Genomic DNA, 72,089 nt, shown 5'->3' with positions numbered 1-72,089 from the left:
GTTGAAATTATTGTGTTTTAGCAAGTAGCTGGTGACCTTTTGCCTTTTCTTTACACTTTTGGTTTAAGTAGGGTGTGAGAAGCCTGCTTGGGAATGTCCTAGCATGGCCAGAAAATTCCCTGCACAGTCTTTTCCCGGAGCGTTGGGGTTATGAAAGGTCTCTGTTGGATTCCTTTCATGTTTGATTTCTTAAATCTGTTGTCATTTATGGAATAAATTCCTCTTCTAAATTTACTGTGGCGTTTCTGACTATCTGGGAGAAGACTGAGTAGTGGAACGTGTTACTTTTACACGTAAACAAGAACGATCTGACACACTACTACACTTTAAAACACAGTTTATATGTAATTCATGTCACACAGTCTCATACGGAACCTACATCCGCTTTCTGTTATATACTGTATATGATAAGATACTGTCATCCCCCTTCCCTTCTGTGTGAGAGGATGAATGATCAAATGTGTTTGTAGTTGCATGCTTGAGGGTAGCAGACAAGCCTGTCGGCTAGAGAACAGTAGGACCAACGTCGGAACAGGTAGCTACGCTTCCTAAAAGCAAAGAGGTTTCTATCCTTAGTATGATTCTGTCCGTCCATTGTCATGTTGGTATAGGAAGCTGCCCCTCTGGCCACTTCCGTTTGTCTTTGTGAGCACCCTGAGGAAGCACGCTGGGCGGTAGGCAGTTGCTGTGGGACCGTGGCGAGCGTCTGAAGTGGTAAGATCTCCGGGTAAGCGCGTGTCTGCTAAGTCCATAGGACAATGGATTTGTTAAGTTCAGCCTAACTGAAAATTTAATCATCTTTATCTCGGGTTTAGCTCTAAAATATCTAAGGTTATCTTAAATTGCAGCGTAGTGTAATTCTCGTGTGAAGTTCAGATTATTTTGGGGTAGTTGGTTTGTCATTACTTTGCGAGTAAAGTGGAACCACGTGTTGATCAGTAACTCTAACTAAGTTCATCAATCTTAAATGTGAATGCTTGTGTGATTATAACGTCTCGTCTGGACAATATTTTACAATATAGCAACTTTTCTTTATGCTTTTCTTTATGTTCAACCCACGTGGAGTGTACTTTGCGAGACCAGTACCACGTGCTTATATAACTGTTTGACCCATCAGGTTAATAGTAAGACGTTAGTAACCAATTCAAGGTTTTGCTTTTGTCAATTGCTTTTCGATCTAATGTATTTTAATTATCAAAATTATTGTGGAGTTGTACGCTTTCTGTAAACCAAGTTGACCACGTGGAGCATGTGGTGTAATCATCAAAGTAGCCCTCAGCTATTCCTTTTGCGAAGACTTCACAAAGAGTTAATATGAATTTAGTATACCAGTGTGTGGTAATTACATGACGGACAGGATTGTGGTATGAACGTAATTTCTTTGGGTAAAAACTGAATCTGTTGGTTGTGGTTAATTTCTTCTTGCTTATGTTTCAATGTTCTTCGTGAGTTATTTTATGAATGCAGTGTCGTATGCAGTCTCCCAATCTTGGCTCCATATTTTATGTGTTCCGTAAGATTACAATCTCACATTTTTCAATCGTAAATAAGGCACCAGCTCAGTTATAACTCACGTATAATATGCTGAAATTTCAATGAACAATCTTAAAATAAATTTCCAAATATAAACTGATTTCTTTCTTTTTATTTAAATTCTCTTTTTATGTATATATATTACCGGTTTTGTATGACTATTAAAAGATTATCATTAATGTTAGTCTGCTTGGTAAATCTAGACTAAATATCTGATGAAACAGTTGCCCAGTAATCCACAGTTAACGTCCCCAGACAGATCACAGCTTTTAACCCACTTTTATTCTACTATTAGCACCCGATTGCAGCATAGCACAATTCATGTAGCAATATTACAATTCATTACTAATTTCTTCACAAATATTCACTCTGTTACCTACAAATCTTTTTTAAAAAAGTCACCCATTTAAGGTGTGCGAAGACAATCAATCCTCTGTCTTCTATTTTCAGTGATGACTCTTTGTGGGTGATGAGTCACAGAAAATTTTCTTATCTTCAAGCACCAGATATGTTCATCCATTTATATCGATACAATTAGTTAGTTAGCTAATTGATTAATTAATTTTATCACCTTCATTTGATTCTAAAAACCATTAGCCATATAAAATAATTTTTGCATCTACTGGTTTGTTTATCATGGATTTTATAGCACTTAATTGATTTAATATGTGAAACTAAATTGTTCAGGTGTAGATAGTCTGTTATTGCTTTTTCTGTTCCTTTATTATTAAGTAGTTATTTACTCACAGACTAAGTTGCTGACTGAAGTCACTGGTAGCTGATGCAAAGTCTGTTTTATGTGACTCTAATTCTTGTTTGGCAACATAATTATTGAATTATGTGAAATACTTATTTATTCAGCCTTTGTGATAAGATCTTTTGCTTTTCTAATTATTGTTTAGCAACAGTATCATAACCACTTAATGACTAGTCTTCCTTTAAAAGTAATATAACTCTTTCGGAAATTGTTTAATTGTATGTAGTTTTTGGGTCAAATGTTTCTGTTATTGGATCTAATGATTCTACAGTCGATTTTATTTTTTATAATTCTCACATATTTATTTGGCAGCCTTTAGGCTGTGCCATATTTCCAAAAATGTAAATTTATTATGTTCAAAATGTCATTAAATGTATAATTATCCGACAAGAGCTTTAGCACAAGTATGCAAAAATGATTCCATATGATTTCATTAAAATTTTTTATTTGATGCATATTATAAAACACCTCACTTGAGCCAAGATATTTAACCAAATCTTAGGAAAAATTTCTTCTAACTGAAAAAAAATTTATAATTTTTCTTATAATAACATACTCAGTGACTGCTTACATTATCAGAAACACCTAAATTTCCTACTACAGATTCAAAATATTTTGGTTAATTAGGTAATTCATCACTTACAAAGACACAACAAAAGTTTTTGATTTTTAGTGGTTTAGCAAGATATTCTGTATCTAAATTTGATATAAGTTTATTACATTTTTGACCACTTTTTGGAAATTTTTTTTGTTCTAGTGCCTTTCTTCTCTAATACTAAATTATTGGCATTGTTTTTCTCTTCCACTTTTTTACACATACAAATGATTTACTTTATTCCAGTTTAGCCTTCCTTCAGCTAAAATATAAATATCAATCATTAATGTTGTTTTTCCTCATATGCTTGGTCCTTTTATTGTACATTTAATATAATTTGATAAAAGCTAGCCATGCTTATCCTTTTGTTTGTTCTATGGAATAATTTTTTGATCCAATGAGTTTTATTCATTTAATTATATAATTTTTATTAATATGAACTGGTCGTCTGTTTCAATTGAGTGGTAACTCACCTGTTCTAAAAAAAAAGATTGACAGTATCTATAAGAGACCGCTATAGTACTCTTTCACTAGTCGGTTTTTATACAACATTTGTAACGTCAACTGTCACAGCTAAAAATTTGCTTGATTGCACACCTGTATGTAAATTTTTTTTATGTCATTCTGTCCTTTATATAATAGTAATTTCTGTAAAGACTAACAGATGGCACTATTATACTTAATCTGATTGACTACTGTGCAACATCAAAAAACCATGATGGTCTCTTGATACTATGTTCCTAAAAATTAGCTGACTTTTTAAATTATTTTTGCTATAATGTTTCTAATGGGCACATGTTACTGTCTGCACCTGATAGGTGGTGCAACTCGTATTGTATCTAACATTTATGTGCAACCAGTTGGCTGTTTAATCTTATATTGAAACTAATATATGGTTGCTCAATAACAGCTATGTTCAGATCACTGACATCTAAAAATAATAAATTATTTGTGATGGGGAAATGATAGAAGTTCCTGTTGGACGACATAGCTGAAAAATTTAGGAAAAGGGTAGTCACACAAATAGCCTAACATACACATTAAACCCAATGAAATTTTAAGTAGTGTTATTATTGAGATTGGTGTTAAATTATATATGGAGAGAAAGAGTAGCATTGGAAGTGTTTTAGGATTTAATAACCAAATTATTGAAGGCAATAGAAAAACTATTGCCAGTGATGTGCATAAAATTATTCCATTGAATTAATAAATATAAATTTTTATTTGGCTAATGGAATGTATGTAATGCATGGTGATCACTTTCAGAGAGAAACTAATATTATTGCTTTACTGAAATCCAGAGCAGAATTTGTTGTACCAACAATTCATGAGCCATATTAACCAATATATATTCCGATTTTTAATTCTGTGCAGGATTTAGAAATAAGTGTAACTGATGAAAATGATATTTTGATTAACTTCAGTGATGCTTATGTGATAATTGTTTTGGAAATGTCTTAATTAGTTTTATGCCTATTAAATCAATAAGACTGAGAGCTAACAGCAAATCATAAGACTAAACATAATTTATATTTTCCTAATAAGCAGACAAAGAGTAATTTTCATATTGTTGATGATTGGATTCATCCTAATTTATACACAATTGTATATCAGGTTCAGTGTTATTGGAGCTGATGGTACAGATTATTTGATATACAATGGAAAATCCAATAAATAATTGATTGACAACTATGTGGAAAAGCTGTTTGATGTTAACACTATAAACAGGGGAACAATATTTTTTTTAATAATTGAATACTCTTTGATATCTTGATGTGTCCTTATGTGATTGATCCCATCTCAAGCCAATGAGTTAAACATGAAAGATCATATCCTCAATAATGGGAGGATAGAAAGTAAGAAAAGTTTAGGACTTTTTCCACTAGATTTGCTTGGTGGGTTCTTTAAGGAGTGAAAGAAAGTTGTGGGACGCAGATTTAACTGTAATTCTTACCTGGAGTTCTAGTGCAAACAATGCCATTCTTTGATGGTCTGAACATAATCAAGCTATAGCTAAACTAAAAGATGTGCTCCCTAAGTAAGGGGAAATTCTTGTGGAATCAATGGAAATTTGTGTTCCTTTGGTTAGATATGAGCCATAGTACTCACACAAGCTGGATCAAGAAAGGTTAAAAAATCCAATAATTCCAATATCTTTTTTTGAATAACAAGCGTTTGAGATTGCCAGATGAAGGGGAAAAAGAAATTTTGAATTAGATGTCACCACTTACCATAATTATCCATAGATTGATAGGCCTTATTTTATTGTTGTTGTAATCAGATGTTTAATTCTTGTTTATCTGATCATGCTGAAAAAGAAACATGATGTCATGTAGGGTCCCCACAAACATGCAGAAATGCCGCAACACGATGTGGTTTGACTCAACTAATGTCTGAGATAGTGCTGGAAAGGATGGATACCATGAATCCTGCAAGACTGCCCATAAATCCATAAGAGAACGAGGGGATGGACATGTCTTCTGAACAGCACATTGTTATGCTCGATAAGTTCTTATCTGTGGCCAGAGGAAGTGTTTAAACTCGGAATAGTGTTCCTGGAGCCACCTTGAATCATCTCTGGACATGTGGGTGTCACATCACCTTGCCGGAATTGCCCAAGTATGTCGGAATGCACGATGGACATAAATGGATGCAGGTGATCAGACAGGATGCTGTTGATGATTGGATTTGGATTGGATTTGTCACCTGTGAGAGCGGAATCTAGATGTATCAAGGGTCCCATATCACTCCAACTGCACATGCCTGACACCATTACTGAGCCTCCACCAGCTCGAACAGCCCCCAGCTGACATGCATGGTTCATGGATTCATGAGGTTTCCATACCTGTACATATCCATCCACACGATACAATTTGAAATGAGATTTGCCCAACCAGGCAACATGTTTCCGCTCATCAACAGTCCCATGTCGGTGTTGACAAGCCCAGGCGAGGTGTAACACTTTGTGTTGTGCAGTCACCAAGGGTACATGAGTGGGCCTTCAGCTTCGAAAGCCCATATTGATGATGTTCCATTGGATGGTCCACACGCTGACACTTGCTGATAACCCACCATTGAAATCTGCAGCAACTTATGGAAGGGTTGCACTTCAGTCACATTGAACGATTCTTCAGTTGTTGGTCCCGTTCTTGCAGAATCTTTTCCTGGGGTCATTAATGTCGTAGGATTGGTGTTTTATCGGAATCCTGATACTCACGGTACACTCGTGAAATGGTCATACATGAAAATCCTCACTTCATTGCTACCTCAGAGACATTGTGTCCCATTGCTCGTGTGCCAACAATAACACCACGTCCAAGCTCGCTTAAATCTTGATAACCTGCTATTGGAGAAGCAGTAACTGATCTAACAAATGCACCAGACACTTGTTGTGTTCTATTGGCACTGTCGATCGCAGCACCATGTTCTTCTTGTTTATATATATCTATATTTGAGTATGCATGACTATAACAATTTCTTTGGTGCTTCAGAATGGTGGAAATGAAGTTTCACCTCAGGACATGTGGAATCTGGATCCACCAAATAACTTTTTGCCAGTTTATGAGTATTTTCATGATTTTAAGCCGTTCACACAACTGAATGGCGATGTCATACGAAATCCATTCAATGTTATTTTAAGTTATCGTGTTTTTGCCATAAATTTGTCTATAAGAATTAGTGTGCTAGCCTCTTTAAAAGCTACTATGAAATTATGTGCAACATTCCATCATAACATTTCAAATAATACAGTTGTTTATACAATAATGTGCAGAAAGAAAAATTTAACATTTCATACTCGACACAGAACATTAACTGAAAATTTAAAAAATTTTTATGTTTTTCTATCACAATCATAATTGTAATCATTATCACTATCTACAATCTCACCAATTTGAAAAAAATAATAAAAAGATAAAACTGCCTGGCACTCCATATCAATTCATTATTAAAATTACTTTTCAAAATCTTCAGATAAATTTTTTTGTTAGATATTTCACACCAGTTTACATTATCTTTAAAATCTCTCATAAAATGTTTTGTTGTTTTTTTCTCATAGAAGTATAAGACGAATTTAATTTATTTTTGAATTGTCTGATAATTTTTTAGATAATTTTGGTTCATAGAAATAAAAGACCAGTCTAGTTTATCTTTAAATTCTTTAATAACATTTTATGATAGTTTTTGGTCTTCAGAAACACAGTGCCAATATACTTTATCTTTAAATTTTCTGATAATTGTTGGCCTTGAGAAATACAACACCTATCTTTAAATCCTCTGAAAAAATTTTCTGATAATTTTTGGGCTTCAGAAATACAATACCAACGTTATTTGTATTTAAATTCTCTAATAAAACTTTCTGCCAGTTTTTGCTACAAGAAATCAAACACCAATCTACTTTATGTTTAAAATGTCTAGTGGAAACCTGTGTTAATTTATAGGGGAAACAAATATCACTCCACTTGCATTCATCTTCCAATGATTTTTTCCTTTTAATTAAATCACAACAGAAATTGTATGTCTCATTCGATAATGTAAATTACATAAGTCTTTAAATTATAAATTTTTTCTTATATTTTCATATATATGCAGAAGAAGATGATTAAAATTAATAAAGTAATATTGTTATGATTAATAATATTTCATTCTCTGTTTATAACCCCAAAAAATTATTATATTCTTTTAGTATTACTAAGTTTTTTTCTATATATGTTGAAGTCTTTCTGAAGAAGCTTGATAATGCAATCAATTCTAATTTTTTAAAAAGATTAGTGAGCTAGAAGTAAATTGTGAATGTCTGATTACTAGATATGGGGAAAAAAGTTTTATGGAACAACCCTCTCAGCCACTGTGATATTACTCTTGGGTGAACATGCCACATCAACACACGACATGCTACCTCCTAGCTTCGTCTGCAACGTCACAAGACATTGTTTAAAAATAGCCTGATCAATAGAAGAAATAAAATCGACCACTGGAAAATGCTTGGAAGTAGGTGCAAAATTTGAACCTTTCTCTAGCACGGATAAATCTGTGTTGTCAAAAGCTTTCTCCATGACGTTTGTCACAGAACGCTGAGAAATAATAGTAGACTCTGAGTCACAGAAACGTTAAAAAATTTTCCACGCACTGGTCAGCCAATCCCAAGAAAAAACCGAAATTTTAGAAGCAATCATTAAGTGACGCCAAACGTAATCGATCCTTTCACGAAGAAGAGCTAGTCCAGCATGTTGCTTGATGTGATTGGCGGCACGAGAATCAATATGAAGCGCGACTTTCGCATACGTTGGAACAATATTATAATCACGACACCTCAGCAAAAACGACAACGCATATTGATATCTTACTCTGCTGCTGCGAAGCTTATCCAAGCTCCGCAGGGAAAGATACGTTTCCTCTGCGTAGAGGCAATCAGTGTGAGGCTTCAGTTTCTCCAAGCCTATACACTATTCAAATAACATACGGAAATGCAGCCAGGTGACGTCGTCGGCAACGGCCGATATTTCAACAGGAGCACACCCTACACACACACACACACACACACACACACACACACACACACACACACGCACACGCTGTAACACAAGCAAATCGTAAACCAAAGATGACCGACGTCAGAAATTATCAATGGCGTAGCTGCACCTCGTTTTTACCATTGTTCGTAATGTAACACACTTGAAATCCCCTTGGTGTATCCACAAGGGGGTCGACGCACTCCTGTTAAAAGCTGTCTCGCAGTTGGCGTTGGCCCTCCAGATGTCGCACAGTTTCTGAAGTGGGTGGCTACAGTGACCCGCTACTAGGTTTAAATGTCCCCAAGAATCTTCAGTTGGGCTCATTTAGCAGATACCGGAGACCAATCCATTAGTTTCACTCTCGCCTCCTGGAGGAAGGTTTTTACGAGGTGGACCCGGTGCGCTCGTACGTTATCGTCTGAAACATCGAAATGTTGATTGTAGGGTTGCACGATAAGCTGAATGAGCCGTTAAAGTACCTTGTATGAAAGAATGACGCTGATATTACATGTATGCTAGTGTGGCTAGCGGCTGCAGTTATTTGCTAAAACTTCTGTGAATTGGCAATCGGATCAGTCAGTCACTAACAGGTATGAGGGTTTCGTTCAATACATGACCGTAGTTGGGATAATTACACAGCAGAAAATTAGGTAGCACAGGTATAGTGGGGTCACAGATAAACGTAATAGCAAGTCACACATATGGAAAACAACTTGCTTGTATTGTTCGATAACCAATGACATTTATACAAAAAGGGGATCACCGACCTAATGTAGTATCTTTCACAAAACAGGTACTGCATCTTAATGATGATGGAAATCATTAACAGAAATTTAAAACATAAAATAAATATATGGTCTCTCACTACTGCAAGCAAGGTAGTTCGCTCAACAATCATCGCTTCTGACCATAGCAAGGCACTGACATGACGAGCACACTTCAACACACCAAATGACGGATACCCAAAGTCGAAGTATTGATAAATGTTTGAAAGAGCAAGGGGAGGCGTAGCAAGGATCAGAATTCATTATGGAGCACTGAAATACCGACGAAGGTTCTTTAGCAGTACCTCATATAATTAATTAAGTGTTCGACAAAAGCTTCTGTGTAGTAGTATTTTATTTTGGGCGTTGCCCACAGGGCGCTATCTGTATTTCAGAAAACCCACATATTTCTTATTATACATTATTTACAATGTATATCGTTGTGTTTTACGACTATGTGATTGTTCAATTCAAGGTAATTCGATTTGCCATGAATACGATGTTCTGCAACTTATCACAATGACAATATTTCGTAATGTTCACGTAGTAATACGATTATATGATTTATTTATACATACATGTAAGCAGCACATACTAATACCGATTAATGGTTAACGAATTATTAACTACCGGTAAGAATCATTATCTTCTATTACGAGCTGTAACATGCAATACTTGGAATAATGAGAAAATTAGAAGAAAGGCCTGACCCACGAAACTGATGGTCAGGCAAAGTGAGTTTCCTTTGTTTTTATTCCATTAATTTTCTATAAGGGATTGCAGTACATCGGAACGGAGTAGCATAGAGTTCGAACGCCGCGACCCCGAGACCACCGACTGATTGTCACTGTTTCTAGTTTTCTGGTGACCGTGAATATCTCCAATTAATTGTTTAACATACTGTCTTAACAAACCATCAAAAACCTAGTTTAAAATGGTTACAAGTAAAGTTAGGAAAAAAGTATAGGGTATTCGCGGTAGCGTTTGGCGTTGCGGCTGTTACGCTAGCGGTGAATTATAAATAACAGTTCGACACGGTCCCTGAAATTGACGTTCCGTAAAACATGGCTTCAATTGCAGAAGAATGCTTGCTTTCCTCGGTTCGCCAGCAGTTGCTGAACATGTGGATCAATCTGTAACTGAAAACAGGTCAAGATTGACGCCCTAGGCTAACAGCTGTTGTACTAACGGTCGACCTACTTTTCCCTATACAGTGGCGACGGCCCCCCCCCCCCCTCCCCTTGCTGGGCCACCTGCATTACCACCCACGCCGCCCCCGCCAGTGCCAGCCCGCACTCTGTTCACTCGTTTCTTTCGATTAGACTCGACGTTCAAGGTGTACGACGGCATGGGAGCTAATGCTGTTAGCCACTTTGCTCGTATTGTTGAAGAGGCGAAGGCAGTTATGGAAGGGTTAGACGTGGAGAAGAGTGTTCCCCGTCTTACAGGCAGACAAAAATATGAGAAAAACTGCGATCATAATGATGATGCCATGGCATATTGGAAATGAACTGTTTTTATTCTAACACTGGACCTTGTTACGACTGACATGAGAGAACGTTCTGCTCAAGAAAATTTTTATCATTTAAAATTCAACATACTTTTGCCCTCACAACTACTGAAACATGACGGTAATGATCTAGCTCATAAACTGAATTAGTGCTTAACTCAACTACCGTTCTTTGTAGAAGAATCACTCTTTGTGATTAAAAAGAGACTAATGGGAAAGATTCTTCAACACAAGCGAACGAGCATAAACGCCCTTAATGGTCGTACTTCTGTTATGCAAGCATTGTCTGTTTGTCCTAGATCTGACTATCCTACTTTGCACACGCTGTAAAAAATATTTGAATGTCTACCTGCATCTATTACTCCAATAGAAAGAAGTTATTCAACATTGCTGCGTGCAAAAACATGGCTGAGGTCGACAATGAAGGAGGCTTAGCTCGATTGCTCTTTTCACGATGCAATTAACCAACTTGCCAGGAAGAATAGGCGCATAGAATTCGTCATTTAAGGAAGAGAACCACAATTGTAACTTTTTTATACCATAAGATGGCATCGTCTTGTATATATGTGTAATCAGTTTAAATAAAACTTTCTTAAACTTTGCAAGGCAGTTGATTATTTTTAATTACGGTAAAAGTAAAGGTAGCTCTAGATATCTTTGGCGCCTTCTCCTTGGGGTTTTTCTGTATCCTCCTCTGGCCCCATACGGGACGTTCTCGTCTCCACCAAGATCTAAACCGAACGAAGCGCTGGCACAGAGTAATGCGGAGTGTGCTCGCAGTTTTATTTCTTTGGTTCTCAAACACCAGGTGACCGCCCAAGTCTACACCCAACAAACACTATAGCGCGACTGGCGCAAACGCTTACAGCCACGCACAGGCCTTGTGTGGGACTGTTGGAGACTGTCCGTGGCAGAGGGGAGATTCAACGAAACAGCCACGTTCAAACTATGCAGTGAATCTTGTGAATACTAGTTAATGAAACATTGACTAATGTCATAAAACTGAATCTTTCAATGCAGTGATTCCTGGTACGTTTGGAAGCCGTTGTTAGCTCTCCTTGGCCAGTCCAACATAATAAAACATGTAAAATTCAACCATAAAGTTTCCAAACTAATCAAAATTAAATTATGTGATTATCTTCCATTAATTAGTACCTGTTAAGTGATAGTACCTGAGATTGGTGTGGTTTCTAGATTTGATTAGTTCTATATTGTCACTGCCTGCTAGATAAAACGAAATAAGTCTCTCCAATATTGCAGGAGTTGTAACACATACAAGTAATCGAGATAGTTTTGGCACGACTGGTCATTTTTATCTATCTCATTTACATAAGTAACACGACAGAATGTAATTCACGAAGTACCAATATCAAATGCCTATTAGCCCAACCACAAGCAAGAAGTTTTATGTTAGGAGATGGTTCCACATTACATTCATATGCTCCACTTTCACAAGGAAGAGATAGGAAGGCAGTAGTAGTATGAAATTTATACATAAATTTGGAATTGCCATATACTTCCACATAATTTGTGTGATGTCCCCATTTCTTCTCCTTCCTCGTTCTAACCGCCGGTTCAGTTATCCCGCATTTATTCTCCTGTTAGGCGTTATTACGTGTTCGTAAAACGCGTTTCCTGCGCTATTCCGAGAACAGAACTTAGGCGGCTGCTAGCCAGGGACTGTACAACTGGCCCTTAGTAGTGTAGCGATCTGGAAAAATTTTCTGTCTAAATTTCATTTTCTTGGATACAGCGAGAAGATGAAAACGAGCGTTTGGCGTCATTGGCCGGGAGGCCCCTTGCGGGGCAGGTCCGGCCGCCTTGGTGCAGGTCTTAATTACATTCGACGCCACATTGGGCGACCTGCGTGCCGGATGAGGATGAAGACAGCGCAACATCCAGTCGCTGAGCGGAGAAAATCTCCGACCCAGCCGGGAATTGAACCCGGGCCCGTAGGACGGCAATTCTCATGCTTACCACTCAGCTATCGGGGTGGACAGCGAGAAGATAATACGTAATCTTTCTTACCTGTTGCTCCTGCTGTTTATTTCCACTGTGGTAATCTGAATATATGGATTTCGCTAGTAATTATAATAATGCTTATGTTTCGCACATCCAGTCAACAACAAAAAAAAAAAAAGAACATTGATAGGCATTCACACGTTCGCGTCCCCTTTTGTGTGCGGGAAAGTTTTTTTTATTTCTAGTTGGGACAGGGATTCTCCTGGCAGAGACATGTACACTACGCACGCATTCAAAAATCAGCTTATGATTCATTCAGAAATCAACTTAGGAAGTATCAAAAATATTCCAAAACCACCAGGGATGCGTTTCAGCATCATTTGAATAGTCGATATGACCAACGTGTGCTGGATGCCAGGCGCTTTGTGAAAACAAGGTTTTGGTCGTCGGGAATTTGAATTACTAATCTGAGTAGCCGGCCGATGTGGCCGAGCGGTTCTAGGCCCTTCAGTCCCGAACCGCGCGACCGCTACGTCGCAGGTTCGAATCCTGTCTCGGGCATGGATGTGCGTGATGTCCTTAGGTTAGTTAGGTTTAAGTACTTCTAAGTTCTAGGGGACTGATGACCTCGGCAGTTAAGTCCCATAGAGCTCAGAGCCATTTGAACTATAATCTGAGTACAAATGATAACTCCGTGAATGCACTGCCATTTTGTACCTTGTGTTCGCAATATTACTGCCATCTGTATATGTGCATATCGCTGTCCCATTACTTATGTGACCTGGCTGTATGAGGCGATCACAAGGTATGGGCGCAACCTTGCTCTCGACGGTGAAGAGCAGCCGACGCCATCGATCCACGTTCCACTCCAGGAGTTCCTTTGCCCACCTTCTTCGTGCATCTCTCTGTTGGGAGTTTTGTGCTATCGTTCCTAATAGAGGCAAAACCGTTCCGGTGGAGCAGGTAGCATACTGACTGCGTCGACCCAAAAACGCTGTGTACAATGGCATTCCATTTTGTTCAGGCCACCTGTGAGCCCTAATTTGTAGCCAGCTGTCTTCAGCTGGTGTTGACAGCGAGCAACCACATTTTAAGTATTTTATATCCCATGACAGGTGTGAATTTTCTAATGATGACACTGTAGGGTAAGCCAATTCGATGGACTATTTTGCGTGCTAAGATCTCCTTTTGTTTAAACTGACAAGGCGTCTATTGTCTAGTAGTTAAATGACCCTTCGAGGCTGGTTGACAGATTAATCTGTGCAGGCAATATTGCCCCATTCACGACTGGAGAAATAGTGCTTTCCATCAACCTGCGCTGAGAGTGAAACTATACAATCTCTCCGGATAAAAAGAGTACTGAGAAAGATGTTTTATGTAAGAAAATGTGTAAGTCGTGAGAGCAGTTCAAAGCTCCTTTTGAGAATTTTGTGTTTTGATCTACCAGACATTGGACCCGCAGTATTGAAGAGCCACATTCCACATGAGCTACCAGAAATATGTATAATAAAGAATCTATAGGCAAAGCCAGTGGTGAGCTGAGAATTTACCAGCCTACATCGGAACAGTTAAACTTAATTTACACTGTGAAAGGTGGCTAGACTGAGTCACAGCGCCAGAGATTGCGCCAAAGAGTATTATTCTTCGCCTCCACTAGAGCAGTAGTAGTTCAGAGGTTGCCGTGGGAAGTGCTTGTTGAGGGGATGTCGAGAGCAGTACTAGTTGAGACCATGTCGTGTGCAGTTATTGTTCTATTGGGCGAGAGAGTAGACGCTGTTCGGTTGGTGTAATGTATATATGGAAGATGTTGCAATGATCACAGTGTATTTTTCGTCAATATATATGGACGTAACAAAAAATTTTCTTATTTCAAATCTCCTTAATAATAACGCCTCTTGGCCACAGGTTCAGTCAACAAAGCATCTGGCTCGTGTTCATGTATTAGACTTGTAATTCTGGTTTCTATGTGCAATTATAGTATTTGTGGTTTTTCAATTAGTTCATTGTAAATGGTGTTTAAAATTTCTTGTCGTATTGAGGAAGAACCGTGCCAGATACATGTACGTTGACCCTCACTACCATACACAGAACAGTTACACTTGTGCTTTGTTGTTCCTTAGCTTTTATAGTTGCACGGGACTTAATTAATCAATTGTGTTAACGGAAATTTCCTTTCATTCTTTATTGTTATTTTATGCAGTCAGTTTGCGTAGTAATACTAGTCAGGGCCAACCGGTTACGAGACTTCGTAACCGGACACACAGCTATTGAAATTACTTTTATTGTATTTTTTTCTTTTATTAAGCCCCCTTGCAACTGTCTGACAGAAAAGACTGAAGCACCGCGAAGACAAGGTCGGATGTTATTGTAACTTAATACACGTACACACTATCGGTGGGTGTGTAAAATTAGACTTGCAGTACTGTGTGTCATCAGAATGCATGAGTCTTGTTCGTTTTTTGTGTTGTTACCAGGCCTGGTGGGGTATGTAAGTGGGGCGAACAGTGTTAAACGTATATTGGGCACTATGAAGGACACGGAGATGCTGCGTACTCGTGTGAGACACCGTTATTAGTTCCTGACAGACTTTGAAAAAGGCCACATTATGGGTCTTCATATGGTTGGCTGGTCGAACTGTATAATATTTAAATTTTTTGGGCATTCGGATGTAACGGGCTCGGTGTTGGCAGCGTGAGAACGTGAGAGCGGTTGTACTTGTCATGAAGGTCGACGACGTTCGAGCACCACAAGGGAGGCTTACTGTATTGTGTACCAAGCCCATATTCACCCCTCCACATCTGCACCTGCCTCCGAGAAACAAATACTGCACTCCGTGCAATTTTTTGTGTCGTCCTGCACCACTGCCGGAGACTTGCAGTGTGTGAAACAGGGAATTCCCGTCCTGTACGTAGGCTGCCGTTAACACCGACACTACAACACAAATGTTAATTTGGTTTATAGAAATGCTGATATACGGTGTATGAACATGGAGTTTAGGTCACACTATGCTATTAATTATAGATAGTTCGCTTGGCAGAGCCTCGTTGTAGGGATTGTGCTACATCCACTTTTTGACATTCTGTGTTCTACTGGTATATTTACTCGCAATTGCATGTTTTGCTTACGCTCAGTGCTTTATATTTTAAGATTAGAAAATGAACTGCTATAATTCTACGAACGACATTGGTACAAGAAACTTCATTGATGTTACATGAGCTGGAGGTTTTATGGAAACTGTATAAATTTATGCTAATAGAAAGGAAGCTAACGACATGACATACCAACACTAGCTTTAGACCATTGACAGTTATTACACTGCATTCTTCGTGAGCAATTGAAATAGCAAATGACACTTGACACAAGAAATACTCCACATGTTTGCTACTGGTTTGCCATGATTCTTGAAGTGGTGTACACACTGTTAAATATTACGATCATTCACACTCCGTACTCGTACTTACTTACTGAAAGTTAGTCAAACTAAAGGCTGTTAGAGGTCATGTATGCAATTCTTTTTTTTAATGATGAACAAGGTAACCAATTTTTTTTATAATTCATAATGAGTAGAAGATTTGGGTCAGGTGGATGACACAGAGGTTGTATGTGGACATTGTGTCTTCGGATTGTATGGGATGATGAATTGAAGTTTGCACTAGGATTTTATCTGTACTTGTTCGAGGAGACTGACTAGAGGAAAGTGTTGTTACGGAATTGAAATGATATTGGTGATAAGGTTTATATGTATCGACTTATTGAAGAGGTATTATTGAGATATTGAGATTGTGTGAAGTTGATGATTATTGGAGTTTTGGTGGACAAGAGGTAAGGTAAATGATATTGATGATAAGGTTTATATGTATCGACGTAAGAGGTATTATTGAAGTATTAAGATGATGTGATGCTGATGATTATTGGAGTTTTGGTGGATAAGAGGTAAAGTAAGTGAGGAGCATATTTCTTTTGTTGGTTTATATGGAACAAGGAGGATGAAGATGGCAGACTAGAACACTCAAGTGGAAGGAAGATTGTCTACACACGCTTTGTTAAATCAATAAGCAGTATATACTTTTTTTTGGAGAGAGGAAGTAATTGGATATCTTGGCACACTGACAGTTGTTCAGCAACCGTACATTTTGATTTGGCTTGGCAAACATTGGTCTTGACATGATGACTATGACGTTGACTAACTATTATTGACTAATATACACTGTTGCCACTACTACTTGATACACATGTTGAACATTAAATTTTGATAGAATTGCATTTACACAGCTAACACTATTCAATTACACAGTAGTACATAATATGTGGATGAAGATGAGTGAGTGTGTTTGTGTGTTTCCCTTTCCTAATCCCAAATAATTGGTACCGACCTATCTCCTAAATATTATTTTACTTGTTTGTTGTGGCTTGCACTGACACCCATAAATATTACAGGTTTACTGATATTTGTGTATTTGTAATAGTTAATATAACAATTATCTGATATCATTTGTGTGTTTATTATAATTTGTATGTTTAGTGTAAGAGCATTGATAATAATTTTGTAAAAGCAATTGTGTGTGCATTTAAACCGTTGTTCGTGCTTACACGTATCAACATTGATGGGTGCCACTTGGAAATGTTTAATTACTGCTGATGAACTCTGATGAACTGTTTAATTAGTGATAGTGAATATTATTGGCTGTTACCTGCACCTGTTCAACATTGCTGGGTGTCACAGACGGAACTGCTTCTACTGAGATAATGTCACTTGTTGCTGTTTGCACCTGTTCAGCATTGCTGAGTGCCACTGTTGGAACTGCTTCTACTGAAAAGAAGTCACTTGTTGGTGTCTGCACCGGCTCAACATTGCTGGGTGCCACTGATGGAACTGCTTCTACGGAGATAATGTTACTTGTTGCTGTCTGCACCTGTTCAACATTGCTAGGTGCCACTGTTGGAACTGCTTCTACTGAAATGATGTCACTTGTTGCTGTCTGCACCTGCTCAACATTACTGGGTGCCACTGTTGGAACTGTTTCTACTGAAATGATGTCACTTGTTGCTGTCTGCACCTGTTCAGCATTGCTGGGTGCCACTGATGGAACTGCTTCTACTGAGATAATGTCACTTTTTGCTGTCTGCACCTGTTCAACATTGCTGGGTGCCACTGATGGAACTGCTGCTACTGAGATAATGTCACTTGTTGGTGTCTGCGCCTGCTCGCCATTGCTGGGTGCCACTGTTGGAACTGTTTAAATACTGCTGATGAAATGTTATGAGACTGTATTTGCGCCTGTTGACCATTGCTGGGTGCTACTGTTGGAACTGTCAACTACTCTGAGGAGTGCCACTTGTTTATTGAACTACTGAAAAGATTTTATGTGATTATTTGTATAAACTGATTTTTTGTGTATTTACTGTTTATGAAATGTAATGAGACTCTTACCTGCACCTATTCGTCATTGCTGACGCTATTGATTGAATTGTTTAACCACATTGTTTAACAAATGATACTTGTGTAAACTATTATGTAAAATCACATGTATGCAAGCATTTTTATTCCTTACTGTATTTCATATATTAGGTTATTGAAGGGTCAGTGCAAAGCCAAAATTTATTTAGTTATGTGATATTTACTTATTAATAATATCTTTTATTTTTGTCTGTATTTTTTTGGACGAATTTGGTGGTGTTTTCACCACGAATGCTCGCAAAAATACCATCAAATTCTCGCCCGTGGAGGAGGGGCATATGAAAGGTGGCTACACTGAGTCACAGCGCCAGAGATTGCGCCAAAGAGTATTATTCTGCCGCCTCCACTAGAGCAGTAGTAGTTCAGAGGTTGCCGTGGGCAGTGCTTGTTGAGAGGATGTCGAGAGCAGTACTAGTTGAGACCATGTCGTGTGCAGTTATTGTTCTGTTGGGCGAGAGAGTAGATGCTGTTCGGTTGGTGTAATGTATATATGGAAGATGATGCAATGATCACAGTGTATTTTTCGTCATATATATGGAGGTAACAAAAAATTTTCTTATTTCAAATCTCCTTAATAATAACGCCTCTTGGCCACAGGTTCAGTCAACAAAGCATCTGGCTCGTGTTCATGTATTAGACTTGTAATTCTGGTTTCTATGTGCAATTATAGTATTTGTGGTTTTTCAATTAGTTCATTGTAAATGGTATTTAAAATTTCTTGTTGTATTGAGGAAGAACAGTGCCAGATACATGTACGTTGAATCACACTACCACGCACAGAACAGTTACACTTGTGCTTTGTTGTTTCGTAGCTTTTATAGTTGCAGGGGACTTAATTAATCAATTGTGTTAACGGAAATTTCCTTTCATTCTTTATTGTTATTTTATGCATTCAGATTGCGTAGTAATACTAGTCAGGGCCAACCGGTTACGAGACTTCGTAATTACTTTTATTGTATTTTTTTTTAAAGCCCCATGCAACTGTCTGACAGAAAAGACTGAAGCACCGCGAAGACAAGGTCGGATGTTATTGTAACTTAATACACGTACACACTATCGGTGGTTATGTAAAATTAGACTTGCTGTACTGTGTGTCATCAGAATGCATTAGTATTGTTCGTTTTTTGTGTTGTTACCAGGCCTGGTGGGGTATGTAAGTGGGGCGAACAGTGTCAAACGTATATTGGGCACTATGAAGGACACGGAGATGCTGCGTACTCGTGTGAGACACCGTTATTAGTTTCTGACAGACTTTGAAAAAGGCCACATTATGGGTCTTCATATGGCTGGCTGGTCGAACTGTATAATATTTAAATTTTTGGAGCATTCGGATGTAACGGGCTCGGTGTTGGCAGCGTGAGAACGTGAGAGCGGTTGTACTTGTCATGAAGGTCGACGACGTTCGAGCACCACAAGGGAGGCTTACGGTATTGTGTACCAAGCCCATATTCACCCCTCCACACCTGCACCTGCCTCCCAGAAACAAGTAGTGCACTCCGTGCAATTTTTTGTGTCGTCCTGCACCCCTGGGCGAAACAGGGAATTCCCGTCCCGTATGTAGGCTGCCGTTAACACCAACACCACAACACAAATGGCTGCGTTCCTAGTCATGCCGTGATAGGGAAGCGTGGGCTGCTGTAAAATGGCATCGCATGGGGTTCAGCGATACATCGAGGTTGTGCGCTACTACAGATGACCATTGTCAGCCAGTATGGCGGCAGACTCAGGGGAGGCCCTTTCTTCTAATATTCTGGAAAGGCACAGCGGTATTACTTCTGGCTTCGCGGTGTGGGGTAGCATCGCTTGTTACGACTGGTAGTGAGCCCTATGACGGCACAATCGTACGTCAGGGACGCCCTAGACCTCTGGAGTTACCCCTCAACTCACAGTATCTGGGTGCTACTTCTAGCAGGACAACCTGGTTCACACATAGCACGTGTCTCTGTGAACTGTCTGCGTCAAGCCAGCATGATCCACGTATCTGTTCCCCGTAGAACATGCGTGGGACCAGTTCGGGCCTCAGTTCCGTCCCAGTGCAAGTATCCAGTAGATCAGGGACTGGTTACAACATTTATGGATTAGCATGCCTCAGACGAGGATACAACGGCCTTTGACACTCTTTCCAACCGAATCAGTGTACGAATCACGACCAGAGGGTTCAAATGGCTCTGAGCACTATGGGACTTAACAGCTGTGGTCATCAGTCCCCTAGAACTTAGAACTACTTAAACCTAACTAACCTAAGGACATCACACACATCCATGCCCGAGGCAGGATTCGAACCTGCGACCGTAGCAGTCGCACGGTTCCGGACTGCGCGCCTAGAACCGCGAGACCACCGCGGCCGGCACGACCAGAGGGTGTGCAACTTCACACTGATAAGTGGGTTCATATTGCCAACTTCTCCGGAAATTTGATTCGATATTCTACTCACTGAAATAACATCGCATACCATTAAAACCCGTGGAGTTTCACTTCGTTACCTCCTCCCCTTTCGGACATGCAGTGTATATTCAGTCCAAAAGGACTTGGGATGATCGACTTGATATTGCATCAACTTTTGACAGTACTCTACGGGAGTTACGCATCAGAAACTGTACCCACTTTGTCAGTAAAACATGAGGTATCTTATTTGTTGTATAATACGCTTTACATTTCACGTCTTTCACAATAACACTTGTGTCATTTGAAATTAAAAGATAGAATCATTTGTTACGTTTTGGCGTAGATAATTGACATGTATTAAAGAAGTAACGGGCCCAAAACAGAACCCTGTTCTATCCCCCACTTTACGGCACATTTGTCATAAATAAATCAGTTCCCGCTCAGAGTTTCCCGTAGATTTGTAATGTTACAACTTACACATTAGAAGAGTGTGGCCCACTCAGTCAAATGCTTTTTATAAACTAAAGTCTACTGTCTTTCACTAATCTCTTTAAATTCTGACCGCAGTAGCCTATCGCATTACTATGTGTACATTAGAGTCTCACTGGAAGCCAGGTTTAACGTTGATGAGTTATATTATTCGTTACCAGATAAGAACGGATCTACATCAACATCTACATGATTACTCTACCATTCGCAGTTATCTATCTGGCAGAGGGTTCATCAAACTACCTTCAAGGTATTTATCTACCGTTCTACTCTCGAATGCGCGAAAAGCACCGCAGCCGGCTTATTACAAGGTCCTGTCACTGCGAAAAACATTTTAGTTTTAATGATTGTCACAGCAGTTCACGTATCATATCCGTGGCGCTCTTTCCACTATTTCAAGATAGTACAAAACGAGCTGCCCCTCTCTCAATTTTTTTGATGTCCTCCGTCGATCCTGTCTGATGTGGACTCAACACCACACAACGATACTCCAGAAGAGGACGTACAAGAGTAGTGCAGACAGGCTCTTTAGTAGACCTGTTGCATTTTTTGTGTTCAGCCAATAAACTGTAGTATTTAATTTGCTTATTTATGTGATCGTTCCAACTCAAGTTATTCATAGCTGTAATCCCTAACTATTTAGTTGAATTTATAGCCTTTATATTTGTGTCATTTATCATATAGCTGAAAATTAGCGGATTACTTTTGATGCTTGTGTGGATTACTTCCCAAATTTCACTTTTCAGACCATACAGATACCTTATCTCAATCTTTTGAAATTTCTTTTGATCATCTAATTACTTTATAAGACAGTAAATGACAGCATCATCTGCAAACAATCTAAGAGTTCTACTCAGACAATCACCCAAATCGTTTGCGTAGATCAGGAACACTGGAGGGCATGTAACACATCCTTGGAGAAGGCCAGATATTACATCTGTTTTACTCGATGATCTCCCGTCAGTTTCCACGAACAGTGACCTTTCTCTTCGAAATCAACAATGCAGTCGCTCAACTGAGAGCATAATCCATAGGTTCGCAATTTCTTTAGAAATCGCTTGCGAGGTACGGCGTCAAAAGCCTTTTAGAAATCTAAAAAAAAAAAAAAAAAAAAAAAAATGGAGTCAATTTGATACCCCCTGTCAATAGCACTCATTACTTTGCGAGAATGAAGTGCTAGTTGTGTTTCAAAAGAACGATACTTTTTAAATTCGTGTTGGCTGTTTGTCTATAAATCGTTTTCTTGCAGGTAACTCATAATGTTTCAAAATCTTATTGCAAATCGACGTTAGCGATATGGGTCTGTAATTCATCGGCTTACTCCTATTTCCTTTCTTTGGTATCGGTGTGACTTGTGTAACGTTCCAGTCTTTAGGTATGGATCTATCAACGAGCGAGCGGTTTATGTGATTGCTAAGTATGGAGCTATTATGTCAGCATTCTCCGAAAAGAATTTGATTGGTAAGCTGCTTTGCTACAATGAGGATATCTGCTTCTGAATTACTCATTTTGGCGGTTGTTCTTGGTTTGATTTCTGGAATGGGTTAGTATGGCTATACCATTTACGTCACCTAGCGGGACAACACAAAAGTGAAGATATACATCGAACGTTCTGTCATCGTTGAGAAAGGATCAAATGGAACACCTCGTCTAGTGCTGCCAAGAAATGCCCAGAAAACCTAAAAGCAATGCATGTCATATTCCTACAAACATAATTCCTACCAAATCTCTGTGTACGATAGGCCTTCACCCATTCAGATTAAATGTCGACACATGGGGTGTGTATCTATTAAAGTGTATCACCCTACTTGTGCTTCACTCTCGGCGAAAATCCACCTCATCTCAGTTACAGTTACCTGGTAAATGGTTCAAATGGTTCTGAGCACTATGGGACTCAACATCTGAGGTCATCAGTCCCCTAGAACTTCGAACTACTTAAACCTAACTAACCTAAGGACATCACACACATCCATGCCCGAGGCATGTTTCGAACCTGCGACCATAGCAGTCACGCGGTTCCGGACTGAAGCGCCTAGAACCGCTTGGCCACCGCGGCCGGCTTACCTGATCACACTACCACTTGTCGTGTCCGAAGCTGCGTGGCCAAACTGACAAAGAACAGTCGGAAATAACCCGTGTCCTTTGGAAAGTAATCTGGAAAGTTATGCCTGCAGCAGATACTTGAGTAAAATTTCCACGTTACGAGATACCGTTGTTATCGCCTTATCCAGTCGAAACACTTCTTCAGAGAGTCTTCGATATAAGAGCCATATCTGTCATGGAGCTTGCAGGTACTGTCAGAGAACAGGAGAATATTCAGAGCTCGGTTACAGTGCTGTGCTGACAGAATCTGGAGCCATAATGATCTTTTCAGCAGAGGACAAAATTATGCGTGGCCCCGATTGTAATACGCCGCTTCCAGACGGACTGGCCCGTTACGTATTTGACAAGTTGCACCAGCACGGCGACAAAGTAGCTGTGGTGAGTAGCTTCTGGCGCACATAGTGTTGCAAATTTTAAAATTTTCTCGCCGATCTGAGTATTACAAAAACCTTCGGGCTTGCAACCGGTCGTTTTTTTACTGCACTTCACGATATTTCGACTGGTCACCTGCCAGTCATCCTGATGGTGTAGTATACGACACACGGCTGCAACCATGAACTTTTTCGAATGGCTTTAGCGATACTGAGATTTTTCATTCTGGTGCTATCTCTACTTTCCTGCGAGGTAAATAGGCGTTAGGAGCATTATAATCATTATCTGGTTCCGTAGACATGCTCTCTCTCCGCAAAAGGTCACAACCTGAGGAGGAACAGCTTGAAAGTGTCACTAGTGTTTCAATCTATGAATTCCACTGTGTGTTTCCGTTTGACAGAAATTCTGTTGCTGGTTCGCGCGGCTGTTGACTACAGATCTCCCCAAAACTCGACGTAATGTTGTTCGCTTTACCAGAACAATCCAAAAAAATGAAGGAAAGAAAATTTTGGTTTGACATCCTATCGATGTTGAGGTGGCTGAAGACGGTCGTAAGCCTGTTTTGAGAAAGGATGGGAAGGAAATCGGCAACGTTCTTTTCGGAAGAACCAACGTAACATTTAGCTTAAGCGATTAGGGGTAAACACAGAAAACCTTAATTACGTGATTGGACTGTGATCAGAACCGCCGTTGTTCCGAATACGTGGCTTGCCTAACCACTGCGTCATCTCGATCGACAGAGGACTTCGTGAATTTACTCAATGCGTGGCTCAGCGTCCCCTCTTACAAGGAAGCCTTCAAAGCGCTGCTGTGTTTAGGGGATGACTTGCGGTGTCTGATCAAAAGTAACGAGACACCTATGAGTGCATACTAACAAAGGTTGTGTCCACACCTCACCATTATGGCTGTTTGAACTCTACTGAGAAAACAATCAGTAAGCTATATGACTGCCTATGGAAGGATGCCAGCCCATCTTCCTCAAGAGCCGAAATCAGAATGTTGGACCCTTTAGTCTCAAGTGAATTCGATATTCTAGCTCCAATACTTCCAAAGATATTCCGTTTGGTGCGGGTAGGGAATTCAGGCGGGTCTGTCCATTTCAGGGATGTTATTGTCTAGAAACGATTGCCTCACAGACGCTGCTTTATGATACGATGCCTTGTTATGTTGATAAAAGCAATCGTCGCCTTCGCACTATTCTTGTACAGATTCTTGAGCACAATAAGGGACCGTATCATAATCACGAAGAACATCCCCACAGCGTAACTCCACCTCCACCATTCTTCAGTACTGGCACTACATGATGGCAGGTAACGTTCCACAGGGATTCGCCATTTGCCTTTCCATCCGACTGTCACAGGATATAGCTTGATATCTTTCCAAATCACTCGTTTCCGTCATTCGCTGTCCAGTGCGTCGCCCTTTACACCATCTCAAGCGTCGCTTAGCACTGACTGGAGAAATGTGTGGCTTATGACTATGAGGAGCCGTTAGACGGTATGTTTCCTCCCACTGATTTCATGGGATTTCTTGCAATGACCGTCCACAATGCTCAACGGTCCCTTGACTTTAGCGTAAGGGGCGATGAAAAAGTTTCCGTTCGAAGGCCATACAGTCCGAAATCGCTATGCCAGTCAGACAAAATCGCAGTGACATTGAGCAGATCATATCACCGACGTACGAGGTTAAAGATATCTGTTTGGTAAAACACTGTGTGCTGGTGCGTCAAGAAGTTCGTAACTGTGTTCTGCATATCCTGGTGCGGCAGGCATCGCCTACCCTTCAAGGGTCCAAAGTAGGGAGAGATCAGGACTATAGGTCGGGTTCCCACTTGCGTTGGCGTAACTTTTGTGTTACAATATTTGCGATATGGGGGCAGGCGTCCCGTGTCGAACCGCGACCAGCACGGAATTTGGCGCACCATTCCACAACGGTGGTTAACCACAGACGTGTCGCTTCATACACATTCTTCATTCTCCGATGCGTGTCTACCGGTGTAAGAAGGGGAGAAACGTGGGTAACAATGGCTGTGATGGCCTTCCCATTGAGTTATACGTTCACAGAGGCGTTGGACAGAATATTGCTGACTTTCAGTGCCAATGTGACATCATTAATCCACTTAGTACGTCACATGAACTTCTGGGCTGTGGCAGTTATTTCGTACGTGTCGACACCTTGGTTTCTGAAACGTCGTCGAGCCCGAGGGTGATGTCGCAGGGCGCCACGATTCTGCACCGTTAGAGAGGAAAGTGTACGGACCTTTGAGTCACATTTCAAACTTACGCGTCTCACTGGGAGGCAATAACAGGGTTTTGTAAAACTGATCCTTTAATTCTGTTGCACAATGCATTTAAATTGTAAGTGTATTTTTTTTAATAATATTAATTTGGCTTTGTTACTTATTGGTTACTGATGTGTTGTAGAGAAATAATTAAAAGATAGGTTATTAAATGCACCACTGAGAAAGCTGTCTCGATTAAAACTCTTTTGAATTTCATTCGAAAATTTGTTCCTTACGAGTAGTAAATAACAATGTTGTAGCCGGCCGCGGTGGTCTCGCGGTTCTAGGCGCGCAGTCCGGAACCGTGTGACTGCTACGGTCGCAGGTTCGAATCCTGCCTCGGGCATGGATGTGTGTGATGTCCTTAGGTTAGTTAGGTTTAAGTAGTTCTAAGTTCTAGGGGACTGATGACCACAGCAGTTGAGTCCCATAGTGCTCAGAGCCATTTGAACCATTTTTTTTAACAATGTTGTATTAAGGAATATGTTTTTATGGGATCCTGCCCATTCGTTTCTTTTAGGGTGCCTAGGAAGCTGTTTTCTCGGATAGCTAGACAACTTACAAGCAAATCATATTAATGGTTTTTGTTACTGTTATGATTCTCGTCGGCAGTTGTTCTGATGACAGGTGGCCAATGCTAAATAGAAACATATATTGCAGGTTTGACAGTGAAGTCGGTAAGGAGATGGCTACATAGCCTGTATCTACAACGACTGAAATAATTAGTAGTCGTTGTTAAAAAATAATATATATTGTACATGTGTTACAGGCTTTTTCATTTGCTGCATACAAACAATTACAAACAGATACCTAGAGAGGCATTACTCATGCCATACTTGACTAAGCGCCTTGTTAGAGGTTGCTTCCTATCAGCTACATTCCTAGTTGACGTTCCGAGCAAGAGTGGACGAGAGGTCGCTTGATACTTGTCACAAGCCGCGGAGGGGCGCTAGTCGCGACTTACGGTCGATATCTGCAACCCATAACAAGTGTGATATCGAAAGTTGATCCCACAATTACAAGAATTGAATTGACAATACTTAACTTTGCCTTCTACACTGAAGTGTCGCAAACAATTGGCGATATGCAAATAATCAGTGTCTTTCGCTTTATACAATTTCCATGCAAGCTAATCACACAAGTTCCGCAGTCACCGCTATCGTTAATATCACGGCCCTTCTAGTGCGGCCGCGGCTAGGCTGCGCGTCGCTTTTATTCTCTTCGTGTAGAGGCCGCTCCTGTCGTGGTGACGTCCTAGTCAGCTTGCTACTGGCTGACGCCGTCTCACAGCCCTGTCTGCTGTATCGTTCTTGATTTTCGTTCAGGCGCTTGGCGTTACGCCGGAACAATTTTCACTTTTGGAAAAATATTAATTTTATGGAATAATTTCAGAAAAATACTGCAGCACATACAAAGTGAATGCCATCATTTAAAAAATAGAATAAGACAACATACTAGGGTCATTCCGTAAGTCATGGTAACTATGGTTTATCGCAGTTGAAGTAAACACATTCGAAAGGCCGTGGCAGACGCTACCTACATCAACCGACAGACTACAACCGCATGCGAGAATGGATTGGTAGCACCGACTGAAACATTCAGTAAGGGGTTGGCCGTGCTGCAAAATGCATACTCCCCTACCCAACCTACTCACCAGATCTCAGTCCATGCGACTTTGGCCTCATTCCACAACTGAGCAAACCACTCTGTGGGAGGCGCCTTACGAAGATGGAAAGTGTCCTCACGGCGTTCCGGTGACAGGTGGCATATGCTGATGGCAATGTCAATGGCATCAACGCCTACCCCATCGTTAGCAATGCTGTGTGTATGCTGTGGGGCATTATTTTGAAGCACAGTAGCTGATTTTGATTCATTTTCGTTCCATTTGTACTCGTGCGCAGTAAATGTACGAAGTTCCGATGCGTGTGCTTCATTTCAACCTCTACCGTGACCTCCTGCACTGAAACCCTATTTTATGTTGGCATTCAGATACGCACTGCCGTAGCGATTCAATGGACGTCGTGGAATTCTCATCTTGTCGCTTTATAGCAAGATATACCACAATTGCCGCGACTTGTGGAATGACCCTCGTATTTAACTTCTATTGCATGCCTGGCAAGAGGAGAAAGTATGAAAAGTGTAGTAAGGGGCAACACCATCCCCTGTTGATATTTGTATGGCACCTTTTTAATGATCTGGAGAACGGTCAGGGAGCGGAAAATCTTATGGAGAAAATTTTGCGGTTGTCAATAATGGTACTGTACTCCAACAGTAGCTTTTTTTGTGTGCAAGCCAAATGATCCTGTGTGTTGGGGCTGCTACGTAAATGTACTCTAGAACTATAAAATATTCATAATTAGTCCTCAAGATATACGTGTTGTAGTGTTGAGGCTTGCCTGGCCGTGGAGGTGGTACATATCCAAATGATACGAATGGTTCAATTTCACGAAAGTTAATTGTTGTTACGGAAGTGCCGCTGCTTCGACTAAAGGTATCCAGGCATCTACTGGCCCACATTTATTTGTCGTCTATGCATTCCTTGCCTTTATGACAGCTCAAACTTTACTGATGACTCATTTAATCAGGTGTCTGAATATCTGAGAATGAGTGGCAGCCCATTCTTCCTTGAGAGCCTAAAGAGGTAAAGTAGTGATGCCGGACAATGGGGTCTGGAGTGATGCCGACGCTCTAACTCGCCACAGAGGTTCATGTTGGGACCCTGGGCAGACTAGGCCAGCTCAGAAATTTTAGTGTTAACGATGAATTGACCCACACATGTTGCTTTATGACACGGAGCACTGTGACGAAAATCGTAATCATCATCTCCGAACTATGCCTTTACTGTACACGCTACACAATGCTTTAAAATGTGTTCACATCCTTCCGCACTATGTACTTACTTAATTGAAATAAGGAGTCCACCCCCTAACCACGAAAAACAATCCCTTACCGTACCACAACCCCCTCTGTAATTCATTGTTGACACTACACTCGATATCCAGGCATCCGTCAATGCCTCGGGTATAGCGTGATTCATCACTCCACATCACTCATTTCCAGTCACCCCTCTGTCAAATGGTCACTGTTCACATCATCTCAAAAGTCACTTAACATTGACTACGGAAATGTGCGACATTAGAAGCTACTCAACCATTGCACTTCATCCCTTTTAACTATCTATGCTCAGCCACTGTGGCAGCTGTACTGTAGGTGGAACTCTGGAGAGTGACTCCTTTCACTAATTTTACGCCAGTTTTTACAACAATCGTCAACAATTCTCGACGGTGCCCTGCAGGGCCCTCAGTATATGAGGTCTATATAGCTTTGATTGAGCAGTAGTTATTCCTGTGCTTTTTCTCTTAAAGATCGTATCACCAACAGTCGACTCCAGCAGCTTGGAGAAGGGTTGACATGTCCATGTCCATCGCATGGACACTCAAAAATGAATCTGATGTCTTAGTTATGGGATGAGAATGTTATCACACATCCGCGGCCTTTCATGGAAAAGATGTGCGGTCTGACGGAAGATGTTGTCCAGGAGCGGCATACCAGCATCCACGAGAAGCTGGCCGTTAGTGTATTTGCTTGGGAGGTGCAGTCCGAGGCGCAGGGTTCGACTCTGCACTGCACTCGCCATTTTACATTCGGTGTTTATAATGTAAGGTAATGGTTTGTTACGAACATTTGTTAAATGTCAACGATGTCCGTTTTGTGAAGTGTAGCCTAACACATACACCCCACAGGCCACTCATGGTGCGTCATTACCAGCTAATAATGTTCCTGTCAAAATTATGAACACAACTTTTTCACATAAGTCTCACTGAAGACTGAACCTGCGATCGCGCTCTCAAGCGGTTCCTTATAAGCGTTTATCCAGGTGGCCTGACAAGTGAAACATTGAATGAAATTACTCTGTGGCTAGGGCGACAAAGTGCGAGACCGAATCCTGCTGCGGCCAGAAAGAGCACCCTTAAATTCTCACCGCGCCCAGAGAGTGACTGCTCCGTTGTTCCAGAACTCGGCCAATCGTGGCCGATTAAGATTTCACCAATTATGGAATTACAACTAATTCGTCTAGACTTCCACTACCACTACCATAGTCAACCAATTGAGGCGCCAGTACCATTCCTTCCCACCAATTGTCGACGGTGACTGTAAACGTGTGCTGATGTAACGGTCGAGCGTCCGCGTCCACCAGGATTATGCGCATGAAGCTTTCCGGCGACAGCGCCAATGAAAAATGGTAATTCGAATGCTATTTGTGGTGTTCTGTCGGCTGCGAAACGTGCCAAACAATAGCTCAGATGTGGTTCTCAGCTGCCGCGTTGCACCCAAAACATGAGGATTTCACGAGAAAATTACCCCAGCCATTTTAAAAATAGCGAGCGTCGTCACTCTGGCCCCTGAGACACTACCATCAGTCACAGCACGGAACTCTATCCGCAAGTCCCTGTGTTCGGGTACTCCCCCTGCCTTCTCACTGTTCGTTGTTATTGTGAACGGCAGGCCTTCTCTGTGCCCAAAAGTTCCCAGCCAACACGTTCTGCTGCTGTAGCTCGTCTCCAACGTGAAATGAACTGAATTTTAATATGCATGCATCCTGCTCCCAATCAGGGACCGAGCGAGGTGGCGCAGTGGTTAGCACACTGGACTCGCATTCGGGAGGACGACGGTTCAATCCCGTCTCCAGCCATCCTGATTTAGGTTTTCCGTGATTTCCCTAAATCGTTTCAGGCGAATACCGGCATGGTTCCTTTGAAAGGGCACGGCCGATTTCCTTCCCAATCCTTCCCTAACCCGAGCTTGCGCTCCGTCTCTAATGACCTCGTTGTCGACGGGACGTTAATCACTAACCACCACCACCACCCAATCATGGACATGGCAGCACATGGCATCCGATTACCTACTTTGCATGACAGTGTAATACAGCTGTGAAATGACATTAATTTGCAGGTACACAAATCCAGATTTTAGAAATCCAAGATATTTCCGGATTGGTTCAAATGGCTCTGAGCACTATGGGACTCAACTGCTGAGGTCATCAGTCCCCTAGAACGTAGAACTACTTAAACCTAACTAACCTAAGGACATCACACACATCCATGCCCGAGGCAGGATTCGAACCTGCGACCGTAGCGGTCGCGCGGTTCCAGACTGTAGCGCCTAGAACCGCTCGGCCACACCGGCCGGCTTTCCGGATTGGGAAGGAGCGCCTGGACCCCGGCACGAATCCACCCGGCGGACTTGTGTCGAGGTCCTGTGAGCCAGCCAGTCTGTTGATGGTTTTCAGACGGTTTTCCATCTGCGGGCTGGTTCCCCTTATTCCGCCTCAGCTACACTATGTCGGCGATTGCTGCGCAAACAAGTTCTCCACGTATGCGTACAAATGGCTCTGAGCACTATGGGACTTAACATCTGAGGTCATCAGTCTCCTAGAACTTAGAACTACTTAAACCTAACTAACCTAAGGACATCACACACATCCATGCCCGAAGCAGGATTCGAACCTGCGACCGTAGTGGTCACGAGGTTCCAAACTGAAGCGCCTAGAACCGCACGGCCACTCCAGCCGGCACGTATGCGTACACCACCATTACTCTACCACGCAAACATAGGGGTTACACGCGTCTGGTGTGAGACGTTCCCTGGGGGCGGGGGAGGGTCCACCGGGGGCCGAAACGCACAATAAATCTAAAAGAGTGGTTCGGTGTGGTTCGGCGGATGGGTGAAGTGGACTGCGTCGATTCTAGGCCTCCGGTTAACACACAAGATATGCTGGTTTGATGGCACTTAATAAGTTTATGAAGAGACTAGAGGGCCTACCATTGGACACATATGCAGTGGAGAACAGAAGCGATTGGTTGTCTTTTACAGAGACGACGACATCCCTCGCAAATATTAGCGTAGTATGAAGGACGAATGAACTCAACCGGAAATAAATAGCACAATATGTTGAAGACTACATTATATTTTGTTACAGGAATGGATTCTAAATTCTTTTGGTGGAGACAACACGTGAAATATGTAACTGGTTTTTTGAGAGTTTCAAAATTGACAGATGTGGGCAGATTAAGAGACTGGCGTACCACAGATAGATTACTTAAAAAAGGCTGTAACATTAATAACGTAACGAACGGAAGCAGATCACGTAGTCTGAATTACATGGCATATCTTACTTTGTTAAGATAGTAAACAATTGAGATGACTGACAGATAACCTTGGAGCCCATCTGATATGTAAAGGATGCGTTATCTCCAATTACTCACACTTCATGTGGCTAAGAACGAAACAGAGTACTGGGTATTCCACTGCTCATTCTGTGGCTGTAAGCTGATAGTGTTATCGACAAAAAATGACTTTAATTTCGAAAGTAGTACCAAATGAAAGTAGTGGTTAACAAAAGATACCATATTTACGTAACAACCCCTAAGAGGACGGCTAATAATATATACTTCCCTGGAACCTTGATTTCATGTCTTATTTGAAACTGCAGATTGTAGTGAACTGCGTAAGGAAAGATAACTTGAACTTAACTTTTGCTGAAATGTGCGTACAATATGAAATATAACGAATGAGTTGATATGTCGAGCTAACAAAATTGTGGTTATTCAGAAGGACCTCATGTGATATTTTTGCTCTGTAATCTGTAATGGAGACACAGTGTATTGTGACATCGTTGCTGTCTTAGCTCGTGTGACTAGAGGACTGTCCTCAACACGCGTATTTCTATATTACATTTGTAATATGCTTAAAGGAAAATCAAATTTCTGTTCTACTTGTGAAATAGAACACAGAGCAGACAAAGTTCTTGAAGTCGTCATCAAAGCGATTAAAATGTTGCCGGCCGGAGTGCCCGAGCGGTTCTAGGCGCTATAGTCTGGAACCGCGCGACCGCTACTGCCGCAGGTTCGAATCCTGCCTCGGGCATGGATGTGTGTGATGTTCTTAGGTTAGTTAGGTTTAAGCAGTTCTAAGTTCTAGGGGACGGATGACCTCAGAAGTTTAGTCCTATAGTGTTCAGAGCCATTTGAACTATTTTGATTAAAATGTTGTCGGCCATTAAATTGTTTAGGTGTCAAATTGAGTTACTTCAGCAATCATTCCTCTCAAGGCACTAAGGAAGAGGAAGCTTCCGTTCCTGAGAAAGGCATGCTAACCTTGACCTATCCATACCATACTCGAGGATATTAAGTGGTGACTGAACTAGGTTACAATCGTAACATTACAGAGACCATAACGCAAGAAATGTACTGTCCGTACCCGTATTGAATGGTAACAATTTGAGGACTAAATAGTATCGCAATAGAATCTTCGAATATTCGAATGTGCATTTTCATTCTTAGGGTTTCAATTTTTATTTGGAAATTGAGATTATTATAATAATAAATCAAGCTTCTGAATGTTCGTAATGAGTAAGAGGTGAACTATGTTAAGGCTATCGTTACGGAATGTTGCTTTTGTGAAGATCAAAGATCATCATCCCTAAGAATGGTTTCATGCATAGTCCATCCTGTGAAAGTCTCTTCACCTCTGCATAGCTACTGCAACCTACATCCATTTAAGTCTGCTTCCTGTAATCTTCGTTCCTCTTTATAACTTTTAGGGCTCACACTTCCGTCCAATAGCAGACAGACAATACTGTGATGACTGAAAATGTTTCCTGCCGCCAAACTTTGCTTTTAGTGAAATGGTGCCATAATTTTTTTTCATCCCAATTAGAGTCTGCGCCTCTTAATTACGGGTAGTTATTCGATCTATCTATCTAATCAACTGGATTATTCTGCAGGACCACATTTTTATTCACTTCTGTTCTGAACTGTTAATCGTCCAATCGGTTAACTGCTTTCAGAAAGAAAAGAGTCCCTAATTTTGAAATTTATATTCAATGTTAACAGATATTCGTTTTCAAGAAATGCTTTTCTTGCTATTGCCAGTCAGTATTTCAAATTATCTTCGTTTATCGTCAATTATTTTGCTGCCTAAATAGAAAAACTCTTCTACTGATTTAGTGTTTCCTAATGTAATTACCTCAGCTTCCTTATATTTAATTCAACTACATTCCATTATATACGTTTTACTCTTACAGGTATTCATCACATAACCGCTTTCCAAGACACTATACACTTCGAAAGGATTTTTTATTATCTATGGCATCTATATTTTCCACTCTGTGGATGCTACCACAGATTTGCATTCCTTCTCCAACATTTCTTGTTTCGTCGTTTTGCACTTTCTTTCGTAGGGTCACTGATAGGACTTTTGAAAACGAACTACCTATGAAAATAATTCCTGATATGCCATGGATTATAACGTATCACAGCTTATGTCCAATGTTCAGACCCATGAGTCAAACTTTTAATCGAATATGGCTGGAAAGAGTTTGTAGAAAATTACCTAGGTACTGAGAACTCACTTTCTCGCAATGGGCACAGCAAAAGGAAACTGTATTTACATGAACCAGAATAAAAGGTCTCGCCTTGTGCAGTGCTCAAGGGAATATGAACCCAGTCTGTTTATTGCGCCTACCTCTTTTGCTGAAAAGATCATTCATAGAAACACGAAGTGTAATGTTCGCACCTACAGATCCTAGATTTGATACTAACTGCAGTGAGGAATCTTTCAAGTTCTTCCAATTGCACGCTCACACTGGACACCGTAAAATCACAGCAAAGCTGCAAGTGGGCAGCTACTCTATCAAAGACAAGACTTAATCCAAGCACGCCAGAACCCAAAGGTGCTTTCTCAAACTTGCAACCCAGAATGCCTCGAGGCGGGATATGAGCTGGTTGGTCAGCTCTGTAGTTCCTGAGCACTTTAAGGACCGACCCAAAGATCGACTCTGCTGTTTATAATAGATAACGGATCACAGAATTGTGACTTTGCAGCAGACCTGGGTTAACTAATACACTACATGACTGAACAGTGAAAGTTGCAGATTACATAGTTAAAAATGGTAGTTTAACAACCAACTTTCACTGTTTGTCTAATTTTTGGTCGTCTGTATCCCTTTTTGATAGTTTCATCTACTGCATTTTTCTATTGTCACCTTGCGTCAATGAAATTCTATGTCTCATGTGATATTCAAGGCAACGGCCATGCCGCAGTGGATACACCGGTTCCCGTGAGATCACCGAAGTTAAGCGCTGTCGGGCGTGGCCGGCACTTGGATGGATGACCATCTGGGCCGCCGTGCTCTGTTGCCATTTTTCGGGGTGCACTCAGCCTCGTGATGCCAATTGAGAAGCTACTCCACCGAATAGTAGCGGCTCCGGTCAAAGAAAACCATTGTAGCGTCCGGGAGAGTAGTGTACTGACCGCACGCCCCTCCTATCCGCATCCTCAGCTGACGATGACACGGCGGTCGGACGGTCCCCATGGGCCACTTGTGGCCTGATGACGGAGTGCTGCTGTATGTGTTAATCAAGGATGGTTACTGGACCTTCTCTTTTTTGACTTTGCTGCCGTTTCTATTCCATCTCTCAAAGTTAACCATTCATCTTCTATTATATTCCTCTCTCTTATTCAGTTAAGCGTTGTATAACGCTCTGTTTGAAACTCTCGGCAATCTATCGTTCTTTTGACTTATCTGAGTCCCATCATCTTAATTTCGTATCTTCCTGGAAATTCTTCTAATTTAATCAAAAGTTAACAGCCAGTAAATTATGGCCACAATGTATATCCACTTGTGGGAATATTTTGCAGTTTAAAATCAAGTTTGAAAATCTCTATCTTTCTGTTCTGTAATCTATCTAAAACCTTATCGTGAATCTAGGTCTCTTCCACATATACAGCTATCTTTCATGATGCTTAAAACAAGTGTTAGCAATGACTGAGTTCTGAGTCAAATTCTACTAGGTGTCTTCTCTTTCGATTGCTTTGTGCAGGTTCATGTATTCCTATTATTTTTCCTTCTCTTCCTTTTCCTATTATTGAATTACAGTGCCTCATGCAACTCAATTTTTATTTTCCTTAACGATATGAACACTTTCTTTTGTCTCATTATACATCCTTCCAATCTTTTCATCATCTGAGGACAATAAGCATATAAATTTGTGTTATTGTTAGTGGTGTAGGCATTATGTCTATCTGCGCTTTGATCCCATCCATTTCTCTTTTTAAAATCTCTAACCTGCCTAGACAATTATGAGACGTGATATTCCTCAATTCTTCCGCGTACTTACTTCTACACACCCACCCCTGCATATTTGTGTTTGATTTCGTGTTGATAAATTGTACCTTCTCTGTTCCTTCTGTAGGCGCACTGCGCTTATACCCACTACATCTAAAATCAACCTACCCGTTCGTCTTTTTAAATTCTCTGAACTATCACTCCCATTGAGAGATCTAGCATTCCAAGCTCCGAGATGTACAACACCAGATTCAGTTTTCTTAATAGCAACATTCTTCTATGTAGTCGCCCAACCAGGATACGAAATGGATACATTTCACCTGTGAAATATTTTAACCAAGATGATGCAGTTAACATTAAGCCACACTGTAAAGCTGTATGTTCTCGGAATATATTATGGCTGTAGTTTTCCCTTACCTTCTCAATACCAACATAGAAAGGCTAATTGGTTAGTTACAAGGACAGATCAGTGAAACATCCCTGCTACTAATGAAACAGCTGATGCCCGCGTAGTGCTGTACCGTTGAGGCACGAAATATAACCGACCTTGCAACGCCATTGGTTCATACGTGGGAATTATTGCAAGAAAATAGAGGAGTAAGATATTAATTTATTCTTGAAACACTCGGATCACTCAGAGTAATAACTACCGACATTCGGACCTTAATCTTAGTAAATAAAAGCTGCAACAGACACTACCTGGATTCCAAATCTTGTAATTTTCCGGAAAAGTGCTGTTGATGTTTGGCCACATTGTCCTCAAGATGTTCTCCAAATATGGCAGGGGTTCGCGCGGCTAGCCCCATCGGAGGTTCGAGTCCTCCCTCGGGCATGGTGTGTGTGTGTGTGTGTGTGTGTGTGTGTGTGTGTATGTTGTCCTTAGCGTAAGTTAGTTTAAGTAGTGTGGAAGCCTAGCCACCGATGACCTCAGCAGTTTGGTCCCATAGGAACTTACCACAAATTTACAAAAAGAAATATGGCAGGGCAAACTGAAAGAACCTTGGTAGGAATAATTTCTGTACTTTCAGAGAGTGCCTCGGCAAACTGCGTTCTTTCCTATTTTCTTGTACAGAGCTGTCGGTCCTTTGGCATTAAAAACATTACACGCACGAATCTTATTCGAGTGCCAACTCCACAAACATTTGTAGGAGTACAATGCTGATGATTGAACCACTCTTAATGGCCTTAGGAAAACTCGAGTGTTTGGTTATCTGTTCTACAGAGATAATGTCTGTAACAGTGAGTAGTTCACTTGTCTATTAAAGCGAGCTCTGGAACAGTGTACTGGTGAAATTTAGTATACCATCCGGCAGAATGAACTTTTCCCCTCTGTATGTCTATATGCCGCTAGTATTTTATTTGTATGTTCGTTATGGATCTGATCGTTTTGGCTGATTTCCGTGCTTTTGATATGTAGTTCTGTTGTTAACAAATGGTTCAAATGGCTCTGAGCACTATGGGACTTAACAACTATGGTTATCAGTCCCCTAGAACTTAGAACTACTTAAACCTAACTAACCTAAGGACATCACACAACACCCAGTCATCACGAGGCAGAGAAAATCCCTGACCCCGCCGGGAATCGAACCCGGGAATCCGGGCGTGGGAAGCGAGAACGCTATCGCACGACCCCGAGCTGCGGACTGTTAACATCGGAATGAAATGAAAAGAAATGGTGAATCCAGTGAGAGCACGTGGCCTAATCGTCGCAAAGATCGCCACTCGAGCTATCGACTTTATCTTTCTCATTTGGTTAGCTGGACCATCGGTGACGGTGTGACATACATGACGAGAGCCTTGAGATTCCGGGCACCACGTTATTAGCACTGAGCCAATCAGGCCAAAAATGCAATAATGTTAGACTTAATCCCTTTTTAGGACAATGCGTTTTATCCAGCGTTTTTCTAGTAATTAAATTCCACCATCGGCAAGTAATTAAGAACAGGATAGATGTACCAGTAATTACTCTATAATCACAAATTTCCAGTTTTCTAATTCGCTAAGAATTTTCGAAACTGTAAGTTTTATAGCGAGTGAGGAATTTCTGTCGCTCAGGTGTTTATCAATCAGTGACCACCAAAGATGTGTGTCGTATTCGTCAATTACTGCTGTATAATTTGTAAGAAAACTTTATTTCTCACAGAAAACACTTGAGTAGAGCAGGAAAACCGTGTAAGACACAAGGTGAAGCTACGAAACCGTGGCAGCACTGCAAGCATGACCTAGACACAGACCAACTAGCAAGTAGGTTTCCAAAGTAGTTCGGTACAGCAACCGATAACCAGAAGTAAGTAAAAGTCGTCACGAGGGGAGTCATTGGTAGGAAGAGAGAGCAAGCGTAATCCACTCAGGGGCGCTGCAGCGGAGCTGTGATAGCGCTTGAGCAAAGGTTGGACCTGCAGACAGCTAGTGACGGCTTGGCGAAGACCTACAAGCCGCTTAGCAGAGGCAGTACAATGCTACAGTGCCGTGGGCTAAGAAGGTTTGTGCGTAATGCGCTCTTCAGAGAGGGAGGGATCAAAAACGATTTACCGTATCGCCAGTGCAGAGTCTGCCTCTGCCCCACACCATACGCTGCCGACGTTCCCTATCCCTGTAACTCGTAATGTCGTGGACAGCGCCACATTGGGCTGCTGTTTCTGCTTAGAAAACTATAGCTGTCGCTTTTTAACATAGTATTTGTCGTCTTTGCTTTAATCCATCCATAATAAACTCTCGCAATACGAAAGAAATGGGGTGGTACGAGGTACTTACGCAAACATTTCCAAAATATCCCAACCAAGTCATGTACTTTGAAACGAAATTTTAAAATTTCCAAAATAAAAAGTTTTGATTGATTTATTATATCTGATTTCGTAATTTTTCAGTAAAATGTAACCTAAAAATTTATATTTTAGTAGTGAAGGTAACTTTGCACATCAAATGTCAGCCGGCCGGTGTGGCCGTGCGGTTAAAGGCGCTTCAGTCTGGAACCGCGTGACCGCTACGGTCGCAGATTCGAATCCTGCCTCGGGCATGGATGTGTGTGATGTCCTTAGGTTAGTTAGGATTAATTAGTTCTAAGTTCTAGGCGACTGATGACCTCAGAAGTTGAGTCGCATACTGCTCAGAGCCATCAAATGTCACATTTTCAGGTTCAGGACCCTTCTTACATCACTGTATATGTTTAAAAAATATTTTAAACAAAAAATATTTTGTGAATAAAAGTCAACGACAGTTATTACCTAATGTAGTGTTTTCAGACTTTTTTGTGGTGGTCAAAAGTACCCTTCTCGTTGATGTGCACATTACAGGAAATGCGACGGTATAGCTAAGACAGAGGTAAAAGGTATTTTCAAGTTCTAGACCTACTTATACATCATTACCTATTTAAAATGTATGTTGTAAGTGAAAGTTAACAAAAAGTAATGAAATTTTAAATTTCTTTTTGCCGAGCACAAAGTACTCCTCCTTGGTTGTATGCGTTATGGAAAATGCGTTGATGTTGCTACGGTTAACACACTAGGGACTAAGTACATGCAGCAGATCTAAAAAAAAAAGAAACGAGCTGCTCGTTCAGGCCGTGAAGGAGGACGTCTACCGGGTCGCCGTGTCATTCTCTAACTTGCGCAGCCATGCAGATGTGATGTCTGTGTGTGAGGGGGGAGGGGGGGGGGGCATACGTTGAGCACACTGCTCTCTAGGCCGTTTGGCAGACTTTCCAGATCGTAGAACAGCTACTAGTCGGTCAAGTAGCTCTTCAGTTTGAATCACGCTTGTACCCAACACCAGTCCTCCACCTAGAAAAAGATCTTTGGCAGTACCTCGAGTCAAACCCGGGTCCTCTGCATGGCAGACATATACGCTGACCACTTTTTTCTCAGTTAGGATTACGCAATAATAGACTTCAGGCATATTTTTGTACTACGCATGATGATGAAAATAACTGTAAATACATTATGTTTGTACTTATTATTTAATTACTAATCACACCTCCCTACGTTTTCTTTAAAAAATAAAAAAATATACCTATTATCAGAATATTATCAATTACACCGAAAAAAATATCGAATGAAACAAAAACCACGACCAAGAATCAAACACGGACCAGCGGTTTGCTAGTCTAACGTCTCGACCGCTTTTTTAATCCCAAATTATTACTCCGTTATAGTCACGCAGTGGTTAGCACACGGGGCTGACATTCGGAGGACGACATTTCAGCCTCCTTCCGGTCATCCAGATTTAGCTCTTCAGTGATTTCTCTAAATCTCTCCAGGCAAATGCCGGGTTGGTTCCTTTGAAAAGGCACAGCCATTTTCCTTCCCTGTGCTTGACGCAATGCGAGCTTGTGATCCGTCTCTAACGACCTTGATGTCGACGGGAGGTTAAACCCTATCTTCCTTCCTTCTTACCCTTCCAGTTGTTGTCTGCAACTAACTTTTTTATTTAAAAAAACAATGTAGCCAATAGTGCCACAAAAATTAAATAAACTGTGAAACAACATAGCTGGAAACGGTGCATGACAAGGAAACGACAAGGACCAGCTCACTCACCCGCTACTTTTACGGCGAAATACCAGCTTGAGCAACTAAGTTGCGGTGCCATGGCAGGCGAAAACACTTCCAGTATGCAATGACCCTATATTAGAGGAAGCCAAGTGTGTCCGTATCGTCCCCCGCACCCCTTTCTTCCACAATGTCATGAACATGGTGGCCCAACAACCATACAGTCATATTTGGCATTGACCTCGAAAAGTAGGGGTCTGGATATCAGCCGAAAAGGCTGTTTGAAGGGATTGATTTAGGAGCACTAGACAGGCATGTCTGTTCTGCAGCCTGTCTGTGGCGCGAATCCACCGATTTGTGTCACAAATACGAAATAGCTGCTCATTGGTGAATAACATTTTGTGGGCTACTTGATACCACGAGGACGCCATCGTCATTGGTAGTACACGAAGATTAAGATGATACCACACCTTCTTCCAACAAGTCTGTGGCGAGACCCATTCAACAGGCGCCGTACAGCCAATCGCTCCCCCGTACATTAACAAAAATGTGCTAGTGAGATGCTGCGTCTGGATTCTGATCATATCGTATCCCCCTGTTAGTAGACATTAATATGGGATGTGTTCACCTTTATGAAGCTTGAAATCTGCTGAGGACGCTTCCAATGAGGTGTCTTAATGGATGTGGAGGAATGCCAGCCCATTTGTCAACAAGAGCCTAAGCAAGAGAAGTAAGTGATGTTGGACGCTAGGGTCTGGAGCAAACTCGACGTTCAAAACATCCCACAGGTTTGTCATTGGGTTAAGGTCGAAACTATGGGCAGGTCAACCCACTTTAAGCAATGGCTCCCATACGATAGTTCGTAGGGGAGGGAGGGGTGGCTAAGATCTGGGGGTGTGGAGTATTTTTAATATTCTGGAAGACCTATGGCGAATTGTAAGTAGTCATAAAAATGTTCCATTTCGGAATCTGTTACAAATCCGCTAAATGCCGAGCTTTAAATCGGATTCTTGAAGGAAAACTAGGTGACTACACTGATTTTCACTTTCCCTGAGCCGCGCGGGATGAGTCGAGCGGTCTGAGGCGCTGCAGTCATGGACTGTGCGGTTGCTCCTGGCGGAGGTTTGAGTCCTCCCTCGGGCATGGGTCTGTGTGTTTGTCCTTAGGATAATTTAGGTTAGGTAGTGTGTAAGCTTACGGACTGATGATCTTAGCAGTTAAGTCCCATAAGATTTCACACACATTTGAACTTTTTTTTTCCTTTCCCTGAGAGGAAGGAGGGGGAGGGGCGGAAGGTGGGGGACCGCAGTCTCCCTTGTCTCCGTCCCTATTGGGGCCCTTGATTTTGAGACTGTTATAGTCTATGAATTATTGTTTCACAGACGCTGCGTTATGACAGGATAAATTTTCACTCTGATAAAATCGTTCTCACCGAACCGTACCTCTACGGCACGCCGTTATATAACACTGTAAAATGAGTGCCTGTACCTCCGCGTCTAGCGCAATCACAAAAAATACCCCTCCAATTCCTCTGTACTTCACTGTTGACAGTACACTTGACGGCAGGTAACGTTCTACAGACATTCGCCGTACCCAAACACTGCCATCGGATTGACACAGGTTACAGCATGATTCATCACTCCAAATAATTTGTTTCCAGTCATCACTCAGAACACCGCCTCATCTGTCGCAAAGCGCTGTCTACAGAAATGTGTGGAGCTTCTAAAAAATACTAACACTTGCAAAGTAGGATAGAAATCAGATTAATAATGTTGCTTACGTAGCATCGCTTTATTGGGCAACAACAAAGTTATTGACTATGGATGGTATCGTCAGAATGGAAATAATGAAGTCACTGTAAAAAAGTCATTAATTTTGGCACTTATCTTGAATGGATTCCCACGTAGATTTCGTCCAAGTTGTTATGGCTCATCTTGTTGATTCTAGGGTGATTCCACTTTGACTACTAGAAGGTCCAGATCTGTATTTTAGCAATATTTGCAGACCTAACAAATGCGTTTTTCAGGTAATTCTTAATGATCAAACAATCCAAGATCAGAACAATTCACATATACTTCTTCTTAATTGTCACATCATCAAGAAAACAGTTTTGTATCAGTCTTCATATATTTAATTTCCACTTTAACCAATCACAAAACTTGACTGTTCTTTTACAAAGCGAAATAACAACTTAACTTCTGCAAAGTGAAACAAAGACTATTTATTGCACATTCGCGCCGAAACGGTTCCAAGTAACTCAAAGATTATGACAGTGTCACAGAAATGAATACACACCAAAGAACCATGTTGTTGTTGTGGTCTTCAGTCCTGAGACTGGTTTGATGCAGCTCTCCATGCTACTCTATCCTGTGCAAGCTTCTTCATCTCACAGTACTTACTGCGACCTACATCCTTCTGAATCTGCTTAGTGTATTCATCTCTTGGTCTCCCTCTACAATTTTTACCGTCCACGCTGCCCTCCAATGCTAAATTTGTGGTCCCCTGATGCCTCAGAACATGTCCTACCAACCGGTTCCTTCTTCTTGTCAAGTTGTGCCACAAACTCCTCTTCTCCCCAATTCTATTCAATACTTCCTCATTAGTTATGTGATCTACCCATCTAATCTTCAGCATTCTTCTGTAGCACCACATTTCGAAAGCTTCTATTCTCTTCTTGTCCGAACTATTTATCGTCCATGTTTCACTTCCATACATGGCTACACTCCATACAAATACTTTCAGAAAACACTTCCTGACACTTAAATCTATACTCGATGTTAACAAACTTCTCTTCTTCAGAAATGCTTTCCTTGCCATTGCCAGTCTACATTTTATATCTTCTCTACTTCATCCATCATCAGTTATTTTGCTCCACAAATAGCAAAACTCCTTTACTACTTTAAGTGTCTCATTTCCTAAACTAATTCCCTCAGCATCACCCGACTTAATTCGATTACAATCCATTATCCTCGTTTTGCTTTTGTTGATGTTCATCTTATATCCTTCTTTCAAGACACTATCCATTCCGTTCAACTGCTCTTCCAAGTCCTTTGCTGTCTCTGACAGAATTACAATGTCATCGGCGAAGCTCAAAATTTTTATTTCTTCTCCATGGTTTTTAATACCTACTCGAATTTTTCTTCTGTTTCCTTTACTGCTTGCTCAATATACAGATTGAATAGCATCGGGGAGAGGCTCAACCCTGTCCCACTCCTTTCCCAACCACTGCTTCCCTTTCATGCCCCTCGACTCTTATAACTGCCATCTGGTTTCTGTACAAATTGTAAATAGCCTTTCGCTCCCTGTATTTTACCCCTGCCACCTTTGGAATTTGAAAGAGAGTATTCCGGTCAACATTATCAAAAGCTTTCTCTAAGTCTACAAATGCTAGAAACGTAGGTTTGCGTTTCCTTAATCTTTCTTCTAAGATAAGTCGTAAGGTCAGTATAGCTTCACGTGTTCCAACATTTCTACGGAATCCAAACTGATCTTCCCCGAGGTCGGCTTCTGCCAGTTTTTCCATTCGCGCTAGTATTTTGCAGCTGTGACTTATTAAACTGATAGTTCGGTAATTTTCACATCTGTCAGCACCTGCTTTCTTTGGTATTGGAATTATTATATTCTACTTGATGTCCGAGGGTGCTTCGCCCGTCTCATGCATCTTGCTCACCAGATGGTAAAGTTTTGTCAGGACTGGCTCTCCAAAGGCCGTCAGCAGTTCTAATGGAATGTTGTCTACTCCCAGGGTATTGTTTCGACTCAGGTCTTTCAGTGCTCTGTCAAACTCTTCACGCAGTATCGTATCTCCCATTTGATCTTTATCTACATCCTCTTCCATTTCCATAATATTGTCTTCAAGTATATCACCCTTGTATAGACCCTCTATATACTCCTACCTTTCTGTTTTCCCTTCCTTGGTTAGAAATGGGTTTCCATCTGAGCTCTTGATATTCACACAAGTGGCTCTCTTTTCTCCAAAGGTCTCTTTAATTTTCCTGTAGGCGGTATCTATCTAGACCCCAGTGAGATAAGCCTCTACATCCTTACATTTGTCCTCTAGCCATCCCTGCTTAGTCATTTTGCACTTCCTCTCGATCTCATTTTTGAGACGTTTGTATTCCTTTTTGCCTGCTTCATTTATTGCATTTTCATATTTTCTCCTTTCAACAATGAAAGACATATCACTGCAATATATCGATACATCGGAGTACCTATACATTAATAAAACCAAATGTGGATATTGTCACAAGAATATGTCTGTTATTTCGCAGAAAAGTAGTACGATATTACTGGTATCGAGAACTGGGGTTGGAGTGCCGTAAAGGTCACGTAAATAAAGAACCATTACAAGCTGCTCAAACAAAGTACCCCATTCTTTTCAACTCCGTATGCACAGCCACTGTGCCAGCTGGACCGCTCGTAGCACCTTCGAATTCACGAGTGAATCCCTCTGCAGACGTCATGCGGTTTTTATAGCCAACCTCCGAAGTGCTCGACGGTCTCCATCCGTCAGAACGCAGGTCCTCTTCGTCCTGGTTTCACGACGACTGTTCCTTCGCTTTTACACCTCACAGTCAAACAACAGTGGACTTGAGCGGCTGTAACAGGGCTGAGACATACTTGACGGATTTTTTTAGGTAACATCCAATGACTAGTCCAAGTTTGAAGTTACTGAGCTCTACTGACCGACTCCTTGTATTGTTACGGCTTCTCTTCTGACACAACAGTACTTCGCGTCTCCTTTTATACTGGCTGGTCCGCCTCTCGTGCTATCTGGTGGTCAACGCATGCGTATGTGACTCAGGGAACTTTTGATAAGGTAGTGTAGGCCATTGCCACCTTACAGGTTCTCGCGTCCGTCGGCCGTCGTAATTTAATATATATATTGTTATGGTTATTATTATTATTTGATTGTTGCCGACTTACGTGGTGGGCCTTAATAAAAATGATATTTCATTTAATTTTGATTTTACGATTAAATGCTTTCCTGAAGTTCTCCATTTTAGCAATATTAATCTTAAATTATTTGTTACGTTAATGAATGTTAGACTCGCTGAATCTTAAAATATGAGCATATAAGTTGTACAGTGTAATAAACTTTTCATATTAATTTCCTCGGCTAGTCAGTTCACATTAAAGCATAAGATCTTTAGTTAATAATTAAAATTGCGGCCCACACACGCGCGAGAGTATTTTTCTTACCTCCGTTAACCATTGTATTGTGGTCAGAGTCCTGGCTCTGGGTCTCGGCTATGGTACTGAAAATAAGTATCTTAAATCTAAGTATTTTTTGCAACGTCGGGCGGCTGTGGAGAAAAATTAATGTTATGTTAATAGCGGGCGAGTTTTCCGCTTCCGCTAATTTTTCATAATATCGCCACGTAATGGCGTCGTTGGCTGCATCGGCCGCTGCGATTGTTGAACTGTAAATTACTTGAATGGAGGTTAATTCAAGGAAGGCGGACATGAAATCGGGATCACCTCTTACAAATTAAAAGTGCACAATAATATTAAATCAGGATATTTATATGCTTAACTCATACAAATATGCTTACATTTTCCAGCACTCACAAGATGTTCCTCTTTACATATTCAAGACAAAAAAGGAAGTGAAGACGACCAGAAAATTAACAAAAGAGCGTATCTTGTCGTCTCTTTAGATCACTTTGTCATAAATTATTTCTTTGTATTTGAAACTTGGACAGAGAGATTATTGTTTTACGGGTACATGAAAAAAAATATATTATTAAATTTATGAGTCTTTTCGTAATATGGCACTGGGGACGCTATATTGCCCCCCGAAATGTTTATGTCATAAAAAATGTTCGTGTTGTTTGACATAAATATTTCCTCTTTCATGTCCACAGTGTCCACACGCAGATTTTTCTTTCACAGTCTACATATGTCACATCGTATATTTAAATCGTTAAATTACTGAGGTGTGTTGCCCACAAAGTGTAATACAGATGAAGTTAAAGGTATACAACCACGAGTTAGTCCGGAATATTTGAAGTCCCAGGGGTGTCAACTGTTCGCTCCCCATTTGGCGCGGCCGTAGGGAAACCTGGGGAAAACCTCGGCGGAGCGACAGACTAACTGCTTGGGTCACTTTCACTTAAAAGTTTCTGGGATGTAATTGGAATACAGGATGTGCATACATTACAAATAATGTTTTGTTGCACTACGCAAAGAAATGAGGTCATTATAACAATTGATTGCGATGTCGTTGATGATCTACGCCGCGGCGTTTAGCTCGCGACGGCATCGGTTGGTGTGTTCGGTGCTCGGTGATCGCGGCGGCTGCGGAGAGGTCAACGCCCGTTTGACGCCAGCGTGTCTCTCACCGTCGCAGAACGTCAGAATCAGCTGATCGGCTGCACCGTTGGCGATGCGCTTCTGTCTCGCCCGGGCGTGGCGGAGTGGGATGATATTCGTCCCCCGCGCTTGTTGGCAGGAGTCAGCTCTGCTACGCATCTCCGACGTAGTACATGAAACATACACACAACCAACGTAATATTTGTTTCCCGCTGCAGATGGTTACGCTAGTGAGAAAGAAGCATTTATTAGTGCGCCAGTTTCCGAGTGTCAAGCCAGCACTGTCTTGCAGAATCATGACATGGACCTTCTCCCGTGAATGCAGTTTTGATGTAATACTGTTTCCATTACACGTCAGTTTTTGTCTTGACAAAATTATTTATGTTTTCGCCGCACTCGCAGGCACTGGTGAGTGTCCCAATACGAGCTTAGCACAAACCTTCGCCGTTTCTGCGGTCGCTGTTTTGCAACAGTCCACGCATCGCATTCCAATCTCACATTATTGTACTCACTGAAATTACAGTCTGTCCCAAAAATATTGACTGTGGGTTCACTTCACGTTAACAGTTTACATTTATAAGCAAATTCACAGTTTTTCGTGCGTAATATTGGCGTTTGGCGTCCTTACCGCTGTTGAACGTTCAATACTAGCACTTCACTGTCCGTATCACAGTTTCACCTTCACAGTTTTTCACACTGCTTAAAGTAACTGTTTCGATTAGTTCACAAACACTAATGTATTTCATTCAGTCTGAACTGGATTTTGGCTCGTGCTGGATTTTACCAGTCTCTCGCACTAATTATCTCTTTTCATTTTCCACTTAGAGTGGTACTTGCCTTCAGATTTTTTGACTATACAATTGTATTTCCGTCTCATCTGAGGTAAGTCCCCATGTCATGTCTGCCCACTCATTGCGTACTTGCCCTCCAGAGCCAGGCTCGACTTTACAAAACTTTGCCCCTCGCATTATTGTAGACATTTTATAATCTAGGCCTAGCGTGCAAGTTCCTAGATTAATGTTAGATTTGTGACTTTTGTTTACACGATAAATTCGTGCAAATCTCTGCCTTAGTAGATGGCAATATATTTTAACAGTGCTTAGCGGTAGTCGCGTTTACTGATCTGCTTTGTACCTTGTCCACAACACATGAGGTACCTTGGGTGATGTACACGCTGCACTCATGTTGTTTAGTAAATTAAGATTGAGCATATTTCAAGATCGGTATAGACATAAATACATGGAGCAACATATACACTATAATATTGAATTTCATAAGTTTCATTACTACTACAGTTCAAAAATATTCATGACACACTAATGAAAAATTCTTTCATCATTACATGCTGTTGAACTTTTTTTTAAATATTTTTAAAAACATTTTTAAACGTGAAATTTGTAAAATATTCTTAAACCTACGTTCATTTTTTTCCTTCAAAATGCAGTTGCTTAAAAATACTATTAATCCTTAACATCTACAAAATTGAATCGCACTAATCTTGTGTGCCTCATTGTCTTTAAATGTTACACTAAAATCTGAACATTTCACACAGAAAAAAAATACACTATAAACTTAACCTATTATTCACATATGTAAACGTTGCTCTACTGAGCGAACTTCTTTAAGTCTTCGTAAGTATTTTCCCTTATTTCCTTCGTAATTGCCTCCTCCCTTGACCACGGGATGGTGTAGTTTGCGTGACAGAAAGTATCGTGAGGTACTACTTCGATGTTATAGGTGTAGCCCTCGATAACACCGGGTTTTTCCGATAACACATGCTCATAATCTATAAGTAGCTGAGTCAATTCGTTTTGTTGTGCTTCAGCCAAATGTTCTGACTCCCTAACTTTCATGGCTATCAGTTTCCTTTTTTCCTCTCTGTCTTCAGTAATAAACTCTTTATAACATGCATGTCTTGTACTTAAGTCAGAATATACATTCATTACCTGTATTCCTTCGAATCTCGACTGAGAGCTCCGGCAATATTTACCGTGCACTTCCCGTCTCCTCAACAACGGCAAAATTACACGTCTACCCTCATACATAAGGCTTACTTCCCCGCACAAGAGGTCGATTTTTGCGTCCCTCTGGCGTAAAAATTCCATCCCCAGGATGCAAGCAACACCTAATCCCTTAACTACTAGGAACGAGCTTTTCATTGCTTCATTTTCTACCGTAAACTCGACTTGCACCTGGTGCTTTATGATATGAGATTGTGCACCTATTGCACCTGTTACACGACAATTCTTCACTGGTAATACGGGTATTCTATTATTTTGACTCAAGTACTTGTAAAAATTTGCACTCATGACATTGGTTGACGCACCGGTATCGACTATTATCTGTATTGGTGCTCTGTACATATCTGCTTGCAATATAGCCTGCACAACACTTTTGTCGGTTCGGTTACATTTCTGCGGTATGTCTACAAGTTCCTTTTCTATTTTTATTCCCTCATTGTATCTCAGCATACAAAGTTTATGACTGTCGTTCGTGAATGTGCCCTCACTACACCATCCTGCAGCCAACAACGGAGAGCGTATTGTGGTTGTCTTTAGTTTAACGGATGAGCCTTAGTGGGTTGACTGTTGTCTGTCACTTCCACCAACCTCACATTGTGGTTCTGGTTGTTGTTGTTGCTACTGTTGGGTTGGCCGCCCTGCCTCCCTGATGGTGTATTTTGATATTGTGTATGGCTCCGGTTTTGCGGTGGTCGGTTGTAATTCCTGACATGTTCTGTGACGGACCTGGGTTGGCGTTCCATTGTGGCGCTGTATTTTGTTGCCACTGTGGTGTCGGTTCATTACTACCACGCCACTGGTTTCGGTTGTTCCGCCATTGCGGATTGCCGTTACCATTATATCCATTACTCATGCGTCCATCATGATGTCTCTTTCGATTTTGACGATTATAACCGTTGCCGTTATAACCATTGCCATTGTTTGTGCCTCGATTCTGTTGCCGGTGCTCTTGCCTATTCCCGTTACCATTTGGTACTAAGTTACCATCGTTACTGTGGCTGCTATTGTAATCGGCTTTTTGTTGATTACAGCCAGCATGGTTCCACTTGTTTTCGGTTTTCATATCTTCGATCAATAAGTCAACAGAATCCACTATTTCCATGAATTGTTCTATATCGTATTCCGGCACATTGATGAAATATCTTTTAATTTCACTGGGCAACTTCATTTTTATTAATCTGATTATGTCACGATCGGACATTGGCTCGTCCCAGTACCTGGTTTTGTTTATATACTTTTCGAAATATTTGCGTAACGTTCCCATTTTAGGATTGTACATTTCTGGACTGTACAACTCCTTTCGTAGTCTTTCTTGGACGCTATCGGACCAGAATTTTTGCAAGAATGCACCTTCAAACTGTTGCATCGTTAGACATTTTTCGGACACGTCGGTGGCCCACAGTGCCGCGTCACCTTGAATAAAGGAGACCACGAACTGTATTCTTTGTCTTTTCGTCCATGTCCTGGGAAACACATTCCTGAAGCTCTTAATAAATACAACAGGGTGGACATTTCGTTTTTCGCTATTGAAGGGTTGGAATGTCCTGTGTTTTATTACATTGTCCTCTGTTTTGCAAATCTGTTTGCTACATTCTGGGACATTCATCACTTCGTGATGTGCGCTGCACGGTATCGCATGTTGTTCGTGCTCATAATTCGCATTAGGTTGCGGTTGCGCACTCGCACCCTGCCTACCGTCAGCGTTATTACAGTAATCAGTACTCAGAGTCGGATTCATGATCTGTCCGCCACTGTTTACATTGCTTTCCAACGCAGACAGTCTCCGCGCGACCTCCTGTTGCCAATTTGGCAACTCCGCTGTCACACGGGATTTGATCTGTGTTAATTCGGCGTGCAGTGCGGCAGCGCTAGCGTCAATATTTACACTCGCGGCCGCAGTCGCTTGTTCTACAGCTGTTTTTACGTCGCTTTTAATCTTTGCAGATATCTCGCGATCCTTTACTTCTAGCCATTCATTTAATTCTTTTTCTACTTTTTGAGCTTGCACTTCCAAATATGCGTCAATACTTTTCCGTGCATCTATCTCCACATTATCTACGCGGTTGGTTAAAGTCTGGACATTATCTTCAAGCCTAGCCTGCGATATCTGTAATTTTTGCATTTCGCCAGCTAAACTTTGCACAAGATCGGGTATTTCTTTGCACGCGTCCCGCATCTCGGCTTGTTCGCTTTGGATACTGTCTAAGTTTTGCTTCACTGCGCTGCTCTTGCTCAATGAGCTTTTGCGTTAATTTTTTCTCCTGCTCATGCAGCATCTGAGTCAGTTTTTCGTCTCTTTGTTTTTCCCTCTGTTCTGACATTCTTTCTTTTTCCCTTTCTTTCTGTTCTCTTTGTTGCTCTTGCTCATAGAGCATCTGAGCCAGTTTCTGATCTCTTTCCCTATCTCTTTCTTCTAACCTGCGCAGAAATTCTGCAAATGGGTCTGCAATCGGTGAGCATACTGGTGCCCCGCTTAATCTAGCACTCGATTGGCCCCCCTGCCCAGGCAGTAGAGTTGTTACTCCATTCCCAATCTGCTGTGGAGCGTCATTCACCGTCCACAGATCCTCGCCCCCCGCTCCGGAAACTATGTTATCCGAGGCGGTGGCTTAGGATTCGTCTACGTATTGCAAATGATCCTCACTTTCCATATTAACAGAATTTTGTTCTTCTGGTACGGATGCTTTAGGTTGTCCTATCTTACCCATACTAAATTCACTTTAAGCCACTGACGAATCTTTAACACTGTTACACAAAAGATTGATTTTCCCCTCCAAAAATAAACACATAAATACGCAAAACACCGAAGGTATCTCATGTGCACATGGGTTCAATATTCCGCACAGAACTACACAGGATGCTTGCACAATAGGGCTTACCTTACTTATTTTTCTTTCTCGCAATCCTTTTTCTTTTCTACACTTTTTCCTCTCCAGATCTCCTCAGGGTGTGGTTTTGTTGTTGTACATGTAAAAGAATTAATACAAGCATTAATATTTTTACAACAATTAGACACTTACATAATTACATTCATTACAATAGAGTCAGATTTCGTAAATTTCGTATTTTCTTTAATCGGGCCCCAAAGTTGCTGCGCCGATCTCCAGTCCGTCGGCCGTCGTAATTTAATATATATATTATTATTGTTATTATTATTATTTGATTGTTGCCGACTTACGTGGTGGGCCTTCATAAAAATGATATTTCATTTAATTTTGATTTTACGATTAAATGCTTTCCTGAAGTTCTCCATTTTAGCAATATTAATCTTAAATTATTTGTTACGTTAATGAATGTTAGACTCGCTGAATCTTAAAGTATGAGCATATAAGTTGTACAGTGTAATAAACTTTTCGTAGTAATTTCCTCGGCTAGTCAGTTCACTTTAAAGCATAAGATCTTTAGTTAATAATTAAAATTGGGGCCCACACACGCGCGAGAGTATTTTTCTTACCTCCGTTAACCACTGTATTGTAGTCAGAGTCCTGGCTCTGGGTCTCGGCTATGGTACTGAAAATAAGAATCTTAAAGCTAAGTATTTTTTGCAACGTCGGGCGGCTGTGGAGAAAAATTAATATTATGTTAATAGTGGGCGAGTTTTCCGCTTCCGCTAATTTTTCATAATATCGCCACGTAATGGCGTCGTTGGCTGCATTGGCCGCTGCGATTGTTGAACTGTAAATTACTTAAATGCAGGTTAATTCAAGGAAGGCGGACATGAAATCGGGATCACCTCTTACAAATTAAAAGTGCACAATAATATTAAATCAGTGTATTATATGCTTAACTCATACAAATATGCTTACATTTTCCAGCGCTCGCAAGATGTCCCTCTTTACACATTCAAGACAAAAAAGGAAGGGAAGACGACTAGAAAATTAACAATAGAGCGTATCTTGTCGTCTCTTTAGATCACTTTGTCATAAATTATTTCTTTGCATTTGAAACTTGGACAGAGAGATTATTGTTTTAGGGCTACATGAAAAAAAAATATTATTATATTTATGAGTCTTTTCGTAATATGGCACTGGGGACGCTATAAGGTACCATCTTGTCTCAAAGTGTGGCGCCCTTTGCAGGTGTACCCGCAGCGGGGCGGGTTGCAGCATACGTACCGGCAGCTGCGTCGGCTGTCGGCCACGGTGGCGGCGCGGCTGCGGCGGCTGGGGATGCGACCTGGAGACGTGCTGGCCATGGCCACCGACGGTGGCCCGCAGCACACGCCGCTCTTCATCGGCTGCCTTCTCACCGGTGTCATCTTCGCACCCTTCAACCCTTCCTTCGATGACGGTGAGCCATTCTTGTTTATCATACATCTCACGTTTCGTACACCTCAGCCGTAACCTCTTGCTCGAACCTACTGTCTCCATTTATATAAATCGATACGCATGCGAAATCAGGCGCTCTAAACCACCACGCGTAAAAACTAGATTTTCTGGTACTCGTAACTCGGGTTCAGTTCGTGATAAAATGGTAGGGTCAAGTGTTTTGGACAGACCGTGGGCTAGGTACCATCTGTGTATGTTCTGCACGAATTCGTACTCAGTGGTAAGGAGAGGTGTGCTACAAAGTCGTGTGGCAAATGTTATCGTCATTAGTGAACAAATAACACTGCAGACAGGAGATTTACACTACTGGCCATTAAAATTGCTGCACCACGAAGGTGACGTGCTACAGACGTGGAATATAACCGACAGCAAGAAGATGCTGTGATATGCAAATGATTAGCTTTTCAGAGCATTCACAGGAGGTTGGCGCCGGTGGCATCACCTACAACGTGCTGACACGAGGCAAGTTTCCGACCGATTTCTCATACGCAAACAGCAGTCGACCAACGTTGCCTGGTGAAACGTTGTTGTGATGCATCTTGTAAGGAGGAAAAATGCTTACCATCACGCTTTCGACTTTGACAAATGTCGGATTGTAGCTTATGGCGATTACGGTTTATCGTATCGCACCATTGCTGCTCGCGTTGGTCGAGATGCAATGACTGTTAGCAGAATATGGAATCGGTGGGTTCAGGAGGGTAATACGGAACGCCGTGCTGGATCCCAACGTCCTCGTATCACTAGCAGTTGAGACGACAGGCATCTTATCCGCATGGCTGTAACGCATCGTGCAGCCACGTCTCGATCCCTGAGTCAACAGATGGGGACGTTTGCAAGACAACAACCATCGGCACGAACAGTTCGACAACACTTGCAGCAGCATGGACTATCAGCTCGGAGACTATGGCTGCGGTTACCCTTGACGCTGCATCACCCACAGGAGCGCCCGCGACGGTGTACTCAACGACGAACCTGGGTGCACGAATGGCAAAATGTCATTTTTTCGGATGAATCCAGGTTCTGTTTACAGCATCATGATGGTCGCATCCGTGTTTGGCGACATCGCGGTGAACGCACATTGGCAGCGTGTATTCGTCATCCCATACTGGCGTATCACCCGGCGTCATGGTACGGGGTGCCATTAGTTTCACGTCTCGGTCACCTCTTGTTCGCATTGACAGCACTTTGAACAATGAACGTTACATTTCAGATGTGTTACGACCCGTGGCTCTACCCTTGATTCCATCCCTGCGAAAACCCTACATTTCAGCAGGATACTGCACGACCGCATGTTGCAGGTCCTGTATGGGCCTTTCTGGATACAGAAAATGTTCGACTGCTGCCCTGGCCAGCAAATTCTCCAGGTCTCTCATCAATTGAAAACGTCTGGTCAATGGTGGCCGAGTAACTGGCTCGTCACAATACGCCAGTCACCACTCTTGATGAACTGTGGTATCGTGTTGAAGCTGCATGGGCAGCTGTACCTGTACACGCCATCCAAGCTCTGTTTGACTCAATGTCCAGACGTATGAAGTCCGTTATTACGTTTAGAGGTGGTTGTTCTGGATACTGATTTCTCAGCATCTATGCACCCAATTTGCGTGAAAATGTAGTCACATGTCAGTTCTAGTATAATATATTTGTCCAATGAATACCCGTTTATCATCTGCATTTCTTCTTTGTGTGGCAATTTTTAATGGCCAGTAGTGTACTTAAGTTGTATTTCTCCAGACGTACGAAAGCTCTGTACTAATAGTGCAGCAAGAAACAGAGTCCAGCTATCAAAATGTCCACAAGGAAAGGTCTCTCTGTACTAATGCATAAGCGAAGAAGACGGAACCCCGATCACGCAGCGTCTGCTGTTACTGCTTCTCTTCTAACATGGCAATACTTCCCATATTTTTCTACACCGGTGGGTCTGCCTCCTGCGACATCTTGTGGTCAATTTCGCTCACATAAGTTTCTCGGGAAACTTTTAATCATCTAGTGTACGCCATTATCAGCTTACAAGGACCAACTATACAGTGCATGCGCAGCGATGGAGCTCAGAGCGCGAGTGTGCTGCCGCCGGTCCACCTACATTGCGACGGCAGAGGGCGCTTGTGGTACAGAGCTGCAGGAGGTGTAGTAACTCGGCAGGTGAGCTCCACTGGGTCCGCCGGACGCCGCACGACCGCGTCGGCGTTGGACAGAAACTTGTAATTCCTTTGCCCACTGTGATGCGACATGTGTTACCACAGCTTACCCAACAGAAGGATCGTCTTAGTGTCATCCTACAGCACACGGTCAAAATATGTATATTATTCATATCTTCCTGCTCTGGAAAATGGGAAAACTCGGTTGGCTCTTTATGTATTGGATGTGATCTGCAATAAATTTTATGGGACTTATGGAAGCACCATTAGTTCACGGGTGGTTCATCTCCAAATACTCAAAAAAAGGATTTTGACTCTCTATTTTCGCCGTCACCAGCGGACCAATACCTACCCGAGCGTCCCGACTGCTGTGCAGAGCAGTTGGCTGTAATTTTTACGATATATTTCTAAGAACCCAGTGCCGAACAGTTCTGAAAATTTTCTTCATATCTTTACCCGTTCCTAAGATACAGTGGCTCAAAGCTACCCAATTGTACATGTAAAATATGCATGTAAAATCCGATGTGAGGCGAAAACGTAGCTTCTAAAGTGAGGTATTACGGATTGGATGGTTGGTTGGTTTGTGGGGTAGAGGGGCTGAACAGCTTCGTCATCAGTCCATATTTCCGTGCTCACATAGGTCACGGATTAAAACTTTTGTGACGGCTCCAAAACCCAAGGTCCTTGGCGGTGCTTTTGGGGCAGCCACCACATATTATATAAAGCGTGGGTAGTGACCAGGATGTAGCTATGTCCGTTGGCCGAAAAATAATTAATGACAAGAATTGCGCCAGCTAGAATGAAGATAGAGCTTATCTTTGCTTCTGACGAAACGTGCACCAGCAATACAAGTCCAAGTAATATCCAAGAGTAATCCGTGTACTGAGCCTAGTCGAATACAATAGCAAATATCACACTGCAATGGCTCCACGAAAGGCTAGCAATAGAAATCGACAATAGACTATCCGTCTCGGGGCCAGCGCTCCTCCTTATATGCAAAAGGCAGAGTTCTTGTTCATACAGATGTAAAAAACCGTGTTTCCAAAATCTGAGAGCGTCTTCGAGGATATAAAAAGAAACACTTTATATGACGAAAATCCCACTTGCTCACAATTTCCCTGCTGGGGGTCTTTGAAGGGTCTTACGTTGGACTTCCCTTAGGCCAAAGTTCACCCTTCTTTTGACTGCCAACAGCCACAATAACCAAGCCTGCGAGTAGGAAAATCCTAAGGCAACTCATGTACTCTACCAACAGCAGGGATTTACAACAGATGTGTGGATTGATACTGTTCACGACCTCTGACTGCATCATATCTTCCGTGTAACACGCTTTGTGGAGGTTCAAAATGGTTCAAATGGCTCTGAGCACTATGGGACTTAACTTCTAAGGTCATCAGTCCCCTAGAACTTAGAACTACTTAAACCTAACTAACCTAAGGACATCACTCACATCCATGCCCGAGGCAGGATTCGAACCTGCGACCGTAGCGGTCACGCGGTTCCAGACTGAAGCGCCTAGAACCGCACGGCCACACCGGCCGGCCCTTTGTGGAGGAAATTACCGTATTTTTCTTCCTGAAGTACTAGCGGAAATGTTGAACTGTTCCGCTGGCAATCAGGCAACAATTATGGTTCCAAGATGACGGACCTCCACCATCTTTGATGTCAGAATACTTCAACGAAGTTTTCCCCAACTGTTGGACTGAGAGCGGTGGGTCAGTACTCCCAGTCCTATTCATTCCTTTGTGTGTGTGTGTGTGTGTGTGTGTGTGTGTGTAGGGGGGGCGGGGGGGGGGGGGGGGAGATGAAGCGTTTGATGATCGAAACCCCACGAGAGCTGGATGTCCGTTAGGCTGAAGCAGCAACTAGTATTCGGGAACTCAGCTGTTTGTTTTGAGCGTGTTAGACAATCATTAGGAAGAAGATAGAAGTTGTGCATTAACATAAACTGAAATATTTTCAGCAAATCTCCAAAACGGTTTTCATCGCAAGACAATTTGGTTTGTTGGGGAGCAAACAGCGAAGTCATCGGTCCCATCGGATTTGGGAAGGATTGGGAAGGAAGTCGGGCGTGCCCTTGTAAAGGAATCACCCCGGCATTTGCCTGAAGCGATTTAGGGAAATCACGGAAAACCTAAATCAGGACGTCCGGACGCTGCTTTTAACCGTCGTCCTCCCGAACGCGTGTCCAGTGTGCTACCCACTGCGCCACCTCGCTCGGTAAGACAGTTTGAACACCGTCTCTGAACATCAGTAGATTCAAAGCTTTCGTAGACCCCTAAAGAGGAAACGGTGCACTTGCGACATTTGTCACATAAGAAAGTGTTTCTTTTCATCTGCTCAAAATTCTCTAAAATTCTGTTAGCGAAAAATTTATTGTACATTGTATTTAACATGAGATACTGTTTTGAGTTTCAATAAAGTTATCGACGGCAGCCCGACAGACAAGTGCGTTACAATAGGCTCCTTTTCTACATCTACATCTACATTTATACTCCGCAAGCCACCCAACGGTTTGTGGCGGAGGGCACTTTACGTGTCACTGTCATTACCTCCCTTTTCTGTTCCAGTCGCGTATGGTTCGCGGGAAGAACGACTGTCTGAAAGCCTCCGTGCGCGCTCGAATCTCTCTAATTTTACATTCGTGATCTCCTCGGGAGGTATAAGTAGGGGGGAGCAATATATTCGATACCTCATCCAGAAACGCACCCTCTCGAAACCTGGCGAGCAAGCTACACCGCGATGCAGAGCGCCTCTCTTGCAGAGTCTGCCACTTGAGTTCGCTAAACATCTCCGTAACGCTATCACGGTTACCAAATAACCCTGTGACGAAACGCGCCGCTCTTCTTTGGATCTTCTCTATCTCCTCCGTCAACCCGATCTGGTACGGATCCCACACTGACGAGCAATGCTCAAGTATAGGTCGAACGATAGTTTTGTAACCACCTCCTTTGTTGATGGACTACATTTTCTAATGACTCGCCCAATGATCTCAACCTGGTAACCGCCTTAGCAACAATTAATTTTATATGATCATTCCACTTCAAATCGTTCCGCACGCATACTCCCAGATATTTTACAGAAGTAACTGCTACAAGTGTTTGTTCCGCTATCATATAATCATATTATAAAGGATCCTTCCTTCTATGTATTCGCAATACATTAAATTTGTCTATGTTAAGGGTCAGTTGCCACTCCCTGCACCAAGTGCCTATCCGCTGCAGATCTTCCTGCATTTCGCTACAATTTTCTAATGCTGCAACTTCTCTGTATACTACAGCATCATCCGTGAAAAGCCACATGGAACTTCCGACACTATCTACTAGGTCATATTGCGAAAAGCAATGGTCCCATAACACTCCCCTGTGGCACGCCATAGGTTACTTTAACGTCTGTAGACGTCTCTCCATTGATGACAACATGCTGTATTCTGTTTGCTAAAAATTCTTCAATCCAGCCACACAGCTGGTCTGATATTCCATAGGCTCTTACTTTGTTTATCAGGCGACAGTGCGGAACTGTATCGAACGCCATCCGGAAGTCAAGAAAAATAGCATCTACCTGGGAGCCTGTATTTCTATGTGTAGTGGCTCACTCAACCCTCTAATTCATTTCCATAAATGTCGTATTCAGAAACTCCTTTGGACGAATAAAAACAATAAAATTAGAACAGTCCACGTATATTACAATTGTTTCACTGTCTGTTTCTTCTCTTCCTATCTCGAAACAGATGAGACGCGCCACGTACTGGGATTTCTGCGGCCACGTGTGCTGATTGCCGAAAAATCGAAGCCGTTGTACGAGAGGTTGACGCCCCTCGTGGTCAGCTACGACGAGGTGGACGCATGGTTCTCGGACAGCTCTGTCGAAGATGCAGACCCAGAGGTGGAAGAGGCTCCAGCGCTGGACTCTCCAGCCATTATCCTCTGCTCGTCTGGCACCACGGGCTATCCAAAGGGGGTCGAGGTTTCACACAGGTCACTGCTACAGTTGCTGGCGATTGCGACGTAAGTGTGCTGCTGCTATCTTCGTAACTTATTCCGCAGTGTATATCTTCAGTAATATTCTTCTCGGGTATGCAGCCGGATCATAACGTCTTCATGACCCAATATTTCCGCGGTCCAACTGGCCGCCATCTTCAGGTGAGAGTACTGGTGGACGATCTCGCCGGCGAGATCGTGCAGCAGCACTCTCACCTGAAGATGGCGGCCAGTTGGAGAGCGGAAATATTGTGTCATGAAGACGTTATGATCCGGCTGCATACCCGAGAAGAATATTATCAATTATTACGCCGGGAAAGCCTTCGTAGTCACATATCTTCAGTATATTGTAGATTGCATTCATAATTGCAACAAAACAATTCCACGATCAAGTCTAGAGAGCCGACCACCGTGTCAGCCTCTGCCCACTAGCTTCGTTTGGGAGAGGTATGGAGAGACGTGAGGTCTACACAACGCTAACGTTCTCAGCTCTTCACATCTTTGAGCCCCTACTTTTTCGATCAAGCATCTTCTCAACTGGTCTCACGAAGCTGAATGAAGCCTGTCCAGCCCCCACGGACGAAAAAACTTCTAGCAGTATTGGGTACTGAACCTCTGTCCTCCACATTACAGACGCACTGTCTCTTATAATTGCGTAGGCTTCCGCGGCCAGGGTCAGTCGACATAAAAGTTTTCTGGGTTTGGTACCACGTCATAATGTAAAAACTACTGCTGCTATAGAAAAAAAACCAACGTTTCGGCCACGATTGCAGCGGCCTTCTTCTGGGTCTAATGGTGCGTTCTAGCTATGCAGTGTCCTTCATATTTTGTTGTTAATGTTCACTGCGCATGCCATTACGTCATAATTTTAAAAGGTAGATAGTTCATTGGTCACATAAGAAAGAAGGAGAGGGAACTTTATTTTAATAGGTTATTGCGGTGGAGGGAGAAGGTAACCTGTGTTGTTTACTGGCTCTTGTGTTATGTACCATGATTGGTGACCACCGTCGAATGAGAAGTTTGCTGCTGTTTACCAACTGCTGGACGTCGGCCGCGCGGCGGCAGTTACTCGCCGGTAGTGCTCGTGCCTCGTGGTGATAGTGTGGTCTGTTGGGCCGCACTGTCGCCTGATAAACAAAGTAAGAGCCTACGGAATATCAGACCAGCTGTGTGGCTGGATTGAAGAGTTTTTAGCAAACAGAACACAGCATGTTGTTATCAACGGAGAGACGTCTACAGACGTTAAAGTAACCTCTGGCGTGCCACAGGGGAGTGTTATGGGACCATTGCTTTTCACAATATATATAAATGACTTAGTAGATAGTGTCGGAAGTTCCATGCGGCTTTTCGCGGATGATGCTGTAGTATACAGAGAAGTTGCTGCATTAGAAAATTGTAGCGAAATACAGGAAGATCTGCAGCGGATAGGCACTTGGTGCAGGGAGTGGCAACTGCCCCTTAACATAGACAAATGTAATGTATTGCGAATACATAGAAAGAAGGATCCTTTATTGTATGATTATATGATAGCGGAACAAACACTGGTAGCAGTTACTTCTGTAAAATATCTGGGAGTATGCGTACGGAACGATTTGAAGTGGAATGATCATATAAAATTAATTGTTGGTAAGGCGGGTACCAGGTTGAGATTCATTGGGAGAGTGCTTAGAAAATGTAGTCCATCAACAAAGGAGGTGGCTTACAAAACACTCGTTCGACCTATACTTGAGTATTGCTCATCAGTGTGGGATCCGTACCAGGTCGGGTTGACGGAGGAGATAGAGAAGATCCAAAGAAGAGCGGCGCGTTTCGTCACCGGGTTATTTGGGAACCGTGATAGCGTTACGGAGATGTTTAATAAACTCAAGTGGCAGACTCTGCAAGAGAGGCGCTCTGCATCGCGGTGTAGCTTGCTCGCCAGGTTTCGAGAGGGTGCGTTTCTGGATGAGGTATCGAATATATTGCTTCCCCCTACTTATACTTCCCGAGGAGATCACGAATGTAAAATTAGAGAGATTAGAGCGCGCACGGAGGCTTTCAGGCAGTCGTTCTTCCCGCGAACCATACGCGACTGGAACAGGAAAGGGAGGTAATGACAGTGGCACGTAAAGTGCCCTCCGCCACACACCGTTGGGTGGCTTGCGGAGTATCAATGTAGATGTAGATGTAGATTGCTGGCAGTCAAGATGGGGCAAGCCTGAGTCCATCCTCCCTGTTCATGTTGTTAGGGTGTTTAAGTATTTCGATGGCCTCTCTGATTTTGCGTTTCGTCATAGTTGGCTGCTTGGCCAACAGACAGGCTTCGCTGAATTTTATTTCTTTTCCGCGATCATGGTGATGTTCTGCCAGTGGGGATTTGTTGTGTTGCCCTAGACGAATATAACGCTCGTGCTCCCGAATGCGCGTTGCTATTGGCCTACCAGTCTCGCCGATGTATGCCTCTCCACATTCGCATTCCACCTTGTAAACGCCTGCCGTGTGTAATGCATCCACCTTGTCCTTGGTGGCGCCTAGCACGTCCTGGATCCTACGACCACTATAGGAGACAGGCTGCACCCCAACGCGGCGAAGGTGTTTGCCTATTCGGTCAGTAACGCTTTTCACATAGGGCAAGGGCACTGTTGCCTGCAGTTTGTCTATTTCCTGCTTATCTTTCTTGCTTGTGTTCGTCGACAAGGCTGTGTTTATCGACTTATGGCTGTAGCCATTGGCTTGAAAAGTTGTGCGTAACCTTTTAAGCTAAGGTGTGATGGTTTGAGCATCACTTAGGCGCTGTGCACGGATTTCCAAAGAGCGGATGACAACAGTTCTTCTGCGCTGGGTGGTGGTAGGGTTGGGCGCGCAGATACCCGTCAGTATGTGTAGGCTTACGATATACTCTGTGCCCCAGTGTGCCCTCCGTTCTCCTGTACACTTCGACGTCTAGAAAGGGGATAGCACCATTCTATTCTACTTCCAGCGTGAACTGTATCTTCAAAAAAATGGTTCAAATGGCTCTGAGCACTATGGGACTTTACATCTGTGGTCATCAGTCCCCTAGAACTTAGAACTACTTAAACCTAACTAACCTAAGGACACCACACACATCCACGCCCGAGGTAGGATTCGAACCTTCGAACGTAGCAGTCCTGCGGTTCCAGACTGAGCGCCTAGAACCGCTAGACCACCGCGGCCGGCAACTGTATCTTCCAGTGCATTCGTTCGAACTTCAAGGAGTGATCTTTTAAGGAACAGGCGTAAGAGTTAAACTGAGTTTTGATTGAAATATGATGTTCGACAAACGGCAGTCCATAGCAAGGATGTCTTAGTGGAGCACGAGCAATGGGTACGGTAGGAAGTTATTCTGCGTCTTAATTCCGTCAACATGTAAGTTTTCTGAAACTTACCGTCTTTCGTGTCGTATCCGAATCCAGAATCTGGACTTTCGTCGGCAATTCTCTTACCGCCTCATCTGTGCAAACACGGCTTAAGGGCATGTACCCAGGTTCGAGTGCCGGTACAGCACACTGTAAAGAAGTTTCAAAACAGCACTCACTGCGGCATGAAAGATTCTGTTAGGTCGAGCTTGTTTTTTAGTAGCCTTCAATGAATCTTTCACGCTCTAAGTATTAAACATGGAATACCGTGGGCTGAAATTTGGTGGTAACGAACTGCTACCAATACAGTAAAATACTGAATCCTTCGAGACACACATCGCTGTTATTTGCTACATAAATAATGATATATACAGTTACATACTGGTAGAGACAATTACGTGTTTCGAGGCACAAAATGCATCTTCATACTATAAAAACATTTAACAAAGGTTCCCATAGGTACTCAAATTGTGCTGTGGCCATACTGCAGAGAAATAGAAGGGTAACCTAATCAGAGGGAGCATGTGCTTCGTTTGTTGCTTCGACCTTCGCAAAATTTTTCTTAAAAAATAATCACTCACTTTGTTCATATTAAAAGGCTGTCTTGTTATGGGTTGTTTAGTTACATCCATTGTTATGGCTCGCAGAATCTTGTTAACTATTGTTTATAAACTTGTAAAGGGTGCCTAAATCACGTCATTGCAATCAACTGTATTAGGTCAGTATAAGGAAGATGGTCATCAAAAAAAGAATGTTTCGATTTAACTATCGATGGTCGATTCTGGTTATATCTGTCACTTTTGTTGTTTCATGCGCATCTTACTGACGAACATCTCGGATTGCTTCACGAAATATCCAACCACACACATTATAAAAATTGATGCATTTATAAATGTTCACATCTCGTCCTAAAGCACTAGACCAATTTTAACCAAATTTGGTACACATGTCACTTACTGTCTGGAAATCATCGCTGTGGGGGTGAGAATCACCAACCTATAGAAGGGGTGGGGATGAGCTTGTAAAAGCAGCGTAGCACACGACGAGTGAATACCCATACTTTAGTCATCCAGTATTCGAGAAAGAGAGTACTCAGACTCTTGCAACAATGTTATTATGTGTAAAGTTCGTTTCAAGAATCTAAGTACTCTCTTTCTCGAATACTGGATGACTAAATTATAGATACTCACTCGTCGTGTGCTAGACTGCTTTTTCAATCTCACACCCACTCTTTCTATAGGTTGTTTGTTACGTTTACGAAACATTTTCTAGCTGATGCAAAGAAACAAAATTATCAATTACAACGTTTTCACTGTTCATTCAGTAAAACGTCGCATGAAACATGATGTTTCAATTTTTTACTTCTTTACCACAAGCCGCATTCATGGCACACTTTGCAGACAGTATTCGCATACACCACTGAATATACCAGCAAAATTTTATCATTGTACGACACATCATTCAGGAGATAAGACGTCATAAACACTGAGATGAGCGAAAAACTGCTCCATCACGAATGACGTTTTAATTTATTCCTTTTTTTTACTACTAACTCTATTCACAGTTCACAAACAGTAGCCACATATACCACTGGATGTGCCTGTAAAACTACGTCATTGTGCAACATATAGTTCAGGAGATGTGACATCATAAATGTCGAGCTGAGTGAAAATGAAAATTCATGGCGAAATTCACTAGAGACTCAGGTGAAATTTGGAAACAAATACGTGTGAAATGTGTTATATACACACACTAAAAAAATTTTGCATCAACTCGGTTCCGAGAGTTCCGGAACCTATACAGAAAATTGGAACAGAGATCAACACAAACATCATTTCCACCCTTTTTATTGCTCTAGAAAACCACATGAGGCATGTAGTACCACCATACAGCGAGACCTTCAGAGGAGGTGGTCCAGATTGCTGTACACACCAGTACCTCTGATACCCAGTAGTACGTCCTCTTGTATTGATGCATGCCTGTGTTTGTCGTCGCATACTATCCACAAGTTCGTCAAGGCATTGTTGGTCCAGATTGTCCAACTCCTCAACGGCGATTCGGCGTGGGTCCCTCAGAGTAGTTGGTGGGTCACGTCGTCCATAAACAGCCCTTTCCAATCTATCCCAGGCATGTTCGACAGGGTTCATATCTGGAGAACATGCTGGCCACTCTAGTCGAGCGATGTCCTGAATGGTCATTCACAAGATGTGCACGATGGGGGCACGAATTGTCGTCCATGAAGACGAATGCCTCGCCAATATGCTGCCGATATGGTTGCACTATCGGTCGGAGGATGGCATTCACTTATCGTACAGCCGTTACGGCGCCTTCAATGGCCACCAGCGGCGTACGTCGGCCCCACATAATGCCACCCCAAAACAGCAGGGAACCTCCACCGTGCTGCACTGGCAAGGCGTTCAGAGTGACCAGGTTCGCTCCAAACACGCCTCCGACGATTGTCTGGTCGAAGGCATATGCGACACTCATCGGTGAAGAGAACATGATGCCAATCCTGAGCGGTCCATTCGGCATGCTGTTGGACCCATCTGTACCACACTGCATGGTGTCATGGTTGCAAAGAAGGAGCTCGCCATGGACGTCGGGAGTGAAGTTGTGCATCATGTAGCATACTTCACATAGTTTGAGTCGTAACACGACATCCTGTGGTTGCGCGAAAAGCATTATTTCAACATGGTGGGTTGCTGTCAGGGATTCTCTGAGCCATAATTCGTAGGCAGCGGGCATCCACTGCAGTAGTAGCCCTTGGGCGGCCTGAGTGAGTCATGTCATCGACAGTTCCTGTCTCTCTGTATTTCCCCCATATCCGAACAACATCGCTTTGGTTCACTCCGAGATGCCTTGACATTTCTCTTGTCACATCTGACAATTGAAATTATGTTACTCAGAAAAACTACATCGTTTTTACTAAATGAGAACCTTTCTTTGAAGGTGTAGTCACGCACAACGAGACTGGTATAGCAAGTGCTGTCTAACATCACTGAAAAGCATAAAGACAAATCATTGAATTACATGTACCTGTATGAACATTACAAAAGAGAAATATCTAACTGCCCTATACATTAAATCTGTTTACGTACATTCAGAGGTTACTCAACATAGAACTCACTGTTACCAATTATCGGCGAACTCATTTGCACTAACGCTCTGGCAAAAGGAAACTAATAAAAAAGTGACCTTAACTGCAAGAAGAGTTCTGCTTCCACATTCATATTTTCGATAATAGATGTGCTCGTCAAGCTTCTTTGCAATATCAATTCTGTAATCCTTTCTTGTCACAATTAAATTTACTTTTCAAAATTTCGTTTTACATTCCATTATAAAATCACTCATTTTTTTACCTTCTTGTTTTATTTGCAGTGTAACACAAAAGATTGATTTGAGAAAATTCCTACATTATAATCTAACACTTGGTGGCCTTACAGAGCATCCTCTTTCGCTCACAGACTAATACACACTCACTGCTTTGCGCCAAACGCTGTCTTACTACAACACTACAATCTCAGACCAGAAGCAGTATCTTTGACACTGCGGTCGTGCAAAGTCAGCGATCTGCTTTGCAGAGCCGATCACAAACATACATCTTTTACAGTACAGGGTGTTCCAATTTTTTGTACAGGTTCCGGAACTCTCGGAACCGAGGTGATGCAAAATTTTTTTAGTGTGTGTATATAACACATTTCACACGTATTTGTTTCCAAATTTCACCTGAGTCTCTAGTGAATTTCGCCAGGGTTCATATCTGGAGAACATGCTGGCCACTCTAGTCGAGCGATGTCCTGGATGGTCATTCACAAGATGTGCACGATGGGGGCACGAATTGTCGTCCATGAAGACGAATGCCTCGCCAATATGCTGCCGATATGGTCCTGGTACAAAGTAAAGCGATCGAACCGCGGTATTGACCGTCTAGGCATGGTTGAACTATAGACAACACGAGCCGTGTACCTCCATCCTGGTGAAATGACTGGAACTGATCGGCTATCGCACCCCCTCCGTCTAACAGGCACTGCTCATGCGTGGTTGTTTACATCTTTTGGCGGGTTTAGTGACAGCTCTGAACAGTCAAAGGGACTGTATATGTGATACAATATCCACAGGCAACATCTGTCTTCAGGAGTTCTGGAAACCTGGGCGATGCAAAACTTTTTCGACTTGTATATGTGTAACATCTTTGACATGTGCGTATGCAGGCAAAGTCGCAGGTAAAAAGCCATGGAAGTAGTTGAGCCAAATTTAGTACACATACTAGTTACAGTCTGAAAATAAATACTGTCGTAGTGAGAACCACCAGCCCATTATTGGTGTGAGCACGATAATATGGAGCCAGAAGGAGGGAGGAGGAAATGGACAGCGAGAGGGAAGGAGGAAATTTTGGAAATTTGTGGTAAGTTCTTATGGGACCAAACTGCTAAGGTCATCGGTCCTAGGGGTACTACACACTACATAATCTAAATTAAACTAACTTACACTAACGACAACACACACACCCATGCCCTAGGGAGGACCTGAACCTCCGATGGTGGGGAGGGGGAGGAGGAGGAGATGGCACAGATAGGGGGAATGTAGAGAAATGGACAGAGAAAGGAAACAGGGGGAGATGAGGAGAGAAAGGAGAAGATAGACACAGGCAGGGGGAGAAAGAGATAGGCAGAAGAATGGGAGGAGAAGATGAACAGATAGAGGGTAGGGGGAGATAGACACAGGAAGGGGAGAGAAGGAGATGGACAGAGCGATGGATGAGGAGGATATGGACAGACATAGGAAAGAGGAAGAGACGAACAGGTAGAGGGGGGAGGAGGAGATGGAGAGAGCTAAGGATAGGAGGAACTGGATAGAGAGAGGATATGGACAAAGAAAGGGGAAGGAGGAGATCAAAAAGGGCAAGGAGGAGATGAACAGAGAGTAGGAGGAGATGGGGAGAGAGGGGAGGAGCAGATTGACAGAGGGAGGGTGGAAGAGATGGAGAGTGAGGGGTTGGACAGATAGAAGGGGTGGAGGAGATGGACATGTAAGGAGGAAGGAGGAGATGTATTAACATAAAATTGTACGCCCCCGGTTGCTGAGTGGTCAGTCTGCCTTAGGCAGGGCAACGGAGCGGACGCGTACGTGTTGAATTCGTGCGGAGCGCGAGCTCGCCTTGTTTACATTCTGACGGCCGTTGCTTAAGTGCCGGCTTACCTTGTACGATCCATGGCGAACTGTTACCGTAAATCAACACTCCGATTTATTTTCCGCAACGATTATGCCCGACCCAAAGCACTCGAGGTGGAACGTTTTCTGCGAAAGGAAGTGAAGATCCCGGCGACCGATATTATCGGCATACATTTATCCATCGTGAGCAGCACGGTCTATGTGAAAATCATTAACGACGCGGCGTGCGAACGCATACTACGTGAGACCAAACAGGGGTTCCGCTTCTGACACGCTGATGGCAATGTGGGGGAGGTAACCGTCGACCACGCAGGCTTAGATATGCGAGCGATACGCATTTTCGAATTGCCATTCGAACTTCCTGCTGAGGAAGTCGTCGCGGCACTACGCCCATACGGCACAGTCCACGGCCACACTGCGGAGAAGTGGTCACAGTTTCGGACGTATCCTGTCCTAAACGGGGTCCGACAGGTCACCATAGATCTCCGAAGCCACGTCCCGTCCTACTTACAGATCGGCGGATGCCGTGCAATAATTATATACGACGGCCAGCCTCGGACCTGTTCCGGGTGCGGCAAAGAAGGCCACCTTAGATCCGAATGCCTACAACGGCGTATTACGCAACTTCCAGCTGCCGAAGAACCACCCACGTCGCAACCTACAGTGCTACCGGTGACCTATGCCGCTTCTCCTACCGCTTTGCAACGTCACCCGGTCACCACAAACGACGCCACCAACGAGCCCGACCACACACCGACGGAGAGCGCCTCGGACGGCCCGCCGCCTCGGCCGGCCATCGACGCCGCTCCGAATATGCCGGCGCAACCAGACGCTGACCCTGATCTCGGAAACACGATGGAGATCGACTCGCTCATCGTTCCTACAGCGGCCTTTCTGCCAGAACGACGCGACTCCCTTCCGTCGTCGGACACGGAGGGTCGCACAAGGAAACAATGCTCTCCGAAACGTCGCAAGCGAAGACGTCGCACCGTTTCCGGCCAAGAGGAGACGTTACAAGTCGAGGAGGACGTAACCGTCGACCAGCACGAGGCCTCAGAACCCGCTACTGCTGATGAAGACGTCGTGAGCGCGGAGACATCTATCGGTGTGCCTGTGCCCCGTGCTGACGCTGAACTAAATCATGAACGTATCACAGGCGACACTACACCACGCACAATTACAACATCTTCTGCGGACAAAATGGAAGATACACCAGTTTCCGCTTCCACGGCGTGGCACGAGGAGGAGGTCAAGGAGCAGGACCCGTTACGGGACCCTGCGTCACGGCCGCACCACTAATCATACTCTCCCCAGACTCCCCTGCGGGCCAGCGGGATAACGTTCCGCTGCGACGCCCACACCCTTGCGCGGACGGCGGGGTGGACCAGCTTCCAGCAATTCGACACCAGGCCTACTGGATAGCAACCATCAACACCAACAACATCCGTTCCAGGGTGAAAATCCGCCTTATGCAGGAGATGTTCTGGGCTTCGGATATTGATTTCGCCCTTCTGCAGGAAGTTCACTTGGCTAGTCTCGCGGATATCAATGGCTATACCGCCCACGCCTCCGCGAGTGATCCTATGGGCCGCGGGGTGGCCATCTACGTCCGCCACGGGATTTCTGTGACCGATGTCGCCTTCCTTCCATCAGCTCGGGGCATGGCACTCACTGCCATGGGGACACGCATCATTAATGTCTACGCTCCCTCAGGCACCGACCGACGGCATGACAGAGCCCAGTTTTATTCCGAGGAAATCGCTCCCCTCTTTTTAGGGCGTTATGACCATTATCTACTAGGAGGTGATTTTAACTGCGTTCTGCATCCTAAAGATCAGATTCCCCACTATACTACATGCCAGGAGCTACGTATAGTGGTGCGAGACCTCCTGCTTCACGATACCTGGGAAGTTCAACACGGCGACCTTTCTGGCCATACCTTTCTTACAAGTCATTCCGCAAGCCGGCTAGACAGGATATATATCTCACAAACTCTTAGATCTGCGATACGGGGCGCCGAACGCTGGCCGCTGGCCTTTTCCGACCATTGCGCTTACATCTGTACGGTCCTCCTTCCGCCGCAATCAGTATGGCGCAGCCGTGCGCCATGGAAACTCAATACCTCACACTTGCATGACCTGGGGTGTCACCAACAAGTCACTGAAACGTGGACAGCCTGCGAACGACGCCTTCCCCGCTACCACTCGACATTGACATGGTGGTTGGACTGCGCCAAGCCGGCGATCCGGAGGACACTGATGAGATACGGGAAGGACATGGCCGACTGGCATCGCACCACTGTTGACTTCTATTACGCGATTCTCCGAGATCTGGACGCTCAACCGCCAACCCCGGACAACCAGTTGGAACGGCAAAGAACTAAGGCGAAGATAACTGCGCTGGCACGCCGGAAACTGCAAGGGATCGTGATACGGACGCGGCGCCACGATCACGCGGATTTAGAAATTCCATCCATGCATCATATAGTGTCCGGCAAACGACGGCGTCGTCGGCAGATCATCAGCACTCTGACCACGCCTCATGGCACGCAGGTGACCACTCAGAATGACATCGTCCACGCATTCGTCGAGCACTACCGTCGTACTTACAGTGAAGAAGACGCTGAAACTGCAGCAGACGACTCCATTTTGCATTACGTCACGCGCACCCTCCCCCACACGGAGGCGGATGCTTTGACAGTGGCGGTCACGCTAGACGAAGTCAACCACGCCATCGCCAAGGGTGCAGTCAACAGATCGCCCGGCTTTGACGGCTTACCGATTGAGTTTTACCGTAGCTTTCGGGACCTCATGGCACCACGGTGGACGACTATGTATCAAGAACTGATGACATCTGACCAAGCACTCCCACCCGCCTTTGCTGAGGGCATCATCATACCAGTCCACAATCCAGCCCGTAGTTCGATTGTCACGAGTTACAGATCGCTTACCCTACTCAATGCCGATTACAAGATTTTCGCGCGCTTACTAGCAATGCGGCTCCGAACAACACTCCCTCATATCCTCTCGCCAGAGCAAACGACGCCTGGCGGACAGGTTAACATACAGACTGCCACAGGGGAATGTCGCGACTTAATTGCTATAGCGGCGGCCTGCAGACTCCGGGCAGCGGTCGTCGCTATAGACTTCGACAGCGTCTTCGATAAAGTGCGTCATCGTTTCCTGTTTTCGGTGGCAGCCCGAATGGGCATCCCCCCTCCGTTTCTCGACGTCATCCGGCGTCTTCACGACAGTGCCAGTTCACGTGTCCAAGTTAATGGACGTTTAGCAGGGCCGGTACCTATCTGCCGTTGGATACGGCAGGGGTGCCCCCTCTCTACCCTCCTGTATGCCATTGCCCTTGAGCCCCTTATTGGTGGCTTGACGATCAAGCTCTCTGGCCTCACCCTACGCCAACACACTTTTCACTGTCGGGCATATGCTGATGACCTCCTCCTCCTCAAAAAAATGGCTCTGAGCACTATGGGACTTAACTTCTGTGGTCATCAGTCCCCTAGAACTTAGAACTACTTAAACCTAACTAACCTAAGGACATCACACACATCCATGCCCGAAGCAGGATTCGAACCTGCGACCGTAGCGGTCACGCGGTTCCAGACTGAAGCGCCTTTAACCGCACGGCCACACCGGCCGGCTCCTCCTCCGCATTCGCTCCGGCTCTGAGATTCGGGAAGTCCTCGAATTGATTACCCGTTATGGGGCTGCCGCTGGCAGTACCATGAATGTCGCAAAATCTTCTGCAATGCACATTGGACGAGGCCTCCAGGAGGGTGAAGTGGCACCCCTGCCACTTGTGCGGACTTTCCGGTACCTTGGCATTACCTTTACCCCCACGGTCACACGCACAGCGACAACTAATTTCCGCCGCCTGTTACACGTCATCCGCAACGACATCCGCCAGAACCTCTTGCGCCGCCAGGACACACTTCAACGGGTTGAGTTTCTTAACCTTTATGTGGCATCAAAATTGGTTCACATCTCGCAAGTTCTCCCTCTGCCAACTGCAATTGGGCGCAACCTTCAGGCGGCTTTTGGCTATTATCTCACGGCTGGTTCAATGTTTAAAGTCCGTTATGAGACACTTACCCTGCCCTCACGGTATGGTGGCGTCGGGCTCGTCAATGTCCGTGTGCGAGCTGCAGCCTTGTACATGAGTACCATGAGAAAACAGTGGATGGGCCAGGGTACATCTCTAACACGCAGCTTGCTTGAGGTCCTCCTACCTGCTTCCACCTCACCACCGGTGTCTGTCGGCCATATCGTGCCTTATTTGTCCCGTATTTCGACCTTTTTCGTCGACTACAGTTACATACATACCAGTCCCCCAGGTACACGCCCACCTAGGACTTAGAATTTTTACAGCCTGTTGCTGCGCTGTGTTCCCCGGAATGTGATGGAGACCAAACATCCCTCCATCCAGTGGCCCA

General features: G+C 43.0%; 1 pseudogene; it reads left to right on the top strand.

The window, feature by feature from the left end:
• Positions 1-34,807: 34,807 nt before the first annotated feature.
• On the top strand, positions 34,808-34,925 carry LOC124709247 (annotated as a pseudogene).
• The last annotated feature ends 37,164 nt before the right edge of the window (positions 34,926-72,089 follow it).

This window comes from Schistocerca piceifrons, chromosome 7, assembly GCF_021461385.2.
Source record: "Schistocerca piceifrons isolate TAMUIC-IGC-003096 chromosome 7, iqSchPice1.1, whole genome shotgun sequence".
NCBI classification, from domain to species: Eukaryota; Metazoa; Arthropoda; class Insecta; order Orthoptera; family Acrididae; genus Schistocerca; species Schistocerca piceifrons.
This window is presented reverse-complemented; position numbering and strand designations above follow the sequence as displayed.